A 72,089-nucleotide genomic window follows, 5' to 3' on the forward strand; every position below is an offset into this window, starting at 1 on the left:
GTCACTAAATAGTAACTAACTAATAAATAGTAACTAAGAAAGTGAGTTTTGGCTAACATAAATTGAGAGATTTTTAGCTGAATAAAACACTGAATTATAATCTCTGCTTGTTTTAGTTTTTGTGACATGTTATCAACATATCAGTAAAGTATTGCAAAAACAACTTGCTGTCTTGTGAAGATTTGAGAATGATGAAAAGGTTCTGAAGAACAGAAGCTGTTTTCTGTGGTCTCGAAACACAGAATACCCTCCTACTCACAGTACAGTGCGTGCAATTGGCAGAAAGATTCTCCTACACAGGCATTCCCTGGCAGGAGCAGACCTACTGAAGTACAGTGTAGGAGGTTCAGGCTAGGGTCTGATTAGGAGCTTTTGTTTACTGGAGGGAGTGAGGGTATGATAGCAAGGTTATAAATCCGTCAGGACAATGCCAGTAAATTTACTCTGCCTGAAGAGGGATACATGTAACACAAAGCCTATTTAAAAAAAATAAAAAACAAAACCACAAAAGAACTCTTTCTACTGTTTATCTAAAAGAAAAAACCAAAACATAGGATTTGAGGCATTTGAGGTTTCTGTATTTCTCGTCTTTTCCAGGACCGCTATATGATCCTTGGCCAAAATGGTTTCTTTGTTAATGCGTCTGATTCACTGGCAATTATTGCTGCCAATCTGTCTTGCATTCCATACTTCTGTCAGATGGGTGTCCGAGGATTTGGTAGAAGCATGCCCACCAGTACAGCCCTGGACAAGTAAGATGGAACATCTTTATCATGTTGGTCATTATATTATCTCCATGCTTTGTATTATAAAGCAGTTGCAAAATCGTTGTCATTTGATGATGTGCTTATGTGTTTCATTGCTTTAATTTGTTTTAAGGATGCTTTGATCTTAGTGAGATGAATATTACTAACCTTTACTTGGATTAAAATAGTTTAATTCACCCTGAGAAGGAATAAATAGGTCAGATCTTTCTGATATTATGAAAAGTAAGGGGTAATTCCTTTTCCAAATAATTTCATTCTTTTTCTGATTAAATAATAGTCTCATCTGGCAGCCTTCCCTCTTCAAACCATGGAATTTTAGAACAGTTAAAATGCAAGTGCTTTACTAAGCAAGCACTAAGAAAAAAAAAACCTCCACAAAACTGGTTGTTTTAATCAGGTTAATTATGTATTTTATTTTGATATAAAATGTCCTGGAAGGGGTATTTAGTAGTCCTGAAATCCATTTCCAGTTCCAAGACATGAATTGTTGAAAGTGTACTTCAGCTACCTGTGACAAGGCTAATTTATTTCTATAAAATTTGTTGAAAAAGTATATCCTATGTCAGCAGCTGGATTTTGAAGAAATTTCATCCAGGCCTAAATTTTCTGTAAACTCCTCATAAGAGGATTAAGCTAAATGTTACTGCCTTAGATTCTTTATGTGGAAGGAGTGATCACAGAGCTAATTGTGTGTCAGTGTTAGTCTGGCTGCATAGCTTCACTAGTACAAGAGTGATTGGTTGTGCTGCTATATGTGTCTAATCAAGAAACGTAAGCAGTAGTTTTAAAATGAAATGTAGATTTTATGAAAAGGTTGATTACACTCATTGAGAAGCAAGAATATCAGGGTGCATCTCTATTTGAGAGGTTTCAGGAATGTACTACTTTACTCAGCTAGCAGTTTCATTTAATGATTGACAGAACCTTTAGGAAAATATTCCTTACTTGTGGGTGAATAGTCTGTTTTAAGAAAATGCAGTTAGATTGCAGGGTTTTTTTTTTTTTATTTTATGCTGTCTGTTTAGTGATCCAAATATCTCACTGTTGAAGTGAAAGCTACTGTTACATTAAGATAGTTAATTTAAAATAATAGATAGATAATTTAAAATAAATAGCAGTTAGTTTTGGAAGTACAGCCTGGGATCTATGCATTCCTGTAAGACTCGAAGACACAGTGGCCTTTAAATATGTTTGCTTTTCTACTTTTCTTAAAGCTGGGTAAATATGCCAGGAAGTATGAATGTGCTGAAATCCCCAGAATGACCAAGTGGCTACTTGACTGATGTCTTTGACAGTATTTATTTGATCTTCTGGTGCACAAGTTGTTTTAGGGTGATTACTACCTAAATCAGTTCTGTGGAGCTAAGTCTGATTATTAAATAAAACTCAGTAAATGATGGAAGAATATAAATATTTTCCTTGTCGTCTGTCAAATAATTATTATGAAATTCGCTGCTTTGCTCCAAGACATTTTTTTTATATATTTTTTTTCTTTCTTTCTAGATTGTTGTTGTTTTCCTGAATATTTAAAAGTTAATCTTTTCAAAGGGATCAGTTTTCTTTTGGGACTCTTATTTAGACTCTTGAAAATTCAAAACACCTGAATTCTAAAGTTTTTGTAACAGTGCAGTAATGATGTCCAGATATTCTGATGCTGTGGTGGCAGAATTCTCTTTACTTGCTTCACTTACATGTGCTAGTGCTGAACTCAGACCTCAAAGAGCCCAGCTTAGACTTGAAGACACATGTGGTTTTCATTTTAGGGAAGTAGCTTTTCTGCATATGCACAGGATACATGCCTTGGCACACAGTAAACAGTCCTAAACACCTTCCTCAAAGGTTGGGTGGAGGAATTATTGAACCATCATGTCTTCCAGGATTGCCAGTAAAGCCCACTTTTTGGCAGTGATTAACTTCCAGGAAAGACAGTATGTAAGAGGTATTTTTCAAAAAAATCGTAGAATATCATAGTCTGAAATGTAGTATATTGCTGACGGAGTTTCGTGTTGAACTAGAATCTGATTTCTTATGCCCATATACATAAGGGAGAGTTGTCCTAGTGCAGAGAAATATTATCGTTGGACAGTGAGCGTGAAAGACTGTGCTTAAAGCATTCATACTTCTATTCCCATGAACTAACTAGCCAACTTGCAAGAAAAAAAAATAATCCATTTTGAAGGATAAGAATATTTGTAATGTGATTTTGACAAAAAGAAAAAAGGCAAGATTGAGCAATTCTGTGTAGAAATAGCACACTAGTTTAATGTTTAGTATTAGAATTCTGAGACTTGAAGTGTCTCCAGTGGAAAGGGAAATCCTGTTCTTCAAGAATGTGATGTCTGATAGCAGAAGGCATGTTGTCTAGAGTGACAGCACCATTTCTGTTTGCTGCTGTATCTCTCACCTCCACTCTAATTAAGTCAGTGAGGAAAATATTTTCTGTTCTGAGTAGAATGTTCAGAACAGAAAAGATAATGCTGCTAGATGCAATTCTGCAATAGGTTTCAGGTTACTGCTCACTAGTGAATGCTTTTAATCTATGATCTTTTTTGTTTCTTGATCCCTTTTTTTCATTTGTGATGGATTGTTCTGTACTCTAGAACTGTCAAAGAAGTTCATTGTGTATCTACCCATAACGCTCATTCTTCAAGCTCATACACTGGAAATAAAATATTAAAAATTAAATTTAAAAATATACTGTGAATATTAACTCTGACATAAGAGAAGGAAGCAATCTTGCAGTAGTTGAAATTAGAAAGGATGTCTGGACACCATTTAGCTTAACAACTGTTCAGAGCATTCTCTAAACCAGAGAATGCTGCTAAGGGCCACATCCGCTTGGGCTTGAAGTGTCCTTAAGAATGGAAATTCCAGAGAGATTTTGATTAGACCTGTTCCACTGTTTGGCCACTCTCACAATAAACAAGGTTTTTTTAAATTATTTTTTTATTTTTAATTATCTTGAAGCAGAATTTTCTGTTTTTCAGTTTGTGCCCATTGGTTCTTGTCGTGTCACTAGGGACCACTAAAAGAGTCTGGCTCCATCTTTATTTATTCCTTCCTCCAATCAGATTTTTATGTGCCCTGCTAATATGCTCTCCTCAGCCTTCTTTCCTCTAGGTTTAACAGCCCCTTCTCCCTCATCCTCTCCCAGTATGACATAGGCTGCAATCTCTTAGTCATTTAAGTAGCTTTTTAGTAGAACTGCTCCAGTAAGTCCATGTATATCTTATCCCAGAGAGCCCAGCACTGGGCAAAGGATCCCAGATCCCACCTCACCAGTATTGCACAGTGAGGAAGGCTCACCTCTCTTGACCTGCTGGCGCTGCTTTTCCCAGTGCTGACCAGGATGTTGTTGGCCTTCTTTGCCTCAAAGCTTTTTGCTGGCTTATGGTCAAGTTATCATCTACCAGGACCCCAGATCCTCTTCGTAGAGTTACTTTCCAGCTTTTTGACTCCAGTTTATATATGGGGTACCTGGGATTATTATTGCTGCATGCAGGGTTTGGCATTGCTCCTTGTTGACTTTGATGAGGTTTACTGTTGGCCAATTTCTCCAATCTTTTAAGGTCTCTGAGTGGCTGCAAAGCTACCTAGTGTATCAGCTACTTTTTCTTACGTTATAATACCTCCAAACTGCTGAGAATATGCTCTATCCAATCCTCCTGGTCATTAATAACAACATTCAGTTGCTGGCTGTGGTGTACACCCTTGTGGGACACTTGTAGTAGACTGTCTTCCAGCAGGAATTTGTGCTGTTGATGGCAACAATTTGAGCTTTGAAGTTCAACTAATTTTCAATCCTCTCATGTATTTTTCATCATTATATCTATGAGGTTATTATGGGAGAGTTGAAAGCCTTGTTAAAGTCAGTGCAGACAACATCCACTTTTCTCTCCTTGTCTACCCAGCTAGTCACCTCATTGTAGAAGGCTAACAGGTTGGCTGTGCAGGATTTCCTTTTCATAAATCCATGTTGATTACTTGCAGTTGGGCTCTTGTCCTTAGTAGGTCTGGAACTGATTTCCCGACAAGGCACTCCACCACCTCACCTTAGGGAATAAGGTGTGGTTGACAGGTCTGTAGTCCTCTAGATCTTGCCCCTCTTGAAGGCAGTATTGGTATTTGCTTGCTATCTTCAGAAGGCTCTTTCAGTTTGCCTTCTGAATATAACAGAGTGGCCTGGCAATTACTTTGGCCAAATCCTTTAGGTCCTGAGGTCTTACGGACTTACTGTGTCTTGCTTGTATAAATGTTCCCTGTTCTGTTCATCCTTTATCAAAGTTTTCCTTGCTAGAGAATTTTTGAGTCCTTCATCTCATACCTTTGCTTAGGAAAAAGCATGTAATACTGCGCACAGAAAACATGAATTGTTAAGGTGGGTGAAATGTCTAACGGTTAAGGCTTATATGTATTGATTAAAAGTCATTTCTACTGCACTGTTGAATGTTGGTGTTCCTTATTTTTAGTGCTTTGATGTTCTAACAGTGGAAAATGAGAAATATATTAAAATAAACATGACTGAAAGGGAAAATGGCAACATGTGTAATATAGTATATATAACATGTAACATTTGCGCAGTAGGTTAGAAAAGCTGTACCTATACAAGAAAGAAAACTTGTTTCTACTTGTTAGGTCTCTGTCTTCCAGAAGAGGTAAGGAAATGCTACCTTCAAGCATGTCCAGGTAGGATTTAACAACCGTCACTACTCCATAAAACACTAAAATGCATGGAAGTATTTTCCTAGTTGAAATTACCAGAGTTAAAAAATGGCCCACTTTTGGATATTGATTGTAAGAGCAGATTTCATGAGAGAGAATTGGCTCCGTCGTACTGCTGTCTTCCAAGGTCAGCGGACCTTTTTCATCTGGAAAAAAAAAAAAAAAGAAAAGAAAAGAAAATCCACCTCTTTTTATGATACATCCATATTGTGTGGCCACAGTTTAGCCTAAATCTAAAAAAAAAAGCTATTAAAGCTTTTCCTTCAGTTAATAAAAAAAAAATCATGCGTAATACTTGAAGGAAGGGGTTTAGAAACTCTAGAGCTTTGTTCATGTCCATGCAGGATAATGTGTTGCTTAATAGTTTTTCAGTGTGTGCTGTTAAACAGCAGGAAACAATAATCTAGAGGACTTAAATATTGATTAGAAATACAGTAACAGAGCAGTGGTTTTACAAGAGAATTCACTTAAGATGTTCAACATTTACACAGGTTTGCTTGAAGTGACTGCTGGAATACACTTTTATGTAATGTAGGCAGAGTATAACAGTATAACATTTGACAGGAAACATCTGCTTTAATTTGGTCCAACATCAACAGGATTGTGGTGGTAAGTCTCCAGACTTCAATTCTCTGGTGGTGTGTAACCTTAGATTGGTGTTCTTTCTCTTGTAGTGAATGTGTAGCTGTGTACACTGTTCAACAAACTATTCTTTTTCATATCCTTGTATTCTGGTTTATCTGATTTCTGCTTAACAGAGAAGGAAATGGAATTCAGAATTGTTAGCTCATTGTCTACAAAATGAGAATCAGAAGAGTGAGCAAAAGTTGTTTATGTAGGAGTTATGAAGTTGAGTGAGTGCGGAAAATAGTAGTCAGCTTGGTACAGGAGAAGAGGATTGTTTAGAGAATTCTCTTATGGCTAGCATTATCTGATACTTTGTTTCTACAGGCAGGTCATTACAACAGTATTGGTATGCTCTAACTAGGTTTAGTCTGAGCGGAGCTGATTACCTCACTACTCAGGAGCTTGTGACATTTCACCTGGTAGCCCACCTTTTAATGCAGCTTTGAGACATCAGTGCCTGCTGCCTATCCATTTACTGTCCGGTTGGCAAGAGCCAGGTTTTGAGAGGGCATGCTGTGGTGGTGTCTCTTCTGACTTGCTTAACAAAGTGTCTTCATGCTGTGAAAGGCAGAGATGTGATGGCTTTGAATGTGCTGTGCTGAGTGCAGAAAGAATGTTATCCTGTCAGTCAGCAAGAAACTTAAATTAACAGGATGAAAATTTGGAGTAGGGTTGTTTTTTTCTGTAGCACAGTAGGAAACTTTGCTTAAGTGACTTTGCCTATTCCTGTAGGACATAAGCCTCACATTATGGGCAACAAACAGAGTGAGCATGAAAGATAATAATTCAGAGAAGTGTCTTCGAGTTGTTTTGGCCAGTTGCATGGGGAAGGCTGTATTTTTGGTTAATCATTATTACCAACTGAGTTCCCCTTGATTACTGCCCAGAGAAGCGCAACACTACTCCAGAAGACTGGGTTTTTGTTTTTGTCTTTTTTTTCCCAGTTGTGAGAATTAGGAATCAAAGAAAACATCGACTTGTAGAAATTGCCCAACAAGAGAACCTCACTATTCTTGGCGTAAGTTGGATTGCTTTTGGTTGGTCTCTGACTTCTACCTGGAAACACCAGGGAAGCAAATATTACCTCCACAAACAAATAATGAACATCTCTCTTTGGCATTTAAAACACTGTCATAATAGAAACCACAGGGATGTAATGAAGCTTTAATGATGATTTAGTGCTTACTGTGTGTCAAAGTCCAACTGTGCTCAAAAATTTAAGAGATTGATAGGAAGGCAAAGAAAGAAGGTCTGAATGTTCCTCTGAAAGCAGTTCCAAAGCCTGTTACCAAAAAGGACAGAGCTGGGAGTTAATGCTTGCTAATGCTAAACTCAAGACTTGACAGAGGGATAAAGCCCCAAGCAGGCCTGCTTTCCTCCATGAAGCACTGGACCCTCTTTGTATGATTTTTGTTGGGGAATGTATTGTCCTGATTAAGTGTTTCTGCTGCTACTTCCTGTCATCTTCTTTCCATAACCCAGTCCCCTGGCACAGCAGGAGACAGTGAGGGTAGCATATAAGAAACAATTTTAAATAGCATCTTCCCTGGAAATCTGTGTTGCATATACATTGTTTACATATTTAAACGTAATTTAAATACAGCAGGAAAATACATTTCCTGCTGTGCTTTCATCATTCTGCTTAGGGTTTAGTTCAGAATTTAATACTCCTCAGGTCAGTTAGTGTAGGTGTGCAACGCAGTGATGCATTGTTAAATCCTGAATCCTCAAAAGCAGGTATGGGAACAGGAGGTAACAGGCTACTGAAAAGGAATGTTACTCCATCTCAAGACAACTCCAGATAATTACTTAAATCATTTGCAAATTTAAGGTAGTGATAGTAGCAAATTTAAGTGTCAGTAGCACTGCTGCTTATAACAGCTCTGCTGCTAAGTTCAGGACTGACTGGACAGTACCTAGTGGCACAGTCATTAATTATGTGCCTTCCTAAAACAGTGTAAATATGGTTACATGAATTTACATATGGAGCACAACCAACACAGACATCACAGACTGAAGAGATGAAAATATTGTATTCTGTAAGAATTATTTTGAAGGAGTAAGGGGCCCAGGCCTTCAATTTAACACGCAGTTCACAAGCCTTAATTAGGCTGAGGTGAGGAATGCCTAAGTGTTGTAGCTTGTCCTAAATCTATTTTGATTCATTTGAGAGGGTAGATGTTAACATTCAGTCAAATTTAGGCTCGAACTGTATTATTGCAACTACTCGTAATACCCAATTATGGCATTTTCTTGACTCTGTTACAACATGGTCACAGTTTGAAGTTTAACTTCAAGATTTTTTTTTTTCTGATTGAAGGTTTTCTGCAATACCTAATATAGAAAATTATTCCAATATGTTTGTTATTCAAAGAGTTATTGTGAAATCTCTGTTGATAACCAGCTAGATTTAACTCAGTCAGGTCTGATATTAAAATTCACATCTTCTGTATGAAGATCTTGAGTATTTTTTTTATAGACACAAAGGCATTAGACATATTCAGCACTTCTTGAATAATAATATAGATACAAACTTTCTTAGAATAAAGCAAGGAAGTATAGGATTTGCATCAACTTATATATGCATGAACTATGGCTCCCAAAGAGTTCATTCAAGTAAGATATTTGTAGACCAGGAAATTATTTGTTGCTTTCAAAAGTGACCTCTAATTTGGAGATGATCAATCAGCTCTCCCTAGTCTGGTCTTACTTTCAAAGAATTTTGAGCACCAGTAGTTCCATTGGCATCCTTCGTATCTGTGCACCTATGAAAAGTTTTATGTTGATAATTGACTGTTATTCTTTTTTCAAACACCATGTTTGAAAAATGAAGTCTAAGTGATGGATATGAAGTGAAAGAGGTCTACAGTGAAGCAGAAACATAGATTTCAAAGGTAAAGCTTAGAGCTTAATCTTCCAATTGTAAACACAGATACAAAAAAAGAAGTTTTCTTGGATCAATTAATGAAAGGGACCTTTTATTTTTGTTTAAGAAACATTAGCAACTAAAGAAATATGCAACTCTGATTAGCTATGGAGAATAGCATATCACATTCCAATTGTGTCTTTGTGACTATTTCCTTGAATTTTTAGTTTACAAATACTCTGTGGATTTCTTTGTCCCTCTTGTAACTCTGTAAGTGGCTTGTAGCTGCCTGCTTTTCTTCGGTATTCTTAATCCACCTGTTTTAATGACAGAGCGTATGCAAAAAGCTGGGTATGCATGGCCCTTGCCTGGCATGGATGCCCTTTATTGTTGTAAGGGATATTCCAAAATAAAGACTTCCCCAATTTATAAATACAGTTTACAGTCAACTAGGTACAAGTGTTCACTTCTGTGACTGTGATTTGTTCAAGCTCTGCCAGTTCTGACATAGCTCTTGTTATCTTCTTCAGTCATATAAGTCAGTCTCACTTTCTCTTATCTGTAAGAGGCTTGTTGTGGATTTTTAAGACACCTCTGTCAAATCAACTCCATGTCACGTACAAGCCATTTTTAAACTAAATGAAATAAAACAAGTAGAAGGTCTGTTCTAGAACTCTGTAAAAGACAACTGCATTAAACTTTCATGAATATAATTTAATGTGTTTGGAGTATAATAAAAAGTTGTTTAGCATTGTATGATGGCAAATTTGTTCAGGAAGGGTAACTTTTAAAATGACATTGCAATATTAATAAATGCTAAAAGATAGGTGCTTTATGTACTCATATATTGCATGTTTCAGAAGCTTTGTGGGGGAAGAAATGTCTTTACAGAACACTGACATCCATTCATTAGCTGTGCCTTAGTTTCATTTGTACAGTGTGCTTGTAATTTAGCTGTTATTGTTAATGTATTGTGTATTTCTGAACTTTCTGTAAGAATGAATTGCTTGTTTATGTTTCTCAGTACTTGTATTTCATTCCTTGGGAAGAAAAGGACACAGGAGTGTCTTACATCAGTAGGAAAACTGAGTTGTACTCTATGGCAGGATGGTCCTGTGGCGTACATCTTTACTTGGCACACAGCTTAGTTTTTGGGCCTGAAAGGGATTCACTGGTCAGTTGTGATCCTGAGGGCAACTAAAAAAGGCAGGCTGCAGGGCAGCCCTACTCCCACTTACAGTCATTGGATTGCCTCCAGTGCATAAGGTGGGCAGGTGTAGGCGCTGTCGCCTGGAGTGAGCAGGTTCATTGGCTGTGCAGCGAGCCGTTCTCAGGACTGAGTGAGGAAAATTGTACTGAAAGCTCTCGTCCTTTAAAAGATGAACTGAAAGATGTACAGTGCTTTTTTTCCATCTTGGCTATGAATTTTACTTCTACATTTTGTCCACCAAGGTTAAAACAATATTCTATTTTTGGTGTGATGTAAACATACACTGCAGACGTGACTGACTTATTAAGAAGTTTACTTGCAGTCTTAACAAACAAACATACGTCCGGGCTTAACATGCAGCGTGTGAAAACCACCTAAGAAAAATAAACATTTTACCAGTCTTTCTGAGTGAGTCTTGCACTGTGCAATAGACAGATGTTGGGAAACAGAAGGTCAGTAGTTCTCCCAGTGCTGCATCTGTCTTATATCTCAAAATGTATACAAACATGAATAAGCAACAGGAATGTCTACAAATATCCTGATTAAAAAAAAATTCCAAAAGCATTTTAATTTAAACATTTGGAGAATTTTTTCAGTAAGACAGTTGAAGAAGACACTATGACTACTAAAAGAGTGTTTAAAATAAATGCCCCCTTTTTTTTTTTTTCCATGGATTTATTTTGGGCTGCAGCCTCCAAAGGCTCCCACATGGATTAACGTGTCTGAACATGTTTCATCTGTGCCAGACAGCACAGCTGGTACCAGCCCAAAACTGACCTCTCCCATCAAAGGACTTCTGTAAATGGATGACCTTCATGGGTAAATTTCCTGCTGATGTCAAAGAAAACCTTTCTGGCACAGAATGTCAAAAACAGAATTCTACTTCTTATGTATGTTTCTTAAGCATGTTCTGCTAAGTTACTGTTTACAAATAAGAAGACAGGAAATTGTTCTTCACATTCTGGAGGTTTTGAACAAGGTCTGTGTAAGACTGTGACAGAACCAGGGTACGTAGCATGATTTGAAGACATTTGGGAGCCTTGTTAGAACAGATCTTTCAGACTTAGTCGATTGAATTGTCAGTTTAATTTTGTAGGGGCAGAAACATTTTCGTCTGTTTCCTTCTGTGCAGAAATGAAAGGCAACTGAGATATTTCCAAAATCAGAATAAGAGTTCTGAAAAGGGTTATGAATATGTGTGTGTGAGAGAGAGAGTGCTCGTAGGAGAACCTGATATTAAAGGAGAATGGAATTTTCCTTTCTCAGTATTAATAGTTTTGTAATTTACCACTGAAGCTCTGTGTTTACTGTGAGTATGAGAAACCACTTTTGCTTTCAAATAGTACACTGCAGTCAAAACAGAATGAAGTTATTTAAATCATTTCTACAGCTAGAATATATGAAAAGTACTGAAATATATATTTCATGTTCTGGTAATTGCCAGTATAAGAGTATTCCAGGTGTAAAGAATATCCAATATCCAAAATCTAGTGTTCTAAGCTAAAAGAAAGACAGAACCAGGTTGCTTCCAGTTGTGTCAGTGACAGGACAGTGAGTACCGACTGATACACAGCAGGTTCCGTACAAACATCAAGAGCCACTCTTTTACTGTGTGGGTGATGGAGCACTGGCACAGGCTGCCCAGAGATGCTGTGGTCTCCTCCTGGGAGACCTTCAAAAGCTGTGTGAGCATGGTTCTGGGCACCTTGCTTTGTGTGTCCCTGCTTGGGATCCTGTGGCTCCTGCCAACATCAGCTATGCTGTAGTAGATTTGTTTCTATGGCATATTATAGTTTCTTCTTCTGAATTTGCTTTTACTCTATAGATATGACCACTACCTTGAAACTGTAAAAGCACTTTTCTTCTTTGTGAAAACTGCATAGAAAAATTAGTAATTCTAATTCTCTAAAATACACAGAGTACAAGAGATAAAACAATGATATTGTAAGGAAGTCCAAATCCTGATGACATCACTAGGAAGCAACTAAAGTAGATCTAAGTCTGACCAGTGTGATTGTTTAGGTGATAAAATGAGTAAGTCTGTTATTGGGAGTAGGGCTGCAGATGCCATTTACTTCCATTTTAAGAAGATTTGTAACACCATGTTTTCAATATTGTTTTACCCTGAGCCCCAAGAGGAGTGGTGGGAGCACTGGATTTGATAGTATGGAGAAGGGATGTCATTGTCACAACCTAATACAAGCCACCAGTAGCTACACAGAGGCTGTTAAGATGGAGCCAAGCACTTCACAGGTTTGTGTGGTGAGAGGACAGGAGACTGAATAGTTTGGAACAAGGGATTTTAACAGTGCTTGTCTGGAAAACACTGTGAGTAACACTGTCTTATCTCATAGCTGACCTTGCTTTGGTCACACATTTGGTTTAGAGATCTTCTGTGGTGCCTTCCAATTGGATTTTTTTTTTTTTGTAGTGCTGCTATGCCCCTATGCTATGCCCCCTTCCAGCAAGACTAGGACTTGTTGCAGTACTGCAGGAGTATAGTAGCACTACTGCACTCCTGTAGTTAGTGCAATTAACAAAAAGTGATGTGTAGAAATCTTAGTTTTGATTCTTTCATTTTTTTTCTTTCTCTTACAAATCCAAGAGATTATCCAAATAGAGAAGATCCACTATTTTTTTTTTTCCTGGTCATTTTCTGAGCTGTCCTGCTGACAACTCTGAGTGAGAGGATGGTTGCAGTATTGCAGCGCATATGCAGCGAATGAGGTGAAGACGAAACTGTGGAACCAGCCAGTGACATACCTAATGCCATTGTTTTATTTATTATTTGGACAAATCAGAATACAGAAACTCCAATTTCAGTTGCTGTCATAACAGAATTTGGTGTCATGCTCTGGCTGTTTTCACATCTGTGTTGTGTTTTGGTTGATGAACACAGGCATGCAGTGCCTTTTCAACCTGCTGACCTCACTGTAAAAGAGCTAAAACGGGCTAATAACAGTTGGCCATGTGTATAATCTGAATTAGTGGAAAGTCTTTTCACTGTAGTTGGTTCATAAGGTTTTTGTATTTTTTATAAAAAAACACAGGTCTTATCCATAATTAGGGATGACCTTACTGAGACTTCCTTGAGTATGTATCTGTAGAGGCAAGTGAGGCAAACACCAGATCACCCTCTATCGTTTCTCCACTTATTACATCTCTTTTCTGTTAAAATAAATTCTCCCTGACAGTTTCTACTGAATGAGAGAACTTATTTCCTTCTATTTGTCCCACTCTTTATTTTCCACTTCCGTCTCTGACTTCATAGATCACTTTTATTGCTGGAAATGTGGGTTTTCTCTGTTGCAGTGCCCATGTGGGGCTCTAGGCTGCAACAGGAAGGTGGGAGGGTGGAAACTTCCAGCACTCTTTGTTCTTTGTTCAAGCTTTGTTTTGTTTCCCTGCCACATGCATGCCCAGTGGCTCCTTCTGACGCTCCTTTCTTTGTTGCTTGATATTCTTGCCAAATCCTAATGGGGCAGAGTATTCATTTGTGCCATTTTGTGCTCTGTTGTGTCTGATATTCAAAGGTAAATCCTCTTCTCCAGGGAAAAGCTTGCTTTATAAAACCAAGTCTTTATTTAATTTGGTTCTGTTCATATACTGAGAAGACTCTGTGAGGAATTCAGTAACACAGTAGGCTATTATTACAGTATACTACAGTATAACAGTAACAGCCATTCTTATGGATCTGCAGCACAATCACTGTCTTTGCTGGTGGAGCTTAACAGTCAGGGAATGGGACACAGTCTAATGTACTCTGCTGTGATATTAAAAACAAACAACTATATAAACATGGGGGTGCTGTTTTTCCTAGAACAGGGCATGGTCTCTCTTTTCCTAAGCCAAAGCAAAATTTGGAGGCTAAAATAAGCTTGTAACCTTTAAAAGTTTTGTATCTGAATTTGTTATATATAGGTTCATTGAAAATGCCAGGAGTTCCTGACTGCTGTCCATTCCCTTCCTCCTTTATTGACAAGGAGGAGTTAACTATGTACACACATGTGAGTGCTAGTAAAAATAGCAGTGATGAAATAGTAATGAAAAGATTTTTTTGTGTCTCGGCCACGAAGGGCATGAATAACCTTAGGGATTACTGCAGTGCATCTGGAGACCATGGCTATGTGCTTAGCAGCTGGTTGGACTTCTCTTTATCAGTGTTCTGTACTATCTGCAACCATACCCCAGATTCTGTGTGGATCTGGAGTATGTGTGTGAGAATTTCGTCTTGCAGGGACTCTGAGTATTGTGCCGACTGGTTTTATTATGTGAAAGACATCATTGTGTTAGCTGCTGCCAAAGCACATCTCTCATCATGTACTTGTACTTGCATTTGCTAGTTGACTTTACTTTTTGACTTTACCAAAACTTTCACCTTTTGCCTTTTATCACAGCTTTATTTAGATGCTGTACATGTCAACAGCTGTTTTTAGTGATTCTAGGTTAGGTCTGGTGTGAAGGAGAAAATGAAGTTTTCGTGCAGCGAGAAGTCACAGACTCTGTCCTAAAGATTTTACTTCCTTTGGGAGTTGACTCTTTAAACATTTATGAGAGAGGGTGCAAAATTACGTGTTTTGGATTTGAATCTCAAACCGATGACGGAAGCGACATGAGAATAGCATTTGGTATGGAACGTTGTGTTGAGTACGCCTGTTAGCATCCCACACACTGAGGAAAACAAACCCTTAATAATAAAGAGTTACACACATTGCATGGAGTGCAGAGCTTTCCAATACGTTTCTAACCAAGAGAAACGAGAAAAGCAACATTAGTTACTGTGATACTGTTGGTCAGAAATTCTCAAACTCAAAAGTTTGGATTCCTGGAAATAACACACACTTCAAAGGCAGAGTGATGATGTTTTCGTGGGTGTACGTGTAATACACATACATATGCATATAATATTTTTCCATATATATAGCTTACTGATGTAATATATAAACAATTTTTACCCTACCATATTTGCCTGTGAGACTAGTAAAAGTTTTCATGTTTTCATCACTGCAGCAATTAATATCACTCAGTTGTGTTTCTGAGAAGTATGGGCTTTGTTGTTGATGAACCCGTACTAGTTGTAGGGCTTTTATTAGGGTTTTGGTGTCCAAATAGTGTTTATTACCATTAAACAATATCATGAGGTTGCCAAAATGTTACAGTGGTGGGATTTAAGAATTGCTCCTTTCTGTTTCTTTTGCTTGGTGTTGTGGATCTCAAAGATGGCATATATAGGACTTCAGCATCATGGGATCCTGCTGATCTGTCTGTGCTCTTGTAAGCATTTATTACAAATTGGCATTTATTTCTATCTCCAACTAACAAAGTTCATCATTATCTTCCTGCTGCTCCAGTATGACTTTTAACTGAAATATCTTAAACATTATTAATCATTATAGCTTATACAGGTTAAAGGACATCCATAACCACTGTAATTAATATTCTTTATGGGATTTTCAGAGATTTTTGTTTGCTCCTTCTTTACATTTTCTTCAAGTTTTTCATATTTTCTTTCACTTTTTACAATATGCTTTCCATCTAGGTGGAGTGAGAGCGCAGCCCCATGCTTTGCATATTTTTTGCCTCCAACACCACTACAAATACTGTGATTGTAGGTAGTAAAATATGCCTGTCGACCCTCCTCAGTGCAAGGTGGCATGATTAAGATATCATTACATGTCATTTTTTTCTTTCATAAGTTATCTGATTCCTCAGATGGGTAGACTCACATGCTATGTGTCTCCTGTAGCATGTGTGACCACTTCCTTGCTTTCTATGTGTGGTTTCAGTGTCTTGCAGAATCTGAAGAGTAACTGTAAAATACATATAACGAGTTTCTCCTGATAGGAAGTGAGCTGCGTCATGGATTATCTTTAGGATCCTTTAAACATTGCCCTTTGACTTAGGAGACTGCTGGCATTTTGCACTGAGGTGAATCTGAGCGGGTAGAGACAAGAGAGGACAAATATAGCTCATTAAATGTTCATTCTGAAGGGCTTTCTTTCACCGTGTGAACCTGAAAAGCTGCCCTCCCTTCCTCAAGCTTTGGAATCTGTCTCAGCTATGACTTTTTTGTTAGTGATTACTGATACCTGGTGAAACTGTTGTAGCTGATGAGCCTTGAGTATAAGGTTAAATAAGGTCATACCTAATTGGTACCTCTAGGTAAAGAAAATGGAAGGGACTGCAGGCTTTAGGTCAGGGGAGCGCATGCAGTATCCACTCCACAGTTTGCACATACAAACATCTCAATTTTTTTAGTTAAACTAAAGAATTGTTGGGGTGTGTTCACAGCATCCTGTTTTTCTCTACAAATGTACACAGTGAGGAGAAGTGAGGAGCAAGAGGATGAATGCAGCCGTTTTTGTGCATTGGAAGTACTTAAAATAATAAACATTTGAACTTATCTTTATTTACACAGACCTATCCACCTTGGCATCATTTTTTTTTCCTCTTCTTAAGGAGCAGTATTTCTGTCTGCAAGGTTCTGGATTTGTTAGCAGATTGGAAACAGGTCTTGCAGAACAAGTAACTAGTCTTGCTTTTTAAAGGGTGCTTGAAACTCAATAAAGGAAAGTAGTTGACCTTTACCTTTTGGCATCAGCCCAACAGAATACTAGAGTACATACTTTACTTTCAAGTTTGCATGAAACCCCAGAGATTTAAAGGGAAACATGTAAAGTTATTATAGTATATGTATTAAAATAATACAGAAGAAAGAAAAATTTCATAAAGTACTAGTTTTTCCATTACTTCAGTGCTTTATCTTTTCCCCATTTTATTATGTGCTATCCTCATTACTGTTTGGCTCTGATCCCTTGTATAAAACACTTGTCCTGTAAAGGAGAAATTTAAGTTGTAGTGTGACTGGGTCAGCATTCTCTTAGCACAAGCCTCCCAGGTTTCTTCTGTTCATAAATCTCAGCATGGGTGGTATGCTTGAACAGGGCTGAGAAGATTTGGAAGGACGAAGAGAAACACAGCTCAGAAAACTGGGTTGCTTTTCCACAGACAGTACTGTAGTTTGAAATCATGTAAGGCCCTGTAAAGTTTCTGGACGGTGCTCCATCTCAGAAAAGCCTGTACCATACTGATGTCACACAGCATTTATATAACACAGAGCAGTGCAGATATTCTATCTAGAGTCCCAGTGCCTGTGTGTTTGTGCTAGCAAGGCACCGAATCTGTGAAGGAGACCAAAGAACATCGGTGCCACACTGATGGGACCAGTCTGCTTCCTGCATAACAGATAAGCTTCTTCACTGTGAGGCTAGAGATCTCTGAATAGTGCTGTGTGCACAATATGCTTTATTATCACTTGAGCCTTCAGTGCTGCCTATGGTTGGTGGGGGTTCAGCAAAACTTAAATCACTTTAGTCCTCTCCACTCAGTGAAACTTGGACTGTGAGTTTTGTGGAGCTGTACTGAGAAATACTGCAGATTTGTTTCTGATCTTGTTCCTTGTTTCTTGTCCTGTCAGCACTGCTTTCCCTCATACATAACAGGAAAGGACACCACTACAAATTCTAAGAATAAAATCTTGCTGTTAGCAAACTCAGTCCAGATATAGACATTCAGACTGATAGTCTGGATTTAATTTTAAACACTGCACATTCAATCTGACTTTTAACATTCAGCAGGGGAGAAGGGAAGGGAAGGTGCTGGCCATGTAAGGAGTTCAAGATAGGTGAAATTATGAATAGCTTGAAAACAAATTTTTTCAGCTAACTAATTCTTAGTAAAGAGTGACTGAGGATTGCTTCTATCAGTTAAATGTGAATTCACATTTGGCCTGATTCCAGTGCCTGCAGGAACAGTACAAATACTTATTTTATAGTGAAATGTTTATCACTGTGATTAAATTAATTTTTCTTTTGAAAAAGGCAGGCATGATTTTTTTTTTTTTCTTTCTGTTGACCTGCATTTATTACTGTAGAATTCCACATTTTATAGCAGTTTCAAGTGAAGCAAGCACCACCAGGTCAGCATTTATTTGTTCTTATTTTATTCCGATTATACAAATGTCTGGATTTGAGCAATTGTGTCAATTTCTGATTTTTTTTATGAACATTTGATCTGTCAAAGGCTGAGATGTTTTTAAAAGCTGCCAGAGGAGATTTTTGGAGGGTGTCTGGAGGCTGCAAAGAATGGTGTGTTTTGTACACTGAGCTACAGTGATTTTCTGCTGACACTGCTGTCCTTACCATGATAGCTAAGCTGAGCAGGAGCAGATGTTACAGGTTCATTAGCCAGTTTCCTGCCTGAAGGAGCAATTCTTGAGAAAGTACAGTGAGTGTTTCTTGTTAGAATTTCTTTCATGTTGTAGGTCCTTGAAAAGATGGAAATGTAGGCAGTTTATGTATGTACAAACATTGATTAAACTGAATTAAGCACATAACTGTTCAGAGAGCTTTTGTCTCCTCTGGAATCTCATTGCTAGGACTCTTCGCTGTCATCCATACTTGGCAAGGGAACTTAGAACCAAAGCTGAATTAAAGACCTTATTAGCTAAGCCAATCTGGCCTCCTTCAGCACAACTCCTTAAAATTGAATTAACTTCTCAGAAAAAGATACTTCAGTTCCTCCTAGTCCCCTGAACCACAAGCTGGGAGTGGTGACAGTCTCACTGTGACAATATATATGTAAACTGGCACTACTGGTAGTTTTAATGCTAGCAGCAATTTCTTACCGTGGTTGCTACAACAAAAACCTACTTGCAGCACTTGTGAATGTGAGGTGAAAAGATTGAGCTTTGCATGCTGTCTCCTTATTTCATACCTTAAAGGTGCACTTACTGTGCCTTGCCATCAGTTAATTCTGCATCAGTCGCATTTCACTCCAGAGCAAATTAGGACTGAAGTACAGTGTCCATAAAAGCTGTCCTTATACATACTGCCCAGAGTGGAAAGGATTATCACATCAGTTCTGAAGGTAAAGCAATGAGCTGCGCTGGCCGTTTGCTTTGACCTTTCTCTCCCTGAACAGCGGGGAAAAAGCAGAGGCTTTCTACAGCACTTTTGTAGAATTCTGAGGTAGAGCTGTGCAGCAGCTGCTGGCCTGTGTGAAAATGCATTTAGCTTCAGCAGTGCATAGTTAAACAAGAGTGAACTTTTACTACCTGTGATTGCATCACAGAATAGCCTGTTGGCTTTGGGGCGTAAACTGGGGCTATACTGTTGTTTTCTGAAGGGTCTTGTGCTTCAAAAACTGCTGTGTTTTTGCCTTTGTTTTGTTTGTTTGCACAAGGGCCTTGTAATATTGTCTTAGATGTTACAAAATGTCTGTGCAGGAAGATTGTGTTGTCACTGGAAATATTAAACTGTGAGTTCATACCATGGCCTATAGGTGGCAATAAGGAATGTAAATGACTTCAGGGCCCAACTGTGCACTTCAGAGTCTGAGTTTCCTGATGAGTGCTTCTTAACTCTTCTTTAGGTGTTGCAAGTCTTCTCAAGTGTACTTATACAGAGGTCAGTAAAATCCAGTGAACTGGAGTGATCCAAAGGGAGACACTGAATTTTTAATTTGTTTGGTTTTAGGAATTTAAAGCCAAGGGGCTGACTTCCCATGCAGTAGTTCATGTCTATGGAGTATAGTGGTAATTGTGCTGAAAATGAATGTGTTCTGCTTAGCTCAAACAAATTTCTGGTGTGTGTGGTTGCTGTGTTACAAGGCATGGGAATGGTAGGTAGTGTTTATATGACTTGGTCTTTCTGCTGGGGTAATTTTTAGTTTGTGCTGTTGAAAGCATTTAAACAGGGAAAGGCCATTGTGAGTCTAAGAGGCAGGAGAGAATATTGGAACAGTGAGCTGGCACTATGCTTGGTGTTGAATGAATTCCATGAAGCTCCATTGATAGAAAGGGAATTCAAATTGTCCCAAATTACATTTAATAAGGATCTGATTTCTGCACTTATTAGCAATTTGTAACCATCTTCAGAACTATTGTCAGGCAAGAAAATCCACCTGAAACTGCCTATTTTCATGCAGAAGCAATTTCAGACACCAGACTTAGTTCAGTGTACTTTTAGTCCACTTGCACAAGCATTTTAAAGCTAAAACTTAGTGGGGGTGGGGAGACCCTTTGTAGCTAAGGCATTCCACATGCTTTTTATTTGTCGTTTTCTGTTATTGTAGTCCTCTGCGAGAAAGAAAATAGCTCTCTGTATCTTTTTTTTTTCTTTTCTTTTTTTTCTGCCTTGTTCTCCTGATAACCCCTCTGCCAACCGTCATATCTTAGTGGGATGTCCTGGTTATCTGTGTTACGTTCAAGCACTTAGCATTCCTTTGCTTTTTACTTAATAAATTAAAGAGTGTGAGAGGGTAACACTGTAATACTTGACCATAAAAGGGGGGGTGGCTGTTGTTTTAGCTCTGCTCCTTGCACAATATGCAGTTGAAGCCTTTTATGGGAAGGTGGTGCAGACAGAATGAAAACATCCAGAAGCAGAACATCTATTTTGTATTATAGCTGGTGCCAGTGCTGTGGTGCTGTCATTGCTACTGCTGTGAATTTCTCACAGACTGCTAGGAGTTTCACCATTATAAAGAAAAGTGGGTGACTTACTGATCAGACTGAAGAAGGTTAACTCCTGCACCTTGAGAAATCATGAGAATAGGAGAGAAGTCACCAAAGGTGACCAGTTATTAAACTTCTAGAGATGAGAAATGAAGTTGCAGGGAGACTTCCAGCATTACTGTGTTGAGAATACAGAATAAGTGGAAACATCATGCGCTGAGAATGGAGCAGGGACCTTGTTGTGGATAAAGCAATGAGTCCATATTTTCAAGGAAGATAAAAAAAAAATCTCAACTCAAGACAAAAAAAATTCTCAGCTATTATGAATTATGAATTTTGGAGAGAAAATGAAGTGATTAATGCACATATTGGATGGAGAAGAAAATACGGTGATGTGCTAGGCATTCAGTTTTATATGTCATCTCAGTACTCCAAAAGAATCAAATTGTGGGTCTGATTGCAAGTGCACTTAAGTTCATTATAACAAAGGCTGTACAATACAGTGTGAGAAGAGAAGAAGCAGAATTTGTAATTGAAGGAAAGAAAAACTGATGTAGGAAAGCATAAGCCAGTTATTTTGATCTCAGGATTGAAAAATATTACAGACATTTTGAATCATTTCACTTCATAAAATATCAACAACTGCATTTTTTTGCCAGGGCTAGACCATACCAAGACTGTTATTTTCAGCTAGAGAAATTATTTTATTGATAAACCAGGTACAGATCCTTACCTCAAATACTTTACAAAGAAAGACTACATAATTTGGAAGAAAAATTGATTTTCTTAGTCAAATGATAGACTTTAAAATAATGTATGCCTTAGGCCTTAAATTGAATCAGGTTTTTAATTAGCTGGAGATTACATAACATGGTCTACTTCAGTCGTTAAAGGTGAGGTTTAGAAGACCCAATGTGAAACCTTTTTCTTTTATAGCCAGTACCTCTGAAAGAAGCAGTTACAGTGATACTCTGAGGAGCTGCACTACTACATACTGTCCTACAGTGACCCATACTTCTGTCTCTCAGATTCCTTTGATTTCTGTTGACTTAGTGCTCAGAGTGCTTGTCCTCCTGCAGAATCGGACTCTTTGCTGCCTAAGGTTAAGCACCTTGTCTACCTCAGCACCTGCTACACATAGAGGAGTGGGGTGGAAAAAAATGTGTCCATGAAGTACCAGCCTGCATTTTGAGATCTGCTCACTCGGGTGTCGGTGAGCATGTTTCATGTATGTAGTTGACGCCTGCAGGTGGTGGAAGATAAGAGGAAGACACTCAGTAGCCACTTCTTGCTTTTTTTTTCAATGTCCCTCTCTTTTTTTCCCACTAAGACTCCAGTGAGTGCAGTGCTGCAGTTTACCCAAGCCAGCATTTCACCTGCAGTGCAAAACTCTAGCCAGTCATTTGCTGTTCACGAGACCTGTGAAAGAAAGCCCTTCCTTGTTGTTGTGACCTTTTATCTTTGCAGTGAATGGGTGTCATAATTCTGGCACAGCAGTTCTGTTTGATTGACTGATCTATTACCAGAAGTTATAAAAGTTTCACTGAACACAAGAAAGTCAGCTTGCCCCAGACTGTTTGTTATATCTCAATGACAGGTATTCATCAGGTCCTTTTGTGGCAATGTAGTTAACAGGCTGGAGCAAACCCTCCTTTGGCTTTTGTGAACATAATGATTATTCCACTGCAATCAGTGGTGTCTTTTTATTACAAAACTGCAGTGACTTACGGATGTACAGAGACTGATAGATATTGTTGAAGACCACTTCAATTATTAGTCCACTTGTGAAAAATAATCTGTTGTCTACTGTGGATGGAAAACTGGAAGAATAGTTTCATAAGGATATTCCTTTTAACCCTTTTAAATATATATATTTTTCAATGGGAAGTTACTTTTTCACACAGTTTAAGCAGGATAATATTTTCCTTGACAAAACAATCCAGAGTCCTGTACCCTGTATTTTCCTAATTAGGTGATCTGCATATGCCTGTCAACTGTGTCAATTTGTAAGGTAAGTTGTGCAGTTGTCTGCTTCAGAACAGGTAGATTTTCCACATCAGTCTCTTAAGGCTTTCAGAAACAGTTTCAGAATTAACTGTTCTTTTTTTTTTTTTTTTTTTAGACAGGGAATTTTTAAAAGTCCTGATCGTCATTGTGAATCTTGTCATTATTTTCATTTTTAACTCCATTATGAGCTTTCCAGCTCACGCTTTGGTGAGCCTTGCTGCAGAGCCTAAGCAAGAATCAACTTAACAGTTCTACTTAACAATGCTATTTTCTGGTGTTGCTTTTTATAGTTGCACTGTGTGTGTTCTATTGCTTTAATAAAAAGTGGACGACAAGTATAGATAGTGAGCGACTAGCTCTTCAGAATAAAAGTGAGAGTAGAAGGGTAAATGTAACTACGTAACCATACAGTAATTTTAACTCACTTTATTATCTCCCCGTGTAAGAACAGCTGCTGCTGCCTTTTTTTTTTTTTTTTTTTAATTCACAAAACATAGTTTTAAATAGTATGTGTAACTACTCTTTGAAGTTTTTTTCCTTTACTTTTCTACATACTGGGAAATGAATGCCCTTAGCTCTGCTGTGGACAGAATGATTGAAATGAATGCCCTGCAGTTTAGGCCTGAGTGTAAATACCTTGTGTCCTGTCTAGCAAGAGCTACTCAGTGCAGCAGAAGGCACAAGAAACTCTACCATGTATTCTCATTGACGTAGTGAGCGCTTACGCTGAGAGAAGGCAAACAGGAATTCTGTTTGAAGTTAATCCCATTAATGTCTGAGGTGATAAGAGCCAGAATGCCCATGGGTTGCTGTATTGCTGCATTGTTCATACTCACAGAACATATAAACACAGGTATATTGAGTGCGTGGTTAGACATAAATAGAACGCCTCTGCTCAAACAGTCCAGGAAAATGAACCTACTCATATGGCATATTTTCTACCAGTCTTCTTGAGTTGCTCTGGAAATATATTCTTACCAGACCTTTTGACAACTCACGCCTACACCCAGAGAACTCAGAGGCTTAGGTATTGTCCCTAAAGGAGCACTGCTGCATCAGTACCTTGACAATGAGACATGGTACATATAAGGACATAAAAAATTCCCTCAGATGAGGTAGGCAATGTGTCCACAGCCTCTTCTAGTTAAAATCTCTTTGTGGGACCAGTTCCAAAACTCACTTTCTGAGAGAAATGATATCCTACATGACCAAGAGATCTCATATAGACAAAAAAAACCCCTTCCCTGTAACTCCTTGACTTTCCATTTCTAAGTCCCCAGAATTTAGGGGTCGCAGAACTCAGTCTCCCACTTTTAACATGGAGAAATTAAAGAGAAAATTAAATAACTGTGTATATGCAAGCTTGTTTGAGCTATCCTGTGAAGCTGCATTGCTAAAAGCAGCATCGATTGTAATTTATGGATCTGTGTTCCAGAACAAGAACATACAGCATGACTTGTCAGCAGTTGTTCTTGTAGAATTAAACATTCCAGAAGCTCTCACTATAGTCTTTTCTTTGCTTAGTAGAATGTGAAATTTACACTCCCCTTTGTGCCTCCACCTTTAATTTGTGCTTACCATACATGTCTTTGAAGATGTAGTAATTTCCCAGCTCCTTCCTCTCAGAGTGTTTTCCTGTAGCTTGCATTGCTGTTTGAGCTGAGGTAGCACATTTTTGCTCTTTGTCTGCAGCCTTAAGAATTTTGGGAACCCTCATTTGCCATGTTTATAGGCTGCGTGGTAAAGGCACATGTATGTGCTGGGACTTCCACTGGTGATTCTGTTTCAGCAAAATGCCAGTAAGAAAGAGGATGCTTATTTTTCAGTGTGCTATAGGAAAATAGCTCTCATCTTCAGTGTCTAATGATGTCATATTTAATGTAGGAATCTGAAGTATTATGTGCAGATATGAAGCAACTACAGTGTCTCTAAAAGCATCTGTGGAATGCTAGGATGGGTTTACATGTTTCTGAGATTCAACTAAATGCAGAAGACTTTGTTGAATTGATCCATGAATTGGAACTATGCCTTTGTTTACCAGAATTTATTCTGTGATGCCAGTAGTTGTTACTAGCAGACAGTGATTCTTTAAAACTGTTGTATTTAAAGTGTACATTCTCCTCAGATTACTGAAACTGTAGGCACAGATTTGGGCAAGACAGGAATAAACCTGTTGGCTAAGGGGCTTGTGGAAGAGCCGTATGTTTTCTAATTAGCGTGCTACTTGGATGAAATGATAAGCTAGGCCTGTTAGATATGATAATATTCGAATGTCACTTCACACCCTCAGTTTATTGCCTTTCTGTAGTTTTGTGATGAAGAAAAATTGTTGTGTGGTTTGCATTACTCAACTAGGATAGAACCCTTTTGTTTTTCACAGCCTTGAAAACAGAACTACTCCTTGCTCAAAGAAGAGACAGTTCAAAGTGGGAAAACAGGCATAGAGAGGAAAGTGAACCTTCTCTTTGCACAACAGAGAAGAAGTTGTTTTTGCTCAGGGTATGGTGTACTGTCAAGTCTCTTATTTACTCAAACTTGGCCCTTCTTGCATAATATGATGTAACTTTTTCTGCAGTGCTGCTGATACGTAGTTGTTAAATTTGACCTGAATTTGCTGCTTCTACTAATTTACTCTGTTAAGATTCAAGAACAAAAACAACAAAAGAATTGCAAGAAATGATCTTGTATTTCAGTGTAAGCTTTATGTGTTTATATGTATATTATATTCGTTTGCTTGAAAGGCTTAGTCTAAAATAAACCCAATACCAACAGGATCATCATGTGTATTTTCAGAGCTGGCCAAATAGCCAGAAAACTTTGAACAAGCTTAACAAAATCCTGAAAGCTTTTTGTACTGGTCAAAACAGGTCCACCTGAGTCTATTTGTTCCCAAAGTAGAGAAATTCAGAAAAGTGAAAGGGAAGGGGTTTCCTTCTTCTAAAACCAGGATATTGGAACATTTCTGCAAACAGAGATATTTGTGGTGCATTGTTAGGCTAGCTCAAGAGAACTGTGTTTGCTCTTCCAGCGTGCTAACCATTGTTTTCTTTTGTATTGTTTTCTACTTTTTGGCAGGATGGTCCCATTCCCAGCCTGCACTTACTACTACATACAGATTAAAATGCTTTTATGTTTTTGCTTTTTTGCAGAGCCAACTATAAACCTGTTAAGCTCTGCATTGTATGACTTCTGTTATGCAGAGGTATATCTAAGGCCCAAAAATACAGCTGGTGCTGTATGAACACACAAAGGCATACACTTGCCTCTACCTCACGTTACAGACATGGAACACAAGTTTAAGATTAAACACATGCATTTTTTTTTTCTCTATGTATTTCTTTCTAACTCTTTTCAAATAAGTATCTGCAATTCTTATTTGATTTCATTTATAAAATACCCTTTTTAGATATAACGTATAATGCAAAAATGAACACCTAGGCTGAATAGGAGACTTAGATAGCAACGTATCTTTATTACACGGAAAAAAAAAAAAGTGGATTTGCAGACGGCACTGATTAACTAAAGATTTTGCAGATAATTCTGAAAGACTGAACTTTCACTCAGGTTTCAAAAGGGTCAGTATTTGCACATTTGGAAGGGTCATCCTGTCTACCTCAATATGCACCTGCTTTAAGAAAGAGCAGCAGCCTGGCTGAAAAAAGGTCTCTCTGTTGATCAGAGAGGTGACTGCTTTAGCCTTGACTCATGAGTTCCAGGTGGGTTGTGTTAAGCAGGTTGAATCCCACCTGGTCTACTTTGGGCTTGACTGTAGTTAAAATTAAGTACGAGGACTCTGAAAGTAATGTCTCCTGTATTATTATTACGTTGGGCCATGATGTCAGAGGTGGATATTGGTGGTATGACAGTAGAGATTGAAACTTCCCACCAGTATTCTGTTACATACGTGCTGTGTGACAGGTGGCAGCAGTGGGGCTGTTTGATGAGATGATGTCTGACATGGAAGTGCGTATGAAGCAGAGGTGTGGAAATTGTATTCCTCTATGTGGAAAAAATTGTACCCACTGACATTCGTCAATGCTTGTTGGATACTTCTGGAGATCAAACAAAGAATGTGAGCACAGTGAGATGGTGGGTGGTGTGCTTCAGCAAAGGTAACACTGGCAGTGAGGCAGATTTTTACAAGTGTGCCTTGCAGTATGTTGTTCATTGCTGGTGAAAATGCATAGCTAATGGTGGTGGCTGTGTTGAGAAACAGTGTTTTGTGGCTGGAAATTTACTCTGTCAAATAGTGTTCTTGTGCTCTTTGTGTCTGTTGTAGTTTCCATGAGAATAAATAGCAGGCATTACTTTAGGAGCAACCTATGTAAGTCATCTCAGTTATTTTTCTGTGAAAGGTCCTTGTCAATCAGATTGACTATTCCTCACATCTTATTTTTCATATTAGGAAGCAGTTGAAAATGCAGTGAGAGCAAGAGGAATGGTAATACTCAGTCTGTGTAAATCCTTAGCTTTGTAGAGGGCTCCTTAAAGGGGACTGCAAACCCAGCTTATCACAGAATCACATAAATGCTTTTTTAGAGTAGATGTTGTGCTTTGAAAACTCACCTGTACTGGCTTGGCTTTGAACACATGAACAGAAGTGTCTTCCTAGCGTGTAGTTGTTGGCCTCTTGTGTTTTGTAAAGGAAGGTACTTCAACATAGTGATCAAACTTTAAGGAAAGCATTAATACAGCGAAACTCTACATGTAACTCATGTTCCGGCCCATTAACAAGAGAAATGTACTGGTAAAGACAGTTTAGTTGAGCTTCCTACCTCTTGTAAAGTGCTGCAGTGTATAAACTTATCTAGGTTCTTGCTGACATCAAGTGTTGAGGGATCGGTTTTGAGTGATGCTGTTCATCTGTTTTGTTTTGTTTTGTTTTGTTTTATAGCTCAGCTGTTTGGAGATACAGCAAAACCTAGAATAGTCCTTGACTGACCTCAAGCTATGTGTCAAAAAAAAAAAAAAAAGCATTTTCTGAAATGTGTGGTGTTTTATTGTTCTATTGTGCCTTCTGCAGAGTGGCAAAAGTAATGAAGGTTCCTGTGTATGAAACACCAACAGGATGGAGATATTTTTCCAATCTCATGGATTCTGGACGTTGCTCACTCTGTGGGGAGGAAAGCTTTGGCACTGGTAAGCAGTACGCAATCAGACATTTCCGGAGACTTTTAATGACATTAATTTTCCTAGGTACATCAAGTCAAAGACAAAAAATAATAAAAAATTCAGCAAATTATCTTGTGCTTGAATAAAGGACTATCAGCTTTTCATATTTTAGGAGTCTGGTAGTAGTTGCCATGTGAAAGATGGCGATCTTCTTGCTGTTCTACAGCCTTCAAAGGCATCTGCCACCATATTCTGACTTGAATGTTATGTGGAAGGATGTCTCCAGTTCCACTGTAATAGTATTTTTTATGGACCGCAATGGCATTTTGAGGGATTTTGCCTGTATTTGCAAACTATTGTTTTGCAGACTATTGTTTTTCCTAACATGAATCAGTGTACAAAGTGAGGATTGTTATGTCTAATCAAACCTGTTACGTGCATCCCTTTTTTAGAACATTACGAACACTGGAAAGCCAGACAGTGATAAAGTCATCACTAGAATAAATTCAGCTGAATATCAACACCTGTTCTCCCCTAAGTATTTCTCCCTTATCTGTTGCAAGAACCAAACAACAGAATGCAGAAGATAAATCTGAGCTGCCCTCATTCAGAGTAAACCGGTAGCTTATGCTCTACAAAACTGAACAAATTTGGTATTGTAGAATGACAAAAACTGAACGCATTTTACAGTGCTTCTTTTTTTCTTTCCTGGATTCTGGAACATAATTTATTTATTCTTTATGCTTTTTATTACTGTGGTTGTGATATGGGCGTTTTTAAATAATTGCATATCAGAATAACATATTACATGGTTAATAATACATTGCATATTTTGATGCAAATTCCATGAAGTTTGATTTTGTGTGTGTGTGTGTAATTCCTTGACTACAGCTTTTCATAGAAAATTATTTATTGTGCAGTGAAATCTGATTAGAAATTTCATATTGCTTTGATTTAGTTAACTCTGGAACTAAGTTACCAGTAGCTCAATTAGGCCAGAATGCTGCTTGTTTAAAAATGAGGATATCTTTAAGCCATACACATACCACTTTAATATAGCCACTCATTAAATCCAAGAATACATTACTTTTCTTTGGATGTCTGTAATAATGAGTAAAGAATGTGTGTTTTGCTTTCTGTTCTGATTGTGAAACACTGTCCCATTACTAACACCCTGGTTGCCTTGGCTTCACTGCGGTGTCTGCCACAGTATGGTACTGCCTTGGACAGGTTTTTTTCTAAGGGTTTTCTGCAAGGTCATAGAATGACAGTTTTAGCTTGGGAAGGGGGACATTTTCAGAAGATCTTGTACCTTTCAGAACATACTGTCATTTGTGCCTAACATCTGTTAGGCTGCATCTCTGTTTGTGAGAGGTCTGAACCAGAGGGGAGGTTTTTGATGCTTTTTCACTACATCGGTTCTTCACTTCTCTCTGGATATTAAAGTTTCTCTTGTGGTTATTTCCATGAAAGTTAGCCCTTGAGACATCAGCATATGTCATTAACACCTAAATTATTTGATAATGAGCAACCCTGTTTTCACTGTCACGCTGTAGGAAGGGAAAAATGTGATTTGTGATTGGATTTAGCCTGTGAGAGTTTGATGGTGAGCTCCCACAGACTGAACTACATCTGGATGCCCTAGCCTACTGAGCGTAGTGTGTCCTACTGCATGAAAAAGACCAAATAACAAATTTCCCTGGCACCTTGAAAAGACATGACCTGTATCCATGTGCATGCTCAGGTCTTCCTCAGTATCAGTTATACTGATCTGCAGATCAGCCATATCAAGAGATCAAGCGAAAAGGTTTCTGAGCTTGGCCTTCTGAAACACTGAAGATGTTGTGATTTGTGTTGACCTTATTTCTTTATTAACCAAAGTAGCAGATGCTTGTTGGAGTGGGGGAAGATGGACTATTAGAGATAAAGGAAGAGCCTGTGGAGTTTGCCTGTTCTTGAAAGTAGGCAACTGTAACTCCTCTCCACCTGCCCTAAACTTTTTCCCATTACTTCCATCTTTCTGTAAAGTCCTAAACTAATAGTATTTTGTACTGTAGCCTCTATTCTGATTTTGCAGCTCTCATCTCCTGACTTCATACCCATCTCTGCATTCCAAGCACTCTCTGTATTCCTGTTTTAATCTGATTCTCCTATCCCGTTATTAATTCTTCATATTTCCAGTAAATTCTGTCTCTTGTGAGTTGTAATGGTGCTTGAGCAACATGTTCATGGACGATGTGGAGAGCTATTCTTACAGGAACACAGGACATGTGCATCTTAGTCCACTCTGATCAGCTTCCTAGTACCTAGAGAACTTCATTGGCAGTTCAGAAAGCCACTTGGCCTCTCATTTTTGACAGTGCCATCTGAACAGTAGTATAAACTGTTGAGATTTCAGCCTATTGGCATGCAGACCACTGGGAGCATTGGGTCAGTGTGTAGGTAGTTTTTGTGTAAATTAATAGTGGCAGAGCCTAGAGGGCAATTACAATGATATCTAAGGTTTGTTTTTCTCTTTGCCTCAATTTTCTAATCATCTTTCAGTTCTGTGCAGCTGTCTGGAAAAACCACATATGCCAGGATGTTTATTAGTAAAACATAGGCCGGTGTGTAGATGACCAATACTTTAGCAATGTGAGCTGTTTTTAGCAATAAATATTTACCTTATTGTGAACCTTTTGATAATGTCCTAAGAGTTGCATGACCTTCACAAGTTTCTGCCAGTATTGGGCATTTGAGTAAATTTTACATCTCTCATCTCTGTCACAGCTATTTAGGGAACTGAAATGACACATCTTAGTTTTCAGTGCAGAAGTTTTCAAGAAATATACCATATAGCAGATCAGAGCGTGAAAATCATTGTTCTGTGCAAGAGAATGGGGATTTACATATCTATGTTCTACTGTCAAACTAACCATGCAGCACGGGAGACTGATTGGTTGTATACTTAGGTAATCCAGCCCAGCTGGAATTTCCAAACAGTACAGAGCCTTAGTTTTATAATATAAGGGATTTTGTACTGGCAAATAAATAAAAGCAAATTTTCTGCTATAAAAGGACAAAAGATTTTGAAAACATCCCTAGTGCTGCGTTTCCCAGACTTGTTTTCTGGCAGCTGATCTTGGAGCTCAACCAGTACTTTAAAATCTTCTTCCATTTTTGTAGTCGTGTGGAGAGCTTGTCAGATGAGGTTAGTAGCTTTCTGGTTCTATGACTAATGCTTAGGACACAGTTCAGAGAAGGGCATCTGCAGCAGCAATTAGTTTCTAAATTTCATCAGCAAATAATTAATCAGGATTCAGAGAGCAGTGTGGTTGATTTATCTTTCTGCAGTTTAAGCCATCAATCAGTAATTGATGCATCTTTCATAAACTTGCATGCTCCATCTCCAAATTTCCAGATGCCATTAACAACAACTGCTTTCTCCTGTAAGATTATGTGTAAGAGGAACTAGTGGAGAATACAAAGATGGTCTGGTGCTGAAAATAATGAAAGCCTTTAAAGAGCTGTATGGTCTTATCTGTTACAGTAACACAGGACTCCATTTGCCCAAAGTATCACCAAGATTCAAATCACTGAAGGATAATTTTGTAAGGCTCAAACTGTGTGCCGACAAAATGTTCTACTGTGAGTTTATATACATGCTTCAGTCTCACATTTGTTTTAAAATTTCATTACAGAGGGCAATATGCTAGACAGAATTGGCTAATCTAGGGAAAAGCAATTACATTTTCCTCTTATATATGATCCTCAAGGCTCACTGTCTATCAAAATTGGAACTCTTCACAGATAAAGAATAAATGAGACATATAAAAGAAGGCCTGCATGCCCAACAGCTTGACAATATCAGAAAAAAATAATCATGCAAACATTTTTTCATGATTTTCCTTGTTTCTCAGGCTACTGACTCTCAAGACTACTTCAGTTTAAGCCCGTCTGTGTACTTTCTTGTGAATGGGAATGTGCTCTAACAGTTTTTCCCAGTGTTTACTCTGAGTCTGCCCATAGCAATTAACTGTTGCAGTAGTATAAAATAACTTTTGTTGTTACTATTATATTGAGAAATATATGGCAAACTAACTTAAAAATAAGCTGTCAGAGTACTTGCTGTTATTGTAATTTTCCTTACCAATGGCAAATTAAATACAGTGACATAATTAGAAAAACGTTTGTTGACTCCACTGTTCTTTTCTGTTTTGTCTCCTTACTGGCTGGAATTCATTAATGCTATATATTTTTCAATCAGAAGTACCAATGAGAATTATCCTGAGATTGCTGAGTGCCCTCAGCAAGACAGAATGACTGGTAGTATTACAGTCTCAGGAATTGTGAAGCACCTTTTATCTGATCACTTTGCACAAACTGCCTCTGCAGATTCACAACAACAGATATTAGGTATATGAACTGGAGGAAGATACTGTTAACAGAGCTGGCAGAACTAGCTCCCTGCCTTGTGTTTCTGACATGTGAGCTGGACAGTAAAAGGGAGAGAAGAAGTGAAGACACCTACAAAGATAAAACAAGTGAAAACCAGAGTTCACTAACAGAGTTGCAGTAGTGGATTTTAATTTACTAAAAAGAAATGACAGCAGTAAATTTGCACATATGTGCAAATAGTAGCCCAACTAGTAGATCAGCTGGTAAAATAAGAGGTGGAATAAACAAGTTCTGAGAAATTCCCATTGTCATTTTTCCTTCTGATAAGAATAATGAATCAAGACATTTATTGGGAACAAGGTTACTGTTATTGTTAGGCTAGTGTTTTTAATCACTGATTTTTTTTAATTCTGAAATGGTTGGGTTGTTTACAGGTTTTTCCATACAGACTTTTGCCTCTGGGTTGCTTTCTTCGTATCCTTTTCTTTCCAGAGGAACAACAATCTTTATGTCATCATGAAGGACACACAAGGACGCAACACGCGCCAAAGCTGCTAAATGGATCAGAAGAATGTTACGTGTGTACACTCATCCCTCTTCACAGAGATTTATAAGCTTAAGCCATGCCAAAACGAGGCTCAGAGACCTTTCCAAAAATTCTTATGTCCATGTTTCACTGGACCAGTTTGATCCAGTGAAACATACTCAAACTGTTTGTGAAATCAAAATGCTTATTTTCTTCGGTGCTAAGTTTAGACCTTTGCACACATGTCAAGATGTATTGGCAATTTTGCTGACACTTTGGTGTGCCTTTCACTGTGTGATTTGATGGCTTGCAGTCTGCAGCGTGTTGCACAATGGGAAAGTAAATGATCACTTACTTTGAAACAAGTCACTGGAGTGTTTATCTCTACCCTATCTCCACTTGCTGCTTGTGTCCGTTGAGCAGATTAAGCAATTTAAGCTGTGGGTAATATCAGCAATAGAGATGACTTTTAAGCAGAATTAACTTTTCCTGTGCTAAGAATGAATATCTAAAAGAAGAACCAGGAAGGTTAAGAAAAAAGGGAGTGCATAGCATTCCCAATCTCCTCCATCCTGCCCAGGACCCCCCACTAGCTCCTGTTCCCAAAACAACTCAGCAGAGCCAGGCTGCATTTCCACACCCTTTTGTCCTTCCCAGCAGTCAGGACACTCAGAAAGTCCCCTGCAGCTGTGCTGGCCTAACAACTTTTCCTGCTGTTACCAGAGGAATGACAAGTGCAGGTGGGAGGTGACAGCCCTCTTCTACATCCTCCTTTTAATGGCAGTGGCAGAAACTGCACTGGCAGCGTTTCTAGGAACAAACTCTTGTCTGTATAAAAGATAGGATCATGCCATCTGCTTTGCATATGAGCAAAGCTGATTTTGTTATCTGTAGACCAGATTGTTGGTATTTCTGCAGAAGGGATCCTTCAGTTGATCTACTGTGTTATTGCAAAGAGAGAGTAGAGAAGGTGAGGATCTGATTATCTGAAGGGCTGAGTTCCTGTTTGGGGACATTTGTTTTCTTTTTTTTTTTTTGATCTAAAGCTATTTGCAAAGCTCCAAGGGCTCATAAGTAACCCTGCCCTTTTTCTTGTGATCAAGCAGCACTACATGCTTTGATAGCATCTGGAGGCTCTGAACCAGGGAACAAAGTAAGCTCTTGGAGTTTTTATAGCAGCTGCTAGGGGACCAGGCTATAGCTCTAGGCACTGTATTAGTAGACTGTCCTTGTTGGGAACAGTTCACAGACTGCAGGTCAAGACAGATCAAAATTGGCAGAAAGACAGTATTCTCAGTATCATGACAGCTACTTTGCAAACATGAAGGAACATCGCTGTGTGTCTCAGTTCTTAAATCCATTTGAGCTATTCAGTGTCCTAGTTTTCTACAGAGCCCAACTCATAGACTCAAGCATAATCTCCATATATCCTTTTTTTCTTGTGCTTCCTAGAAACATTTTTCCCCTTTACAACTTTTTTGTAATCATTTTTATGCAGTTCTGGTATTGTGCTGAATTAGTAATATACACATAGTTAACTCTGTCGTAATTTTTTTTAAATGTTAGATTCAGGAGGGATGGGAGTCTATACCTCTGGGGCTGAATGAAAGCCAAGGAGCCTAAGCTACAGGCAGAGCTGTGAAAATCCCAGGTCGATGGGCACTTAGCAAATTTGTGTGAATAGCAGCTGCTACCTTGACTTGCTGCTCTCTTGTCAAAAAGATGGACTGAAAGTCAAAGGCAGCAATGGTAACTGAAGGATGGATGTCAAGAGTTAACCCCAGAAATCACAGTTGCTCCAGGCAAATCTTACTGTTTTCCTTATATCTTTAATTTTCTCTTGACAATTTTTCACAAGATTAACAGCTTCAATTTATATAACAAAAACCAGATCCTTTGCCAGTAGGAAAACACAGCCATTTTTGACAAATGTGTGTACAGAACTTGCAGGCTATTATATAAAACTACTGCAAAGCAGACTTGGTGCAGCAGAATTTTTATATTTGATGATGGAGAATATATCATGCAACAGATTTTGAAACAAAAACCTTTCTGATTTCTCTGAGAATTTTCTGCTGAGTAATTTCTAGAGACACAGTCAAACTATCGATCAGTAATTCATGAGGGGAAAAAAAAAAATTGTGATTTAATGTACCTTGTACCCAGGTTTTCTACAGTGTAAGAACAGAAAATGATAACTAAATGCAACTAAAAAACTTGAATCGAATCTGGTGTTTTACATATCAAGGTTCTTGAGTCTATTACTTGAAGTACACATCTTCCAGTATCTGCTAAGTCCAGCATCCTGAATCTTGCTTTCTATTTTCGGAATTTATTTTCTAATCTATCTCTATTTTCTAATTTTGGATTTTCAGAAATGTTCACCTAGATTAGGTGCAGATTGCCACAGAAACTTGCTGTAAATTATCCAAAAGGAGGGGGTGCTTGCTGACATGGCCATGACCTTTCCTATGTAATACTCTTTGGTTACGAAATTATAATTTTATTGAAACTTTTTGCTTTTTGACACATTACTGTTTTGACAGACAGAGTTTACTTTCATGGAAATGCTTCTGGTCAAGATAAGTGATATGGCTACAGCAAAGCAGCTCGTTACTCCAAGTTTCCTTTTGGTTTTGTATGTGGAAACTGGCAGTTCAAGTCCATGTTATTTGAATTCAAATAGTAGACTTGAATTTGTGTCTCCTGTATCCTTGAATGTGTCCTAAATCCCATGGGATTTTCAAAAATTATTCTTAGTTTCTTTTGTATTAATTTGTCATAAATATGAAACTAGGAAGGAATTTAGATCTGAGCATTCAAACGTTTTTATCTCTGAAAACTAAGGAGGAAGTCAGACAGGGAAAAAAGTTTTCTTTTCTGCTTTTTTTTTTTCCTCCAGAAGCTATTTATCATGGGTTTTTTGTGGTTTTTTTTTTTTTCTTTTTTTAACGTATATATATATTTATTTATTTGACCTGATGTAAGGTTATAAATATTCTGGAAATTCTGGAAGGGAGATGCTCTGGAACTTGACTCACATAACACAGAACACTGGCCAGGAGTCTGGGTGTCTTGCCCAGTTTGGGGAGACAGTACCAGAAGTGTGGAAATAACCTGTATGTATAATGATTAATGATTATAATGATTATAATGATACTGCTACCACTTCAATCCAAGTACTCATGTATATTTTTTATTTAATGTTAGGAGTATAGACTTTGTCATATGTAAAAGTAAATTCTGGTTATCAATCTGGGAGCTACCATAGTTATGGAAGCTGGTACCTTCCTGCTTACTGTTATGTGATGTACAAGTTAAGTGAGACAATTGCCCAGCCTCCTCAGCTTGTTTTCTTATACACAGTGGTATCAAATAATGTGCTTTACATATCTCTCTTTAGGGTCTGATCACCTTCGAGAGAAAGACGGACTATGGGCTGTTCTAGTTTGGCTTTCAATCCTAGCAGCTCGAAAGCAGAGCGTAGAAGAAATTGTCAGGGATCATTGGGCAAAGTTTGGTCGACACTACTACTGCAGGTGAGAAAAATGAAGAAAAGGTACAGAAACTTATGCAGTCAGTGGGTCAATTCTGCTGCAAACAAGGCTTGATTACCTGCACTCAGCTACATTTAGATGTGTGTTTCATGTGTCCTCGTAATGAAAATCTGCTACAGATTGCCACTGTAATGGGCAGTTTTTTATCAGTTGAGCAAGCAGACTGTATTCACTGAAGGAGCTGTGCATATATGTCACTTCCAGTATGTTAGATGTGGAATCTCTGGGTGCAGTTGGTTACATGGTGTTGAAAGATGTCAAAATCTCAGCAAGTGTACTCATGAACTTCTTTCTCCATGCTTCTTCATGAAAATGCTTTTGTGAAAACTGATTTTATGCTTACTTTGAACTCAAGAGAACTCCTCTGAAGATTCATACATTTACTTGTTTTTATTAATGTCTCAGAAGGGTGAATTCTAATTGGCGTTCACATAACACAGATCTTACCTTAGCCTCTCTCTCTCTCTCTCTCTCTCTCTCTCTCTCTTTGTTTCAGAATAGATTTAATTCAGATGAGTAAGTATAATCATGGAGGAGCACAGCTGTTCCTCAAAACTTGCAGCAAAGTTTCTTCTATTTTATTTTCTTCAGAGCACTGCACTGATTGTGTCCTTGATTTCAGAATGCTGTCTATGCTGGGTTTAGTCTTCAGAAGAGGAGGCTCATAGGGGACCTTACTGCTCTATACAACTAACTACTGAAAGGAGGTTGTGGTGAGATGGGAGACAGCCTCATCTCCTGGGTAACTAGTGATAGGATTGGCCTCAAGTTGCTCCAGGGAAACTTCAGGTTGGATATTAGGAAAAACATTTCTAGAAGAGTGGTCAGGCATTGGAATGGGCTGCCAATGGAGATGTCACTGTCGCTGTCCCTGTAGGTGTTCAAGAAGTGCTTACATGTTGCACTAAGGGACGTGGTTTAGTGGGGAAATATTGGTGGTGGGTGAATGTTTGGACAGATGATCTTAGAGGTCTTTTCCAACCTTAGTAATTCTATAGTTCTGTAGTGATTTTATGATGTTTTCTGTGCTACTTAAGATACAATGTATATTCCAAATTGTTTCTATTGCCTCAAGAATTAGTTGGCCAGAATAGAACTGTGGTGTATATATGAGGGGCAGATTGCATAGTACTGCGTGCATATACTGGTTTAATTTGCCATCAGTACTTCAGTAGTCTACTGTCAATTTTTTGAAGTAAGCAACAAATTGCTAATTGTGTGTATATTGAGAACTGAGAAAAAAGAATTGTCTTCTAAACTGTGGTGGACTTACTTTTTATTTCTACTTTTTTATATGCATGCAAGGTTTGATTATGAAGCATTGGAACCCAGAACAGCGTATTTCATAATGAGAGACCTGGAAGCTTTGATCACTGACAAGTCATTCAGCCACCAGCAGTTTGCTGTGGGCAGCAGTATCTACAGTGTGGAACGAACAGACAGCTTTGAGTACATAGATCCTGTGGATGGCACTGTGACCAAAAGACAGGTATGGCTGTGGTGGTAAAGTAGCAAAATTTCACAGCTTTCAACATATCTCTTAAAACATTTCTGGCATTCAGCTGAAAGCCTTACCATTTATTTATAGACATTTTTTTTATTTGCACTGATAGATACCGCATTTCCTACTTAAGATTTTCTCAGACTGGATAAGGTAATCCACCTCTGGTTCGGCTTGCACTTGCTGTGCATAAATGGACACTGTAGTGTTATAGAGAAGGTAGGCAGAGATGGGGTCCCTGCTGCCAGCAAAGCAGATACAGAGAGACCCACTTCCTGAAAAATGGAAGGTGTTGTGTAAAAAGGCAGCATTTGCTTTTTCTATTTTCTGTCTGAAACCTACAATTGCTATACATCGCATAAAAAAGGTCAAATTTTCTTGGTTTTGTTATTCACATAATTAAGGCGTTATTCCCTTGTTGCCAACAGCATGCAGAAGACTTAAGCAGATTGTTCCATACCGGGGCATGTTTGGCTTCTCTAGCCAAAATAACTGCTCTGTGTTCCTTTTGGGCAGACTATGTCAATATTAAGATCTTTCAGCTATCAAGTTCTGCAACTCAAATTGAGCCTTTTATGTTCCATGACAAACACAAAAGCAGACATGTACTTTTGCCTGGTGTTGGTGTATATCAAAACATTTTGAATATGAGCTGTGACTCATATTTAAATGTATTCTGATTTTATGCTGCTTATTCTTGTTGTCTTTGTTTGTGAAGTTTGTAAACTGCTTGACCTGATCAGACTCTATCAAGTGGTATTATGAGCCATTAAAACAATTGTCACTCCATTCTGTGCAGTATCTTTGTAGTTTCCATTCATCACTGCATCCAGATGATATAAGCAACCCACTTGGCACTGAATTACTGTCCTTGTACATATTGCTGCTGAAACAAGGTACAAGGATATTGTCATATCCAAGTCCACTGGAAAATTACAGGCATGGCAGGCTTGTGACTCTTGTCCTTAAAAAAAAAAAAAAAAAAAAGTAAACTTTTAGTGTACCTTCCCTTTCTTTTCATCCAAAGCTGTTTCCTAAATTGGAGTACAACTGCTTATCACGTCACCATGTAATACAGAGAAGCACGACTTACCCTGTTTTTAAATGGACTTTGAAATGGAGAGCATGTCTTTTCATAGGCAAAAGCACTCATTTGGTGAGAATACAATTCAATCTGTTTGTTTTCTGACAAGCTTACATTCCTGGCTCTGTGTGTTTGCAGCCTTGGTGGAATTCGCCAAGCATAATAAAATAAGAAATGACATTAATCCAAGGAAATAAGCAACAGTTCACTGCTGCCATTTTCCTCATGTATTATGCTCTTTGTGCAAATGCAGGTGCCTCTTTGTGACTGTCATGAGTTTCATGTAGATTTTCCAGCTAGGTTGTCCGGAACCTTTTATTCCTCAGTGGAAAGTGGATAGAAATTTGTACTCAATGTATCTGAACTGCTTCTAATGAACTACAACTAAATCAATGTTTAATAAACTGCAGAAAACAAATACAATAATAAAATAGATATATAGCAGTACAAGCAGGCTGTACTCTAATTTATTCTGAAACAAACACATGAATATTGTTTATCATCAGTAATAAGATATAAAGTCCAGTAATAAGATATAAAGTTAAATGAAACATGTTGCTGTTCCTGAAAATTGTGCTGGTATATTTCTGCTGATAATTGTGCTGAAAATAGCCCATAACATACTGAACAAGTTACCAACTAAAATGTTGGACTCTTTCATAAAGATTTATCATATTCAGAGATTTGCAGAATAAAACTCCCAGTGGTTGTCATTTAAACTTTCTTAATGTTGTCTTGCTCCTTTGTTAGATTTAGGCTGTAAAATTCTCTGTGTGTAGTCTCATGTTTTTGGGGGGCTGTTCTGAAAGTTATTTCATATGACCCTCCAGAGATAAGGAAAAAAAAACTATTCTCTGTTCAGAATGATATTTTAGTCCCATGTCAACAATAGCATATTTCTTGTCAGAGTAGCCAGAATGGCCTCCTATGCCCCGGTGGTGTTCAAGGGTCCACAACTGAGCAAATAAAAATTATGATAACCACAGTGTTTTGAAGAAAGATAGCTATTCTGCATGCTTCTAATTTATGTATGTGTCTGTTAGATATACTGCTAGTAAACCAGATTTTCTGCTGGTGTTACACTCTACCATTTAAGAACAGTTTTAAAAATCTTAAGTAATTTTTTTTTTTTTAATTTGCTACTTAGTCTTGTTCATCCTAATTTACTATGCTAATTCTCACTTGTTTAATCATGAAATTGCTAACTGAAAAAACAGTGAAACCACTGGAAGTGAAATTACACAATGACTATTACGATGAGTATTAAGTTTTGTCTTCTGAACACTTCAGAGATCTTAGTGTATCAGTAAACTGCTTCACTGGATTATAGTGAAAAGTAGAGAAATCCTTGTGAAGCTCTCTCTTTGTCACACTGGCTTCAAAGCCAGCAGGTTAACCAGTGACAGGGTCATTTTGTTTCAAAATTTCCACACGACTAATTAATGTCCATGAGCGGGCCTGATTTGCCTAACGTAAGTATCTGCGGATGTCCATTGTCAGAGCTGTACTGAAGGTTTTCATTTGCTTCCTTTTGGAAAAAAGATTTACCAGTTTCCATAATAAAACATGTTTGTGACAAAGAGTGCGCCCCATGTTATTAAAACTGGAACTTCTTCTGTACTGTGGAGTTTCCAGCTTGTTGTTCTTCACTGTGTTTTCCTTAAGTCAGTTTATTAATTCTGCTTATAAAATTCTGTTCTGTGCACTTTCATGGAGCTGACATTTTTTATATAATAAATAGCAAGTACGTGGCTTTAAATTAATTGAGCTTATCTCAGGTGAAAAAACACCAGCATGTCTAACAGTAAGTAGGCTGCTTTCCGTTTCACCAACTTGCTTTGACAACAGTGATCACAAAAGCTAAAAAATGCTAAAAAGGAATATTTAATATGTTAAACTGCGTAGTAGCGAGCAGGGATAAACTTTTTGACTTTGTCTTCACCTAAGTGCAGACCTGTAGGTTATTTGACAGGTAATGTTTCTTCACAGTTATTTGGGAACAGTGTTTTTGGTTGTTTTTCCTCTGGTTTTAACAAGTGTAACCTACAGCTTTGTGGTATAAGTTTCAGAAAATGTTAAGAAATGTAAGGACATAATAGTTCTCATTAAATTCTGTTGCCTTCCAGAGTAAAAAAGTGTTGCCAGTTTTGAAATGGCTGTTTTCAGTGGAGAGTCAAAAGACAGGTTTTTGCTGTTGAGCTCTGTGCCAAAAATGACTTATGTTCTAGCTCCAGGTGCAGGAGTGACACACAAGCTGACTTTGACAGTCCAACTGTGAAGGCCGCTGTTTCCTTAGCACATAATTTCTCCCTGGCACTCCAGAGGTAGTTGTTTTTAGTGAGTACAGTCACTGCATCTCTATAATTCCCTTTTGAAAAATATCTTTGTCTGTACGGCAGAAATCCTTGTCTTGTGGACTATTATCAGCTGACATCTCTATTTTGTAAAAACCAATACTGTCAGTCATTTATTCCTGAGAAATGTGAAAATAAGCTCAAAAATAGTAAACTGAATGCAGGTTGTGTGTGTGTATGCTATATAAAAATCTCAAGTGCTATAAACTGTAGCATCAAAGTGGCTACAGATTCTTTGGTTTGGGGGAAAAAATCAGCATCATGAAGGATAGAGTTATGGGAAGTGTTTGTAAACCTTTTTTGTTCCAGAGACCATGGTTTAATCAGTGGCAAGACACTACTGAGGTTCTGAGAGAAGCAACAATGTACAGTTGTTATTCTTCCCAGATACACAGAATATGTAGAGGAGTGTTCAAGTTTTATCATTGTGGAGGTAGCTTGACCTAGCAGGGACATGCAAAATGTCCATGTAGCCGTTAGGTAGGAGGACATTCACATGCTCTTTATGTTTGTGATTTAATTTTGTGCAAGCATGTTAAGCTTCCTTCCTTCTCACTTTGAGCTGCTTGACATGAATGTTACATATTTTGAGCTTCTGGTTGTAGGTTTGACAACTATTCAAAATGAACTATACCTAGAGCTATCTTTTTTTCATTTTGCTGTCGTAAAGTTAGAAGTAATTAGCAATCAGCAAGAGACAACTCCTTGTTCAGAGGATGAGATCATAACAAACTGACTATATACTTTTTGCTGTCCAAGCTAAGATTCCATTGGTGGCAGAACTTCCACTAACATCATGCGAACCAACCCATTAATAAGTTGGCTTAATAGCAAACATTAGAAAAAAAGGCTCTGAAGCTTATCCTGCTGAATATAAAATATTTCTGATTACAACACATGCTTTTCATGGTGAAAATACTAGATGAATTTATGTTACCATTGTGTATGTGTTAAAACTAATGTGCAGGAAAATAATGCCTCCTGTTTATTTCCATGGAAGCTGCAACAAATACAAAGCGCATAATAACACTATTTGATAGAGCAAATTCTCAGTTATAAAACACCATTTTTAAACACAGTCACCACCATTAGCTAAGCATTTCTGCCAGTGATGAGCAGGAGGCTGCATGCTGTCCTTGTAAAAATCTGCATGGCCATTTAAATGTGGCCTGTGTTTCATGTCACAGTCACCGTTGCTGAAATGCACCACCCGCTGCCTTTCTCTGCTCACATCCACTGTTTGGTCTCCATAAGTATTTGGCAAGCATTGCTGAATGTCAGTAGATGCCATTTTTTCCTCATGCAGGAATTCTATGAGACACATTTGTGTCACACACACTTCCATGTCCAACCAAAGCAATAGATGGAGAATATCTCTTAGGCCATCTGACTCAGCCTTTTACCCATATGCTATGCTTTCGTGTTACATATTTCTTCGTGTTGATGGACAGTATCATCCAGACACTGTTGAAAATACTCTGACATACACCTGACCAAACAAAGGCTTTTTGCACTTTTATTATGGGGGAGCACCGTGTTCCTAACCAGCAGTGTCTTCCCAGCCTGCTGATAAAGATGAAAGAATGAAATACTTCTCTCTTTAGTTCTCCCGTTTTTAAATGCCTTACTGCAACTTCAACAAAATTAGCAATGATCTCAGTTTATGCACTCATTTGCCAATAGCAGAACTAAAATGGAAAAGAGAAGTTCATTGGCAGAACAGAGGTAGCGTTTAACCTAGGGGTACCATTTACAGAAAAGAAACAAGAACATATAGTAGTGCAAAACTGGTAGATAATGAAAACGGTGCAACTGTTTAACTGTTCAGTTTAGTGCTTTGTTTTAATGGGAACAAATTCACCTGTCTGCCCTTCTTGCTTACCTTATGTCATCCCTGTACAGAGAGACTGTTGACTAAGGATCCAGTACATGGCCTGTGGAAGAATGTGGAAGAATATATATGTGTTCATATATACAGTATGAAAGCAGGAAGGGTAATAAAGAGAGATGGAAGCTGAAGTAAATTCCTACTTAATTAATAATAAGTCTTTTTAAATCTTCACACAGTGAAGAATGTCACCTTAAATGACATACTTGAAATTAACAACACATGTTGGGTTTCTAGACTGTATTACAGACTTTTCTTGAAATCCTTGTAATCAAGTCTTGATGCATGGTCTGTGAGGGAACTGATGCTGACTTTTGTATTCGGTACTGACTGCCTTTTGCTCCTGTAGCTGTTTCCCATACTTTGTTGATACATAAATATTTCACTGACTAGTGATTTTTTGCTCTACCACACAGAACAAAAACAAATCAGTGAAAGAAACTAAAAACAGCAGTAAAAAAGCCCTTCGTTGGAGGAGTGGGAGTGAAACCACTTGTTTTTGTTTCTGGTCTTGAGATGGAAAAAAAGTAATAAATTAGTTGTCCAGAGTTAAAGTGAGATTGTATCCTTATTCCTTTCTTGTTTTATTTTAGAGCAGTGAAAACTGTGATGTATTAGAGGTATTGCCACCTCAATGTATGATACTCCTTCTTCTCCCATAGGGGCTGCGGATTGTTTTTTCAGATGCTTCCAGGCTCATCTTTAGAATGAGCGCTTCTAGCCATGTGAGAGCTACTCTCCGGATCTATGCAGAGAGTTATGAGAAGGATCCTAGCCAACACAATAAGGAGCCACAGGTAATGTAATAACATTGTAAGAAAACCTGCAAGAATAGACTGTTTACAATTGTATTAAAATCAGGCTCCAGTGGATGCCTTTAGAAGCCTGAACAGCACATGTGTTGTTTTTGCTTTTTTTTTAACCAAGTGTGAAAGGTAGAATGTTCAGAATATTATACCAAAGCTACTAAGTGGTTAGGAAGCATTAGCAGGCCTACTGTATTTGGTTTGGGAAAGCTGCTTCTTGATCTCAGAAAAGAAATATCAGGAATACAGTGAGAAATTTAAGAGTTTCCAATAGTTGTATTGATGCATATTCAAACCGTAAGTGGATATTTTGGAAATCTGTATCATCAGTTCAGTGAAGATCATCAATTCAATGAGGAGCACTGAAGCAGAACGTTGAAGGATCAAGAGAAAAGAAATAGGTTCATACATTCATTCATTCAGTCAGTCTGGGCAACTGAAGAAAACCACCACATCCTGAGAAAGCCAATTTTTTGTTTAAATTGCAGATATTCATGGTTAAGTCAAATGCCAGAAAGACAATATCATCTATAGTATCAGGTGTTGCTTTAAATTTGGAGGATATATTGGCTTTATTCATTGTCCTAAGCCCTGCCTGGTCACTGTGGACCTGCTTGCCACTTACTGGACCCAAACTGTGCAGTGACTCCTCTGTTTGACCTTGGACCTGCCCCATTGTCATGAGCTTGCCTGTTGATCTCAACTGTTCATTGAATCTGCAATTTCTGGGTCTTTTATGCTTCTGTGGGACTGTTGACTTTTTGAGGTAGGACTAGCAGCTTTAGTACATATTTGTGTAAGGCCTGAGATGCCTGAATGCTGGGAAAAAAAAATATATTTTTTTTCCACTCAGGTTTTTAAAGAACAATATTTTAAAAATTAATAAATTTGGGGGCAGATTTTCTAGGGATCATTTAGTGAAGGCTTCTCAGGGTTGCCTTGCAGTGCAAGCTCAATTAGGAATTAGGGATGCCTGAGTCTGAACAGTGTAGGGATTCCTTGTAAGGGAAAGACTCGCAGCTATCTGAGAATTATCTCACATCATAACCAGACTCCTTCCTAGGAAAATAAAAGTTTGAGAGCAGATTTCAGTGAAATCCAGCAGAGACCTAAAACAATTTATAATACAAATTGTAGTTCCACCTCTCAGATTAGTTCCACTGAAACACTGTCATGTTGTGAAATAAACAAAAGAGGACTAAGTATTTCTCCTGGAAGAGTGGATAAGCATTTAGTTTGCAAGACTTTAAAACTGTTTTTGAAGTCTCATGTATTTATGAATGCAGTACAGATGCAAAGTTTCTCCAAACATGAAATCCTTTTGAATCATGCATTGGGTTTTTTTTGCTAGATTTCTACCATAGATTTAATGAGTTTCTTCTATGTTACTCAACAATTGTCTAGCAGATATTCCAGAAATTTTGCTACCTGATTTCCTGCAGATATAATATATTGATTTTCTTCACTCTTTCTTGAAGTATCATAGAATCACTAAGGTTGGAAAGACCTCTAAGGTTATCTAGTCCAACCATCTAGCTGTCACCAGTATTTCCCCATTAAACCACATCCCTCAGTATAACATTCTAAATGTTTCTTGAACACCTCCAGGGGCAGCGACTCCACCACCTCCCTGGGCAGTCTATTCGAGTGCTTAACCACTCTTTTAGAGAAGCTATTTTTCCCAATATTCAACCTGAACCTCCCCTGGAACTACTTGAGTTCATTCCCTCTACTCTTATTGCTAGTTGCATGAGAGAAGAGACTCACCCCCACCTCACCACAGCCTCCTTTCAGTTAGCTGTGGAGAGCAGTAAGGTCTCCTCTGAGCCTCCTCTTCTCTAAACTGAACTATCCCAGTTCCCTCATAAGGCTTGTGCTCCAGATCTCTCACCAGCATGCAGGTGGGAACAGTGAGAGACCTACTACTCCACCCGGACTGTCACAAGTCCATGGAGCCAGGTGGGTATCCCATGTTTATGGTATACTTTCTGTATCATAAAACAGAAGAAAATTATTTGATGCTAAGACACTCAACGCTTAGTTTCTTCTGCATACTGGACCACCTTTTTAAGTACCTTCTTTTGATTGTTTACATATACAGCCGGAAGTTGAGTGCTTTTGCATTGCCCCATTTCTGCCTGATGACAATACCATTTCATTCTACTTCTGCGGATAAGCATAACTATTCAGTTTTTGTTTTAGTACAACAAACAAGCAAATTAATGAAAATCTTCAAAAATCTATAGAGGAATGAAGAAAATCTTAAAATGAAAGAACAGGGATAGAAATCAAGCTTTGTTCCATCACTCATTTTCAGGTTTGTGTTAATGTTCTGGGCTGTATCCATAGTCACTGTATTTAGAACCACCTGTATCTGTTGAATGGCAGTGGAGTTAGGAGGTTTTTCAAACTGAAACCCCTGTGATTTTTTTGTATTTTGCCCTCGTGATTCTAATGTTTCAGTCTCAAGTTTGTTTTGGTTCTCTGATCTTACCACCAGACAATTATCTGTCAAGCTCAAGCACAAGCCTTTTCTTCTTGTTTTTGTAAATTGATCTTACAGATGTCCTTCAGATTTAGAGTGGCTGTCCACAGAGTGTGGCTGAAACTATTCCCATAAGGAGCATAAGTTGTTCTCTGAATAGGGATGAAATCATCTATGTTCAGTAGAGCTGCACCATCCTGATTGAGTTTGTTTTTCTTCATAAATTTTATAACTTAAAAAATCAAATATTGGGAGTTTGGGAAAACTTCCAAAGAGAAAGAAACCTCTTCTGTTAACTTTTTGTCAATTCTTATTATGAAGTGGGATATGAATTCTGCCATAAAATCAACGAAGTATTTGCTTAATTTTTATAACAACTTGGTATTGTTACTTCTTCAGCCAAGTATAACAATCGTGTATGTGAAATGTCAGAAGGCTGTTCTTTAAAAACTTTCGAGAACGTATATTCTTTTCTCTGTGTTTATTCTCCTAGTGAAGGCAAGGGCTCTAGCTAAATACCAAGCATTTTATGTGAATTGCTGGAATTTGCGCTTGGAATTGGAACAGACTATGGTTATTCTACTCTGTGTATAGAAACAGTAGCAATAAACAGAAATGCTTGTCATGTAACAGCATTTCCTTGTAGTTACATATACATTATATATAACTAGTCAGTCTTAGCATTGTTTGCCTTTGTTTTTCCTTCACTGTGGCTGTTCATCATTTGCAGTATCTATCATCCAAATGCACAGTGAAACAGTGATTGTTGCTTAAGAAACTCGAGTAGATTACAAGCAATACTTGTCCAGAAAACAATCTAAACAAAGACATGCAACTATTCTCTGTATCATCAGGGATCAACTACTTGGAGAGCTCTAGCTGTAAGACCTATTTTGATTTGATAGCCAGCAGAAAACCTAATGCACTTCTAAGTACTATGGGGGTTCCTCAGACTTGTGCCCTTAATTTTGTCACTATGGAACCATTGAAATGAATGGTGCTTGAGTGAGCTCTCTTCATACCTTATTGTACATCAGTTCTATGTATATCTGCATGGATCATAGAGGAAAAGGTGATTTTCAGGTCTTAATTGTTTATTTTCCATCCTAAGTCTTTCTGTAAAAGTAGTCTTATAAGTAGAGAGAAAAAAGACTCTTCAGGAACTTTTCTTCCAATTTGTATGTTGGCCAGACAGTAGCTATTAATGAATAGAAGGGTCTCTCAAATCTTAATTACTATCTTATTTTAGTAGCATCTTAATATAATTAATTGGCTAATACTTTCCAGATAGAACAAATAAATTATAGCTAACTGGCCAATTGGTCAACAACATTAAAATTCAAGAGAAAGTAGTAAAATATGCTAATAACTAGAAGTCCAAGGCCACTGATAAATGTGACTAGCAGTGACTACTAACCACTCTATAGTCAGTTGAAATAAATGGGCAGAAGCAACTTCGTGATAACTTGGGAACTTAAGGATATTTGCTGTCTTTCCATGACTAATTCATTTCTTCCTAATGAGGAGCGATTAATGATAAATGACTGTCATGTCCTATGCCAAGGACGTTATTGCTATGAGCAGTTTTAAATCACAGTGTATAGTGGCGTTGCTGTCTGCTTCTATGCGGGCTTAAACAAAGAATTTGAAACGATGCCCAGCTCTTTTCTACAACTGGAACATTCCTCTTAAAAAGGGAGTAGCAAATTTGCTGCTTCTTATTGTTGGTGATGCACCTCATTGCTGTGTATTACTGAGAAAGTTGCTTTCTAGATAGCTTGGAAGACATTCTTAAAAAATGACATATTTGGCTTCTAACATCCAAGCAGGCATCTGGTGAGCAACTTCAGGAAGTTATTGCTTTATAACAAACAACAAACTTCTGTATAAAGTTTTAGACTTTGTGCTTAGAAATTGATCTTTGTATACATTTAATAGAATTGTTTGGCTGTGCTAAATCAAAACACAGATTGAAAGTCTAGAGATGATAGGTTGTATAGGCCCAAAGTAGTAAAACAAGATTTTTTTGACCTTTCAATTCTTTTATAGCTTCGTTTTATAGATCAACTTACTCCCTGTTTATGGATTGCAGCAGATGGTTCCTATCTGCCTGTCCCTTGTCGAGCCACCTGGACACATTATTGAACTTGGATAAGATTCAAGCGTGAAGATTCATGTACAAAGATCAAAAATGAAATGATTCATTATGCAGAGTTGTTTTTAATTGTTTCATTTATAAAAATGGTGTTCCCTTCAATCACATGGTTTTACTGCTGTTGCAGGCTAAATACTCTGGGAGTGGTGTAGTGCATAATCTGAATTACTCTGCGTATGAACTAATCAGCTCTGTTTACAATATTTTATTATTCATTATCTGAATTGCACTAGAGATAAATAGGTGTTGTAGACCCTTCAATCTGTATGATACAGTGAATCACAAATGAAGCAATGGCTTTTGCTGAAGATTGATAGGTGTTTGTTAGCTAAAGAATCACTGTAGTAGCAGCAACTACACAAGAGTTATTTCATTGTGCTTTTGTCCAAAAAATCAAACCAATTAAAAAATGTAATTGGAATCAAAAGTGTCTTCATCATCCAAAACTGAATTTCTGAAAGAAAATTTGAATGTCAGTAGAGAAAATTTTTTTGGGGTGGACCATGGAATGTATATAAAAGGATTAAGATGATATATAATTATACATATGTAAAGATTGTATGAAGGGATTGTTTCTCTCTTGCAAGTATGACTTTGTGCAAGAGCAGGGAACTGGAATCAATAACGTGTGAATCCTTTTCCCCAGTATCATTTAATAGAGATAAAATTAAAAGTTTCTATATGGTTCCGTCAAAATACTGTTAACAACCTCTAACCATGAGTGCAGTTTGTTAGAGTTACAGTTTCTCTGTTATTTTTTGAAACACTGAATCTTGTAACATAGCTCTTGCTGGATGTTGATATGTGATTTGAAGAGTTTATGTTAAGTCTTACCTTTACTACTTTAATTCATACGTTTTTCTTTGAAGGCTTGTGGAATAAGGATATTTATATCTATTTGATTGCACTAGGGTATAATACATTATATGCATGTTACTCAGGTAATTTGGCTTCCAGATCTGCCAAAAGCCTTCCAGTGAACAGATTTCAAATCAGTTGGAACTAGAAGGAGTAGGTTTTTTTTTTTTGTTATGTTGGAAAAATATATCATGTGGCAGTAATTACGAAATATTTTGTGAGTCAAGAAAATGAGTTAGCTTAACTTAAGTTTCAGTCTGGACTATTCTAAATACTAGAAAAGAATTAATCTTTTGACAAGAGATATTTCCTAACACCACCTAATTTTCATTTTCCTCTTGTATTTTTCACCCTTTGCACAGGTTGTCTTCCACTGCCGGGGCAGAACAGCTGTCCTCCTGACTCTTACTATCATTTTATTTGAGTTTGCAAAGAGTAGTTAGTAGTTAGACACAGATAGCGAGGTGGCAGAGATATCAATTCCCTTTTCACCTCAGCAAACGTGTTGCATCATTATAATGAATCATTATTATAACATGGCCAGTTCTGTAAATGCTACAGACCCAGGTTGTTCCACTATTAACCAGGTTATCCACATGGCTTTTTTCTAGGACCAGTGACTGCAGCATAAACTTTTCCAGAGACTCCTGCTTTTTTGGAATGCAGGACCTGACAGTGATATGTCCATTGGGCAGGCACATTGAGCTGAGCTGTGCGTTTAGCTCTTTATATATATATATCAGCCCTGCAGAAGATCTGGTGTGGTGATGTCTGCTTGTTAATTCAGGCAAAGTCATGCCTGAATCTTCAAGGCTTATCGTTATTAATAAAACAGTAATAATACCACCTAGCAAGTACAGCTTTTGGTGACTTCAATCTACAAGCATGTTTTTCTCAAAGCTATCTCAAGGATCTGGAAAACTACTTTAATTGACACTAAATATGAAAGACCAGCAGCTGAAGAGGTAGAATTTTGTATTTGACTGCAGCTTTTAGAAAGGGAAAATGCAAAGATGGAAAACACTTGGCATATCTCCTGTCATGGCAGAGTTCCAAATATTGAACTGCAGTCCTTCTTTGACAACTTCATGCTGTGCTGAGTTGTTTATCTTTCTTTAATTTGAACAATTGTTCTAGGAAAGTGAATTGTGCTGAAATATGTACTATGCCAGCTCTGCTTAGAAATCAGTAGCATTATAATTTCAGAATATTTGTTCTGAAATAATTATTGTCCAAGGGGTGATCTTTGTGTCAGTAATTCAGGTGCCTACATGCCCCATATACCATAAGTCACATAAAGGCTTAGCTGATGGATGGTGCCCCAGCAGTATATTCTTTCAGTGACTAATTCAGATGGCTTTCTGTTGCCCCTCTCTGCGGTCCCAGAACACAGGGAGCAATTGGGTTAGTGCTTAGTGTTTTACAAGTAATGATATGTACATGAATAACTGACCCCGTGTTTTGAGTATTATACCTTGTTCATTCACTTGGGTACATTTACAGCTGAGAGACCAAAATTATGCTGGTGAACTTGTTGCTGTATGCAAAATGCAGATAAATACAGTAAGAGAAGACAGAGCAAAAACATGAGAACTCTGAGAGAATAGTAGTTACTTGTGATCAGTAGAATGGTTTGTGTCCTATTGATGTTACTGCTATTCTCTGAGTGTTTTCAGATTTGTCTGTCCTAGATAAGTTCTGAGAATTTCTTTCCACTGATAAAACTGATGGGGCAGCTTGTTTTTGAGACTTAGAGTGGACTGAGAAATGTCAGCTTAACACCTATGGAAAATGAGTGTGCTCAAATTATGTAAAACTTACCCACATTTCATTTGGCATATTCAGCTCTTCGTCTCTTCATCCTTGTTCTGCTCTGCTTTTGCCATTTTAAAAATAATGCTGTTTTTTAACATCTGCAAGATGAAGAAAGTGTAGTTGAGGCAAATGAGAGGAAAGAACTAATATGAGTTTTTATCTGTTAACTAGTATGATTGTAAGCAGCAGAATATTTTAATGGTAATTGGAACCATTTGGCTGAAGAGCAGCAGCTAAGATATTTTTGTAAATGGGTGTCACATGATTGGATTTTGTTTTTTGTTGAAAGCACTGAGTAGTGCTTTGTTTGTTTCGGTGTTTTTTTTTCCCCAGTGTGCATTTGTGTAAGAAACGAATCACAGAATCACAGAATGGCCTGGGTTGGAAGGGACCTTGCGGATCATGAATCTCCAGCGCCCCTGCCACATGCAGGGCCACCAAGCTCTCCATTTAATACTAGATCAGGCTGCCCAGGACCCCATCCCTGGGGGACATGGCTCATTACTGGCCTCCACCCGGACATGGAGCCATTAATCACTACCCTCTGTCTGTGGCCTTTCAACCAGTTTCTTATCCATCAAGTGTCCACCAATCAAATCCACATCCCTTCAATTTGGATATAAGGATGTGATGGGGAACCATGTCAAAGGCTTTGCTCAATGTAAATGACATCAGTCACCTTCCCTTTGTCCACTGATGCCACCACTCCATCATAGTAGGCCAACAGATTGGTTAAGCATAACCTTCCCCCGGTGAAGCCATGCTGGCTGTGTTGGATCACATGCTCATTCCTCATGTGATCAAGCATGTTGTCCAGGAGGATCTGTTCCATGATCTTCCCAGGCACAGAGGTGAGACTCACCAAACTGTAGTTCCTTAGGTCCTCCTTGCTCCCTTTCTTGTAAATGGGAGTGACGTGACCCTTCCTCCAGTCATCCAGGACCTCACCTGACAGCCACAACTTTCCAAATATGATGGAGAGCAGCTCGGCAACCACCTCAGCCAGCTCCTTCAGAAACCTGGGATGCACTTCATCTGGCCCCATAGATCTGTACACATTCTGTCTCATGAGGCAATCTCAGACTTGCTCTGCCTTTACAGTGAGGGCAGATTTACCACCCCAGTCCCCACCAAGAGGTTTAGGGATGCAGGGCTCAGGGACGTGAGAAATGCTAGAATCCTGGCTGCCACTGAAGACCGAGGCAAAGAACTCATTCATTACCTCAGCCTTCTCTTCATCTGTTGAAGCCAGTTCTCCTTTTCCATTTACTGAAGGAGGTACATCATTTTGGCCTGTCTCTTCTGGCTAATGTACCTGTAGAATGTCCTCCTATTGTTTTTCACATCCCTCGCCAAGTTCAGTTCCACCTGCGCCTTGGCTTTCCTGGTTCCATGTCTGTGAATCCAGGCAGCATCCCTGTATTCTTCCCAGGTGACACGCTCTTGTTTCCAGAGCTTGTACGCACCTTTCTTTGCCCTCAGTATGCCCAGCAGGTCCTTGCCGAGCCTTGCTGGTTCCCTATCTCCTCTGCCTGCTTTCTTATTCAGAGGGACAGAGAGCTTTTGTGCTCTGAGAAGGGCATCCTTGAAGAGTAGCCAGCTCTCTTCAACATCTTTAAGGACAGCATCCCGGGGATCTTGTCCAACAGTCCACTGAACAGCTTGAAGTTCGCTCTTTCAAAGCCCAGGGTCCTGGTGCCACTCTTTGCCAGGCCCACACTCCTTGAGATCATGAACTTGACCAGGGCATGGCCACTGCAGCCCAAGCTGCCTCCAAACTTAACAGCTTTAATGATCTCCACATTGGTGAGCAGGAGGTACAGCAGCTCTTCACCTCTGGTCAGTCTTTCCAATACCTGGACCAGAAAGTTATCATCAAGGGTTTCCAGGAGCCTCCTGGACCTCTTGCATCTCGCTGTGTGGTCTTTCCAACAGAGTAAAGCTAGATCAGTAAGGATTTTTTTTTTTTAATTTTCCTGTACTTTTTAGAATAGACAGATCAGAGTGTTCTCAAGGAGGTGACAGAGGAAGTTCAGATGTTTTATTCTTGTTTCATTTCTCCTTACTCCACGGCGTGGGATGGAAGGAATGATAAGTCCTTGTAAATTGGCACATTTTACTTCTTACTTCAGCAACATTTTCTCACGACATGAATCTGTACTCCATATATTAATTTCCTCTATGCACATTTTATTTCATTGGGCTTGTATTCGATTTCAGTCATAATTCAGTTCAGTGGTATCTGCAAATCTGGAGTTTTTTGAACAGTGATGTATCAGACTGCTTACACCTGTACATAACTTAGTTTAATCACCAACCCATTTGTTGCCAATGAAATGCAAAATGTTGCTTCATGACTTTGCTTGCAAAGTTGTTTTGTCTCCTCACAATTTCATTTAACAGTCTGACCGTTTGTGCAGGTAAAGCAAATACTACTACTGTCAGAAACTGCTGTGTGACTGAAATGGATTTAAAGAACTGGTTACATTAAGCTTCTGAAAAGAAATCTGTAAAGTTAAGCTGTTTAGAGTCACTGTTCTATTTGCTTTTCAAACTTGACAGATTTAAGGCTGGAATATAGTTTGAGACAAAAATAATAACTTTTGAGAATCAGAAAATTAGAATATTACTTTTGCAGTGAAATATATAGTTTTCTGAAAATCAAGTTTTTTGCACAAAACTCATCTTCTGTCAGGTCATCTTTCCATCTAATATAATTAACCGGGAGAAGATTATTAGTTGAAAAATCATCTTTTACTTTGTTTTCGTATGGTTCTATCTTAGCAGTTATCTGCACTCACCAATCTGAACAGTTTCATATGTAGAGCCACTTTGTACAGTCAGCAGCCCTGAATTTCAGAATTGTTGCTTGTTTTCTTGCTTTTATCCTAGTTAGTACATCACTCATCAGAATAGAAATAATTATACCGAGGTGATCTCTAAACTGTTTCATACAGAAGATTTTACAAGAGCTGCTCTATTCCTGTTACACTGAGACATTATTACTGTGGTGTATTTACTGGTTTCTCTTTGAAGCATAGTGCAGGTATAATGAATGTGAAACTTCACAAAACTTGCTTGGCACGACACTGCTATCAAGTACACGACATGGCATAAGTGCATCAACTCTTTAATGATTATTTAATGATTTGCTACTATTACACAGAATCAGAAAATCACTACTATGGTAGAAGAGGAATTTAAATAATGTGTCTCTTGATATTTCTGCTGTATGTAATTCATTTCATTTCTTCCTCTTCAGGCTGTGCTGAGTCCTCTTATAGCGATCGCACTGAAAATATCTCAGATCCATGAGAGGACGGGGAGAAAGGGACCCACTGTCATCACCTGAAGCTGTGGAGGATTGTTAAAACAGAGCCAAAAGAGAAACAGCAAGGAAGAGATAGGACTTTGCTGAAACATGTTAGATGTTTGTGCCTTATATGGTTTAAAAACTTTTCTTGGGGATAGAGGGAGGTGGAATGAAAAATTCAATGTCATGTCAAGCATATTCAGTTACATTGATCTCCAAAGACAGTAGTGTATTAACTTCTTTGTTTTACCTGTAATATCTTTATTTTAGATAACGATATAATCACAGAAAAAGTCCTTAACTCCTAAATGTTGCCAGCGATGTGACAGAAAAGGCAAACTGCTTATTTTTGAATACTATGATAGTAGTTGAGAAATTTTGGTTATGGAGAGAAGGGAAGAAGCTGCAAAGCAAAGACATGTTTGGGATCCTTGTATCCTTATTGTTGGTTTACAGAGACGTATGCAGAACATGTCTGGGGCCTAAGGGCTCTGTGCTCAGCTTTGTGAAGCGTGCATTTTCTCATCTGACATCACTTCTCCAATCTCTCATGTTGCTCACAAATACATGCTGGCAGCAGTGTTGTATACACACTTGCACATGCTCTCAAAGAAAGTGTCGTCCCATATTTTTTTAACCCTGCTTTTAAAGCATATCAGTCCTACTTGTGCCTTTGCGTTTTCTTGATTTTTGACTTTTGAGGCAGTTGTGCTGTAGAAGCTGATTGTGTCCTTGCAGCAATATGTTGGGTATAGAATCTTGGCTGTCTTTTGTGATATTCCTTATGCCAGAAGATGAAGCTGGTGCTTATTATGTTTGAAAGACAATTGCTTCAAGTTCAGCAATTTTACAGAAAGAAGTTATGATGGAAATTCTTAAAGTCTTTGCAATAGTAATGTTCCACTTAGCACAAAGTGGCTAGTGAGGTGTGTAGTGAAGAGGAAATGTAAACAAACACAAATAACTTGTATCATTCAGCAGCTGGACTCAGCTTTTGTTAGTTCTTTTCTTACAGTGGATCATGAAGTAAAAAGTTAGGGAGTGCCAAGAGTGAAGAGATGACCTGTTATCTGTTATCTGAATCTGAGAAGGACATCTGGGGATATAGACATCAGCATTTTTCTGCTTGTGAAATGATACTGCAGTTCTAGCTACACGCAAAGACTTTATGCATGTGACTTGTTTGAAAGCTTTGCTTCCTTGGGAACAGTGTGGTCACTTGTATGATTTCTTAAGGTGGCTTTGTTCCACCTGTCTTTCCGCAGTGTGTTTCATTTCATTGTGGCTGTCAAATCTAATGCAATTTATATAACATTGCAGCAAAAGAAACTGGTTTTGATTTCTTTCAACACTTCTGTCAAATAAATTCTATGACACTAAGTACACAGTAAAGAGAAATGCTATATTTCTGTCTTGTTGGCAAGACACACTGCACTTTCAAGCTTCCTAATAAAACTGCTTTTCATACAGTTACACTGTCTTCATGATTGACTCTAAACAGATGAGCACTCAGAGATGGGGCCCCTCTGCCTCTATTGTTGGTTCACAGTTTTATCAGGTCTGGAAATTGTAACGGTTGTTCAGCTGCAATTGTGCTAGCATTTATTTGGACAGTCATTTTCTCTCTCAGAACATGATATTTTTGAGTATCTGTCGCTAATTAGCAAACAAGTTTGCGAAATGGAAAGAGAGAGATAAAGGAAATAAAGGGAGCACAGTCTAAGAAGGATAGATGCACTTATGTATTGTATTAAAGAAAACGGTCCATAATCTCATGTGCCTATTGACAATATATGAACTGTGGTGATAATTTTATAGTCAAAGTATAGTCTGTATTAGGTGCTGTGAGGCCCATTTTGGAGCAGTATGGAATGATGACTGACAACTCACTTAAGCAGTTTACAAAAGCACAATAATTGAGACTGAATTATTGAAAACAATGAGAGCATAATGCCCATGTGATTAGAAACAGCAGATTGTTTTGAGTAGTCTCAAGGAGGGAGCGTGGTTTTTATATGCAAACTACTTACATCTGCTCTCCAGCATCATGTGGTTTGAGCTAACTCATAAAATAAGAGGAAATTGCCTCCTAGCACAGCCAAATGGTTACTACATTTTCCCTTTGGAGTGGTGTCCTTCTAAAAGAGAATTAGCAGCAGCATGAGAAGCTCGCTGTGTTCACAGACAGCTTGGATGGCAGCAGTGCTCACAAGAATTACAGGATCACATATCATTAGGGCTGAGAGGGACAGTCTAGCCCATCAGGACAATGGTCAAAGAATCATAAGATCATAGAATTGTTAAAGTTGGAAGGGACCATTAAAAGTTACCTAGACCAACTCCCCTGCAATGAACAGGGACATCCACAGCTAGATCAGGTGCTTAGAGTCCCGTCCAGTCTGACCTTGAGTATTTCCAGGGATGGGGCATCCGCCACCTCTCTCGGTAACCTGTTCCAGTGCCTATCATCTGTATTGAAAAAATCTTTTTCCTTATATCCAATCTAAATCTTTTAGTTTGAAACTATTTTCCCTTGTCCTGTCACCACAGACCTTAATAGAGAGTCTGTCCCCTTCTTTCCTGCAGTCAGTCCCCTTTAGATAACTTGAAAGGCAGCTCTCAGATCTCCCCAGAGCCTTCTCTTCTCCAGGCTGAACAGCCTCAGCTCTCTCAGCCTGTCCTCACAAGAGAGGTGTTCCACCCCTTGGATCATTTTTGTCACCCTTTTCTGGATGTTCTCTAGCAGGTCCATGCCTCTCCTATCCTGAGGACTCTACATCTCAACAGTGCAGAGTAGAGAGGCAGGATCACCTCCCTTGACTTGCTGGCCATGCCTCTTTTGATGCAGCCCAGAATGCAGTTGTCCTTCTGGGCTGCGAGGGCACAGTGCTGGCTGTTCAGTTTTGTTCAGTTTAGTTCAGGAAAGATTGAGGACAACTGGAAAGGTCAGCTGAGGTCTGTAGATGTGGTTAGGGACTTGGGTAATCTCCCTTGTAAGGAGAGGCTGAGGGTGTGGAGTGTTCAGCCTGGGGAAGGGAAGACTTAGAGGGGATCTTATCAATGCTTTTGAATATCTAGAGGGTGGATGCCAAGTGGATGGGGCCATGATCTTTTGAGCAGTGCCCAGTGACAGAACAAGGGGCAACGGACACAAGGAAGTTCCATCTGAAAACAAGAACGAACTTTAATAGTGACAGAGCATTGGAGCAGGGTGCCCACACAGGCTGTGGAGTCTCTCTGGAGATACTCAAAACCCTCTTGAATGCCGCCTTGTCCAACCTACTGTAGGGACGCCTTAGCATGGCGTTGCACTAGGTGATCTCCAGAGGTCCCTTCCAACTCTGCCCTTCCAATCATGGATTCTGTGATTCTGTGACATATTTCTTGTTATCTGAAATTATTTACTACAGTGGCCTGGATGCAAGTTTTCTTCTGTGATTTTGCAAAAGGAAGGAAGGAAGCATGTGACAAAGGATGAGTCCAAGCTTGTCCTCTTTCCAGTACTTTCAGTCCCATTTTTATTCCTCACAGCTCTTAAATAAGAGCAATTCAAAAAGCAGCTGCTTAAATAACAGCAAATCTAAAAGCTCTGCTTTTAGAGAGCTTGGAGAGGGGCCTGAGCAGCTTTTTCCACCATGCTAGTTCTCTCTGAGGAGTTGCACACCTAACCAGGATTGTTTAGCAGTTAGGAAGTGTAGCAACTCCTAAGGTTTTGTACTGTGTACTTTCCTTTAACTGCTGGCACCTTGTATCATACAAGTGAATGCATGGCATTGGTTTTAAATCAAAATTTATTCACAAATTCAGTAGTTAACTACCAAGTACTAGTACTTCAGAACAAAACAAGTAGCTTACAATATATGCTACAAAAATACTCAGTTACTACAAATGTTACAAATTCCAGACAAAAGCTGGTGAATTAGTAGGTTTCCCAAGTCAGCTATTGTTATAAAACCACAAATGAGGACTTTCAGCCAAAACTCCTTGTGAGACACAAGACGTTTAGGACTGGTAACAGCATGAAACTCCTTAAAATCATAGAATGTTTTGAGTTATAAGGGACTTAATGGATTATCAAGTTCCAAGCCTCCTGCTACAGTCAGGGTTGCCAGCTGTTAGATCAAGTACCAGCTCAGGCTGCCCAGGTCCCATCCAGCCTGGCCTTAAACACCTCCAGGGACGGGGCATCCACAGCCTCTCTGAGCAGCCTGTGCCAGCACCTCATCACACTCTCAGTGAAAAACTTCCCCCTTACATCTAATCCAAACACTGTTTAAAACCATTCCCCCTTGTCCTGTCATTGTAAAATGTTAAACAGGATTTCCCTCCTGTTTATAATCTTCCTTTAAATACTGAAAGGCCATAAGAAGGTGTCCCCACAGCTTTCTTTTCTCCAGACTGGACAAGCACAGTTCTCCCAGCCTGTCTTTATAGGAGAGGTGCTCCAGCCTTCAGGTCATTTTTGTGGCCTTCCTCTGGACCCCCTCCAACAGTTCCACATCCTATACTGGGTGCCCCAGGCCTGACACAGTACTCCAGATGGGGCCTCACATGGGCAGAGCAGAGGGGTACAATCACCTCCCTTTCCCTGCAGGCCACCCCTCTCTGATGCAACCCAGAATACCACTGGTCTTCTGGGCTACAAACACTCACTGCTGTCTCACGTTTTTCATCGACCAGAACCCCCAAGTTCTTCTCAGCAGGGCTGCTCTCAGGAAATTCTCCCATCATTAGCATCTTTCTCGCAGCATATGAAATGACTCCTATTGTCAGTGACATCGACTTTTCTAAGATACAACATTCGTTTGCATGTCAAGAGCATTTCTGTGCACGGGAAGCAGAAAAAAAAAAGTAATACTTTTTATGAAAAAACAGCTTGTTAGGTTTTTCATTTATGGCCAATTAAAAAACCACAATATTAAGCAGTAGGGTTTTTTTTTCTTTCCTATTTCATGCAAATCTTAAAGGATCTGATTTTGTAAGGTAACTTTCCTGCATGCATATTTCCTTACCTGACTGAAGATATCAGACAACAGTGATTAAGTAACAAAGCCCCTGGTGCCTTCTGGGTAGAATTGCTTTAGCATTGAGCTTTAAAGCCGTAGTTGCAATGAAGCTAGCAGATGATTTCCCACTGATTTCTGTTTCCTCAGAGCTGCTTACTGTTACATTTCTTTCAGAAGGATTTGCAGTTACACCGACACTATAATGGACAGGCTGTCAGAGCAGCAGTGCTCGCACCTAGTGGGAGGGGCAGGGGTTGTCTCTTACCCACTGGGTAAGCACCAGCCTCCAGCGAGTGCCTCCCGCAGGCTGCGCAGTAACAGCAGGGTGTACCTCTCCATGCACCTACCTATGCTCTCCTGACATAGCCGACAGCTTGTTTGCTCTAAGTCCCTTGGTAGTGTTACACAGAGGTGACTATTTCCATGTGAAGAAACACTGTGATCACATTGGGTGGCATTTCCTTAAGCAAACGCTGCAGACCTGTGAATCTCCTTTTTTGAAATGCTGAGCACCTTTCTGCTTTCCCCCTCCAGCTTCCCTCAAATATGAAAACAGACAGTGCTTTTCCCGGGTGGCTCTGACCTGGTTGATGCAGGCCCAGGCAGCACTGACTGACGTCACTGCCCGGCTGTCCCGTGCTCTGTCTGAGGTCCCTTGTCTGCCTGTCTGCTGTCAGCAAGCATTGTCCTGTGCGGGTGCACAAGCATCTGACTCCTGCATGGGGCTCAAGACCTGGCCAGGTAGTTCATATGGTGGGGGCTGCTCTGGCTCGTTAGTCTCACTGACAGGCTCTGTGCTGCTCTCGCTGTACGGAGGTGGTGGAATGTTAATGACTTCTTGCTCTTTTGGTGCAGAGGCCACAGGTAGTGGGAAGGTCTGCTTCTCAGGGTCAGTGCTGTCTTCATAGGATGGCGGGTAGAAATCAGGCCTGAAAGAAAAGCAGCAAACCAAAATGAAGTGCATCATGGTGAAACGTGAATTGTCTCTGAGAGCTTGGTGAGGAGCTATCTGCTGTGTTTCCAAAGTTTAGTTGAGGCTTAAGCTTTATATGGAAACCCAGGCAAGGTTCAAGACGTGCAATACATAAATGCAAAGGAACTGGCATAGTTATTGGCTATGGCTCATTACCCGTGTCTTTCTCCACAAACTTTTGTTAAAACAAGAAATTCAGACATGAGAGAGTTCCCATGAAATACACATGGGTGTATTTCAGCAAGTGCAAGAGATAAGTTCGATTTGGAGAAAGAGAGAGATCACTGCCTGAAGTAGCTTATTTATTTAGTATTATAATAATCATTACTTTACACAGTTTTAAATTACACATAGCATATTCCTGCTTGTCTAACCAAAATTTGCTGAATGTTGTATACAGAGTGTTTTCAGAATACCCATTGCCAGTGTTTCTGGTGTGGTTTCCACAACAGTCTGTGAAAACTAATCTGTATCCAGTGACCCCGTAAAAAACACTCTCAGGCCCAGCACCAGTCAGTGTAAGAAAATGTCTCTCTGAGCATCAGACTTTGCTCCTAAATAGTGGGAACAATTATGCAATAACACTTTAGCTAGGACCATATAGGGAGCTGTAGCTCGCTGCATACTTCCTTGAGCAGAGTGGCTAGAATAGCGATATGGGAGCACAGCCTGCAGGGCAAAACCCGTGTGGTCCATTGCAGTGCAACTAGTGATGCTTTGGCAGGATCTTCACTGCTGTCAGCGGCTGTACCTGCTCCCTCTATGAATTCATTTGAAGCTTTCTGTGCAACCTGCTATGTTTTCAGGGATATACCTTACCTTACTTGCTGTTTTGTATTGCTTCTGGCTCTTGCATTGCACTTCTGTTCTCACAGTATGCTTAATGTTAAGCATCTCTCCCTGTCATTCATCGGCAACAGTTCTGTAGCACGTACCTGTCTATGGTGCTGACACGGAGCTCTGTAAGGCCAGGGTTTCTCGTGAAGATGTTGCTGAGGACCCCGTATTTCATGGCTTCATGGACCATGCTCCAGAAAATGCCAGTCACAAGGAGCAGGAGTCCCAGAGCTAACAGGCAGTAAGCAACCAACGTGCTATTCCTGCATCTGCATGCAGAGGAACTTGTGTAGATGCAAAGGATTCCCAGGCAAATGATGGAGAAACTGAGTAAGAGCACAGAAAGACGAATGAGGGAAAAAACAATTTTTTTCATGTTTCCCAGCAGACACAGCACAAAGCTCCCACCCGTTGTTTGTTTACTGTGTGTCTCAGCTGTGCTTCTCATCTTTGTGCAGCACTATTTTATACACATCAGCACTGACTGGCCTTTGGACAATTAAGAGAAACAGACAATTTTAAGATACTCATTAACTCTGTAAGATACTCATAATCTCTTTCGAGATTAATTTGTAATCTGAAACCAGCAAACAAACTTCCTGCACCAGTTTTTTTTGCCACTGCTACCTCTGGAGTTCTTACTGAACTGCTGCATTCATCACAATGAACAGTGGCCACACACTTTGCTGGTTGGTGAATGACGACTTCTGTATCTATCTGTCTTAAAAAGAACAACAACAACAAAAAAGGAACACAAAACACTGTTGAGATGCAGATAAGGGCAGAGAGACTGCCAGGTAACCTATGGCTGATATGATAAACCATGTGAAGTCAGTCAAGTGCTTCCCACCTTTCAGTACCTTCTCAAAATCCCATCAGGCCGTATTTCCTGTCACCTAGTTGTATTTTCTGATATGGGTATTCAGAACTCATGTTCACATATAGTTTCCTGAAACTCATGCTCGCGTGTGGTTTCCTTACTGTATGCTCTCAGGTCAGTTATTCTGACAAGGAAATAACCTTCCCACTGATTGATTACACTCTTGTCAGCATCTGGTATGAGGACATCACTCATTAATATCTTGGGATTGTTGTGCACAACAGCAATTCACAGAAGTACTTGAATACACCAAATCTCCAGAATGCCTCGGATGCAGAAATCTGCCATTTACATTCCACTGAGGTGCCTTGAGCCTCTGATATCTTTCCATATATCTTCATATGATGTAACCTGGAAAGCAGGTTTCAACTACCTGCTTATTTCTATGGTGCTCTGCCAGGCGGGTCTGCCCTTACCACCATGTGGGCGAAGGCCCACAGCATTCCATCCAGGCAGGTGGTGGGTTAGTTCAAAATATTCTTGGGCTTGCCACCATCTTTGCCTGCAAACACCAGAAAGAGAGATGTCCACAGCTCACATAGAGGCTGCTCCGCATTTCAGTGTGTGTGGATACATGGACAACACTGTTTACAAGTCTTTATCTAAGGGATTCAGCACTGTGTGCTAGTTGCTAAGCTATTTCCTACGGAATAACAATAATAATAATAATAATAATAATAATAATAATAGTAGTAGTAGTAGTAGTAGTAGTAGTAGTAATAGTAGTAGTAGTAATAATAGTAATAATAATAATAAAGTTTACTCAGAAATTAGAAATAAGAATGTACCTTAACCTAATGCCAAGTTAATTTTCCAGTCCTCATTATAAGAAAAACTCCTCCACATGTACCTCTGAATTGCATATATTTTGTAATGAGCAGTAATATTTTGCCTTTGTGATACTGTAGCTTACAGTCAAGCTTGCTCAGTTTGAAATCTCCTGTACCCAATTTCCATCTTAGACAAAGGAGAGGAGTGTTGTGTATTGGTGCTTTTATTATAGAATCACAGAATTATTTGAGTTGGAAGGGACCTTTGAAGGCTATCTAGTGCAACTCCCCTGCAGTGAGCAGAGACACCTACAGCTAGACCAGGTTGCTCAGAGCATCATCCAACCTGATCTTGAATGCCTCCAGGGATGGGGCATCCACCACCTCTCTGCAACCTGGGCCAGTGCCTCACTACTCGTATAAAAAACGCCTTCCTTATATCCAGCCTACAGCACCGGTCCCAGTACTGACTCACGCTGGATGCAACTCATCTCTGATCTTCATCCAGATGCTGAGCCACTGAGCACCACGCTCTGGGTACAATTTCACAACTAGCTTAATGGATTTTAGTTCCCATGAGGGGGAATTGTTTATAAATATCTAAGTGTGGAAGTCAAGGTGTTGAAGGCAGACTGTTTTTGGTGGCTAATGGAAAATTCCACACAAACACAAACAAGTACTTGTCAGTGAAATGCAGCACTGGAATAGGCTACCCAGAGGGGCAGTGGTGTTTCCTTCCCTTGATGTATTCAAGACCTGACTGGATGCTTTTTTGTGCAACCTGCTGTAGAGAACTGTCTTTAGCAGGGAGTTAGTTGGACTCAGTGGTTTCCAGAGGTCCCTTCAAATCTACAATTCCCTGATTCTGTGAAGTCTCAGTTTGCCTGCACATCCATGGTGATAACCACAAGCCCTCCGCTTCTGAGCTTGCACAGCATTTGGAAGCTGTGTTCCAGCAACTCTGAAGGATGAACTAACAAAACTGATCCTAAAACTGTCTCAAACCCAGAATGGACATAGAGTCACAGAATCACGGAAAGGCTTGGGTTGGAAGAGACCTCAAGGATTCATCCAGTTCCAATTTCCTACCATGGACTGGGCTGCCACCCTCCAGCTCAAGCAGCCCAGGGCCCCATCCAACCTGGCCTTCAGTGCCTCCAGGAACAGGGCACCCACAACCTCTTTGGGCAGCCTGTGCCACTTCACTGTCTCAGTGAAAAATTTCCCATAACATCTAACAGAAATCTCCTCTTTTAGTTTAAAACCATTCTGCCTTGTCCTGTCAACACATTTAGACAGTGTGGATGGTAAACCTATATATATATATGTAGATACATTCTGTACCTACACAGACATCAATAAAAGAGGGAGGTGTTCCTTCAGAGGTAACACCTGCTGCACTATGTGCTAAGCTGCTCTCTGAGCAGCAAAATTGTTTCTTCAGTCCTACCACGCTCAACAGTGTCAGAGAATTGCAGTTTGCCAACCTGACACCCCACGGGGATGGAGAAGCCAACAGAGCTCCCAAACACTCTGTCTCCATTGTGGCTCCGAGCATCTGCCTGAGATGGTGTGCAGCCAAAGTTACCACACAGGAGCTCCTCTGCAGCAGTGCAAGTTACTTCACACTCGGGCAACAGATTCTTCTCTGAGAAGAGAAGGTCCCAGTGCCAGAAGGTAGAAAGATCACCAAACTCCATCGTCTTTGGGATGCTGCATCTTATACCGAGCAGTGAAATAGAAGCCATTGCTCTTACGATCAGTGTCGCTACTGGACCCGGGGAAGGAACCATCCTATGGCAATTTCTAGAAATCTGGCCATTATGTTGAATGTCTGAAAGGCTGAAAAATTAAAATGTTACATAATTTCAGTCTCAGCTGACGTTGTTTTCTCTCTGCGTGGCCTGATCCGCAGTGACATTAGAGATTAGGATCCTAGACACCTGTCAGCTACAAAAATGAGACTAAGCTATTTGTCATTGCAGGGTTAGTTAAACAATCTAATTGTTTAATTAAGCACTTCTATTTAATTAGTTAAACATCTTAGGCAGTCAAATGAACACCTTGAAAATGACCTATGAGTCATGATGCTTTGCTGTGCTCCACTGGTGAAACTATTGAGGTAATGCTTCTTCCTAACGGAGGCAGAAATAGGGCTCAGCATTACTGCAGCTCTTCATTTGTATTCTTCTTGAGGAGAATGCTGTAAGACAGCAGATCCCTGCCCTGGCAGATACCGACTGCTGAGTCACTTGGTAAAGATCAGGATCTGGCCCTAAAGGATTTGCAGTCCTCCTGGTGGGAAGGGGCACAGGCAGACAGGGTGGAGCAAGTACTTTTGGTATGCTGCCACGTTTGTCATATAGTTTGCAAGGTTTCATCTCACTTCCTACTCCTTGTCTTTATGGAGATTTAAACCTTTCTGGAGGTTTTGAGTAGAACAGGCTCCAAGCAGATTTTCCTCTGCATCTCTTTTTAGTGGTACTTCTCTCATAGAGAAGAAGGGGAATTGTATCTGCTGCCTTTGGGGAAGATGCGGCAGGAGGTTGCTGAAAGCTGGCCATGTCTGTGAGGGTGGCAGGAGCCAAGGGTGTGCAGGGGAACTGGCAGTGGGCTGCAGGCGCCCACAGGAACGTGAGGCTGGGTGGGTTCACAATGGCCCTGCCCACTGTACAGACCCCAGCCCCTCGTTCTGCTGGCACGTGGCTGTCTCTGAGTGCCCCTCAGCTCTGTGCTTCCTTGTTCCATACAGTCAGGTACATTCTTCCTGCAGTTCATTTTGCCCTGTAAACTAGCAGATCCAGCTAAATTACAGTGGCATTTTTTCCCATATATTTTGCACTTTTTTCTTACCTGCTAAACATATATAACTTTACAAAATCATTCTCCTTACTTCTGTGGGCCTTTGATGCTTTCAGACAGTGCAACTGGAAAAACAGTTGTTCGGGACTGCTAATGAAGTTCACATCATTGCCTGTAATTCGTATCTTCTATGATGCTTCAGCTTCAGCTTCCACATAACACTCTCTGAGATAACTGTGTTGATGAACAGGCAATGAGTAGGTAACGTGGTTTGTCCTTCATGATGCAGTGAGGAAGGAGGAACGGGACTCTTGGCTGTGGAATCTGCAGGCCTGACAGCTGCTCTGCGTTTGTGGGTCTTTCCATTTTTGCAAGCTGTAGGAGTCTGCTATGTTCGGCAAAGTAAAGTCAATGTCCACAAGCTGTCGGTATCTCGAGCTGAACACAGCGTTTCATTTTGAATCACTTCTTTGAATGACTCTTATAGAGTCAGCAAAGATGAAGGATGAGAGGCCCGAAATAGCCCCACAATATAATTTTCAGGGTTCTGTTATTTTTCTAATTTTCTGTTGCTTTATTTTCTTCAGTGTTTGTTCTTGGCCTTTTTCAACTCCCCTGTTGCATGTCAGCTAGGCTGTTTTATTGGCAATGAGTACCACAGGCTGCGTCAGACTGGATGAGCAGATTTCCTTTTTCTCTTACAAAACAGGAAGAAACTTGCTGCTAATGAGGGTCAGGTGGGAAAAGGGAGTAGCTAGCACAGTGTAAAGGTTGTGGAGCAGAACTGGCTGAAGACCAAGGTCAAAAGGTAGCAGTCCAGACGCACAAAAAGCAATTCTTAGGAAGTCCAACTAGAGATGAACTTAATGGATGTTCCACCGTACGATTTGACCACAGTGACTATTTTGCAATCGGCATTTCACTTGGAAAGGTCATTGCTCACCATGTATCCTGTAGAAACCTGTCATGCAGTTTTCACACAAACTGGTTTTTAGAATTATGCTACTCAAAAAGAAAGCTGTGAAATCATACACATGTTAATGAAAGTTTGTGACAGACCAACGCAGTCTCTCTTAGTATCTCTTAAGTGCAACATTTTAAAATAAAAAAAATAGTGAAAAAGGAAATTTGAAAATTAAACTTTAATGGAAATATGTGGAATGTAACAGAAGGAGTTGGTAACCCATAGTAGTATATAAGATACTATCACTTTACACATCATAGATACTGATGCTACTAAGATGTGAAATTTTACCAGAAATACGAATATTTGTTCTGATTGGAAATGTGTTACCTTTGTGAAAAGTGAAAACTCAGAATTCAAACAAGGTTTGTTCCTCTATTCTGTCCGCTTGTGTCACCCCTGACAGACAAGATTTATTGGAAAGAAGTAGTTAAAGGATATTGCACAACGTTATCAGTAATTCAGTACAGCAATGGGCCTCTCTTGGGAGTTCTAGTTTTCATTAAAAAAAATGCATCTCAGGGCATGGGAATTGATGTTAACCTGTGCAGATGTGTCCTTTTCTCCATACCATGCCTCAATTATTTACAGTGGTTTTGAGAGATCATGAGAGTTTAAGAACCATTGAGAGACGAAGCAATATAAAAATTGAAATTGTGTTTCACAGGCCAATCCCCAGCTTGAGAAATGCAAACCTAGGAGGGTGAACTCCATCAGTGCTACCTTCTGTCTTTGAAGATGCTGTGACATTATGAGGTCCAGCTGTGAATCATGAATGCATGACTGAACTGCATAAAAGCAATTGAGTTTATGTATTCTAGAAATGCTCAAAAGGGGCATGAAATGATTTGATTGAGAATACTAAGCTGTAGGATTTTTGAGAATTTTCCCTGACTGTTAAAGATAGTATACAATGTACAGTGCAGAATAAATGAGCAATAAATACTAATACTTACAATAAGGAGAAGTTAGACAAAGTTTTAAAATCACTGAGAAAATCTTGAGTTTTAACAATTGTTTTAATTTGCATTTTGGTGGGCTTTGTTGTTGGTCTTTCTTTCTTTGGGGGGGGGGGGCGTTTTCTGGTACTTGTTCTGAATTTTAAAGTTAGAAGCCGTGTTTTGTTTGTTTACTAAACAAATGAAAGTTGGGATTGCTCACCTACTTACCTGCTTACTGTTAGTCTCATATGGTGTAAGAAAATTCATGAAATACAGCAGCTGTGATAATATTTTAATAGGTTAGAGTGATGTTACACTGGAAACATGGTCAGAAAAATCAGAAGTGATGGGACAAATTCCTACGTAATGTGAAATCATCTCTGCCTTAAAAGACTGTCAATGGATCTACCAGAATTTGCTAAGGAAAAAAAAAAGAAGAAAGGAAAAAAAAAAGAAGAAAAGAAGGAAAACAAAATAAGGGTTTACTCAGCAAATGTTATTCTTTTCTTTTCCAACTATTTCAGTTGAAAAACTGTTACATACGTAGAATCATAGAATGGCCTGGGTTGAAAAGGACCTTAAAGATCATCTAGTTTCAACTCCTCAGTTGTGGGCAGGGTTGCTAGCCTCTAGGCCAGGCTGCCCACAGCCACATCTAGATAGCTAGATAGATAGGTATAGGTGTAGCTATAAAGATAGCTATAAAGACAGATAGGTATAAAGATAATATGTAGCTTTTGCTCTTCTGTAAGAATCAAACTAGAAAAGAAGGATCTACAAGAGGAAATTCAGGCATGCTGTTTTTGTCTCATACTCAAAGCTACCTCATCTTACATGACACCTAAGAGGCTGGGAAAAGTTGTGAGCAGCGTCTGCATTACTATCAAGTGATAAAGTACCATCTGCAAAAAATCTCAGGAGAAAATGTGCTGAAGGAGAAAAAGTACGAGCATTATTTTTCATTTCAAAGTTTATATGCCAACTTCTCAAAAATCTTTCCATATTTTCTCTTTCTCCTCGTACATACTTCATTCACAGAAGCCAATTATCCTAAGGTTAACCTTCTTTGCTTCTTAAATTGAGATTTAAGAGCAAAATATGTTTTTATGTAAGGAAATAAAGCAAGACGTATATGTTGTTAGCCTATTGGCCATTGGCAGCAGGAGCAAAGTCAGGTCTTCAGACTTGGCTCTAAGTCTTCATCAGTTTTGTCAAAAGCAAATTAAAAGTGAACTTTAGAGAAACAGCTGACAGCCCTTTTTCTAACAAAGCACAGAAAGATTACAACCAGCTGTTTGGCTGTGCTGGATGGTTTAATATTAAAGCAAGAGTTCCCAATTGCTTTCAAATAAGGTTAAATATTACACTGCGATTAGCGTGAACCTTCTGAAACCCTTCTCTTTTGATGTCATTTAAACAGATTGGCTAAACTCTACAATCAAATATCAGGTAATATTAGATAGTTAAATTGCTATAGCTGCAACTTTTCAGAATGTTATGTAATCAAAATTTGCCCTGGAAAGATGAAAAATTCCTCTTTCAGGTAGATGCAATATCCTGTGACAGAGTTATAGAAAAACAACAAATTTTCCGGGATAAAGAAGTCTTCAAATATTTTTTTACCAATAATTTTCAAGTGTGAATCAGGTGCTAGAAATGAGAAATATCTCTGTTTGTTTCTGTAACTACAGTGCATGCTTTGATGTGTAATTTGTTGGAGATGGTTTACCCATCTCATGGGCATTTGAGGAAGCTCCAACAGTTCAGCCCGACTCCTCTGGTTGTTAAGAGAAAGGACTAATGCCAGGTTAGTGACAGGATAATCATAAACTCACATATAATTCACAATGGATAAACTGGTATTAATGAAGGATGCCTCCTACAGTCTTAATTGTCTATATTGTGACTGCACCACCCTGCCATCCATGACTGTCATCACCAGTGTTCCTTTTCCCTTTTTTCTCCCCTTCTTTTCATGCTTTCTGAAAACAACTCTTGCTCTGACTTTTGACAGTATTTGTATGACTAATTGCTAATGCCAACACACAGGTTATTAATTGTTAATTATATGTGCTAGGACGAGGTCACGAATGGGAACACAGGAGGTTCCCTGAGAACACTGGGCAGCACTTCTAGAATCATAGAATAGAATCATAGAATCATAGAATCACTAAGGTTGGAAAAGACCTAAAAGATCACCCAGTCCAACCGTTCACCTATTCCCAATAGCTCCCACTAAACCATGTCCCTCAACGCAACATCCAGTCTTTCCTTGAACACCCCCAGGGTCGGTGATTCCACCACCTCCCTGGGCAGTCCATTCCAGTGCCTGACCACCCTTTCTGAAAAGTAATACTTCCTCATGTCCAGCCTGAATCTCCCCTGCCGTAGCTTGAAACCATTCCCCCTGGTCCTATCACCAATGACACGAGAGAAGAGGCCGACCCCCAGCTCACTACAACCTCCCTTCAGGAAGTTATAGAGAGCAACAAGGTCTCCCCTGAGCCTCCTCTTCTCCAGGCTGAACATTCCCAGCTCCTTCAGCCTCTCCTCATATGGCCTGTGTTCCAGACCCCTCACCAGCTTTGTTGCCCTTCTTTGAACACGTTCCAGGGCCTCAATATCTTTCTTGCAGTGAGGGGCCCAAAACTGGACACAGTACTCGAGGTGCGGCCTCACGAGTGCTGAATATAGGGGAACAATCACCTCTCTGCTCCTGCTTGCAACACTGTTTCTGATGCAAGCCAGGATGCCATTGGCCTTCTTGGCCACCTGGGCACACTGTGGGCTCATGTTCAGCCGAGCATCAATCAATACCCCCAGGTCCATTTCCTCTACGCAGTCCTCCAGCCACACCGCCCCAAGCCTGTAGCGTCGCCTGGGGTTGTTGTGGCCGAAGTGCAGGACCCGGCATTTGGCCTTGTTGAAACTCATCCCATTGGCTCCAGCCCAGCTCTCCAGCCTGTCCAGATCCCTCTGTAGGGCCTCGCTACCCCCAGGCAGATCCACACTTCCAGCCAATTTGGTGTCATCTGCGAATTTACTGAGGGTGCACTCGATGCCCTCATCGAGGTCATCAATAAAGATATTGAAGAGGACAGGCCCCAGCACCGACCCCTGCGGAACACCACTCACAACCGGTCACCAGCTGGATTTAACTCCATTCACCACCACTCTCTGTGCCCGGCCCTCCAGCCAGCTCCTTACCCAGCCAAGAGTGTACCCATCCAAGCCTCTGGCTGCCAGCTTCTGCAGGAGAATGCTGTGGGAGACAGTGTCAAAGGCTTTGCTGAAGTCTAGGTAGACCACATCAACAGCCTTTCCTTCATCCACCAGATGGGTCACTAGATCATAGAAGGAGATCAGGTTGGTCAAACAGGACCTGCCCTTCATGAACCCATGCTGGCTAGGCCTGATCCCCCGGTCACCCTGCACATGCCGCATGATCTCCCTCAAGACGATCTGCTCCATAACCTTCCCTGGCACCGAGGTCAGGCTGACAGGCCTGTAGTTCCCCGGATCCTCCTTACGACCTTTCTTATAAATGGGAGTCACATTGGCAAGCCTCCAGTCTTCTGGGACCTCACCAGTCAACAAGGAGCGCTGACAGATGATGGAAAGCGGCTCGGCTATCACCTCCGCCAGTTCCCTCAGCACTCTCGGGTGGATCTCATCTGGCCCCATCGACTTGTGACAGTCCAGCTGGAGCAGTAGGTCTCTGACTGTTTCTTTCAGAATCACAGGGGGGTTAGTGTGCTCCCCGGCCGAGATTACCAGGTCAGAGAGAGGGGTATCCTGAGGATAACTGGTCTGACTTTTAAAGACAGACGTAAAGAAGGCATTCAGAACCTCCGCCTTTTCCTTATCCTCAGTGGTCACATTCCCAGCCTCATTCAGCAAAGAGTGGATATTCTCCTTTGTCCTCCTCTTACTGTTAATGTATTTATAAAAGAGTTTCTTATTCCTTTTCACACCAGCGGCTAGGTTAAATTCAAGCTGGGCTTTTGCCTTTCTGATTTCACCTCTACACATCCTAACAACTTTCCTGTATTCATTTTGAGTGGCCTGTCCCTCTTTCCACAGGCGGTAGATTCTCTTTTTCTCCCGGAGCCTCAGGAATAGCTCCCTATTCATCCACGCCGGTCTTCTTCCCCGCCGGCTCATTTTGCAGCTCAGGGGGACTGCCTGCTCCTGCGCCCTTAAGACTTCCTTCTTGAAGAGCAACCAGCTCTCTTGGACCCCTTTGCTCGCTAAGACTGAATGCCAGGGGACTCCCCCTATTAGTCCCCTGAACAATTCAAAGTCTGCCCTCCTGAAGTCCAAGGTAGCAGTATTACTATTCCCCCTCCAGGCTCCACTGTGAATCACGA

The 72,089-nt window shown here is 39.5% G+C and overlaps 2 protein-coding genes across 2 annotated transcripts; one reads left to right on the top strand and one right to left on the bottom strand.

Moving 5' to 3' along the window:
• Positions 1–567: 567 nt before the first annotated feature.
• Positions 568–56,019, top strand: LOC122182140 (phosphoglucomutase-like protein 5). Its single transcript, XM_042875187.1, has 6 exons — positions 568–752; positions 27,739–27,854; positions 36,134–36,269; positions 37,593–37,776; positions 43,777–43,911; positions 54,496–56,019. The coding sequence occupies exons 1-6, from the start codon at positions 607–609 to the stop codon at positions 54,583–54,585; spliced, it is 807 nt and encodes a 268-aa protein (XP_042731121.1). The 5' UTR covers positions 568–606; the 3' UTR covers positions 54,586–56,019.
• A 3,433-nt stretch (positions 56,020–59,452) lies between these two features.
• On the bottom strand, positions 59,453–61,810 carry TMEM252 (transmembrane protein 252). The gene is made up of 2 exons (XM_042875376.1): positions 61,461–61,810; positions 59,453–60,481 (listed from the first exon to the last, which is right to left on the bottom strand). Exons 1-2 carry the CDS (start codon positions 61,808–61,810, stop codon positions 60,226–60,228), a joined length of 606 nt encoding a protein of 201 aa, XP_042731310.1. The 3' UTR covers positions 59,453–60,225.
• Positions 61,811–72,089: the final 10,279 nt, after the last annotated feature.

Source organism: Lagopus leucura, unplaced genomic scaffold (assembly GCF_019238085.1).
Source record: "Lagopus leucura isolate 7727_CA_CO unplaced genomic scaffold, USGS_WTPT01 Super-Scaffold_100014, whole genome shotgun sequence".
NCBI classification, from domain to species: domain Eukaryota; kingdom Metazoa; phylum Chordata; class Aves; order Galliformes; family Phasianidae; genus Lagopus; species Lagopus leucura.

Excerpts from the sequence above, each read along its gene's own strand:
- LOC122182140 (XM_042875187.1), top strand. The coding sequence starts at position 607 with ATGATCCTTGGCCAAAATGGTTTCTTTGTTAATGCGTCTGATTCACTG. Across the intron at positions 753-27,738 it reads ACCAGTACAGCCCTGGACAA|AGTGGCAAAAGTAATGAAGG; the intron begins GTAAGATGGAAC and ends TGCCTTCTGCAG. Across the intron at positions 36,270-37,592 it reads GGTCGACACTACTACTGCAG|GTTTGATTATGAAGCATTGG; the intron begins GTGAGAAAAATG and ends TATGCATGCAAG.
- TMEM252 (XM_042875376.1), bottom strand. The coding sequence starts at position 61,810 with ATGAGAAGCACAGCTGAGACACACAGTAAACAAACAACGGGTGGGAGC. Across the intron at positions 60,482-61,460 it reads CGTGTCAGCACCATAGACAG|GCCTGATTTCTACCCGCCAT; the intron begins GTACGTGCTACA and ends CTTTTCTTTCAG.